The 72,089-nt window shown below is 39.2% G+C and overlaps 1 protein-coding gene across 1 annotated transcript; it reads right to left on the bottom strand.

The window, feature by feature from the left end:
• Positions 1-33,450: 33,450 nt before the first annotated feature.
• Positions 33,451-40,620, bottom strand: LOC142139873 (uncharacterized). Its single transcript, XM_075197732.1, has 3 exons — positions 40,530-40,620; positions 34,532-34,615; positions 33,451-34,061 (listed from the first exon to the last, which is right to left on the bottom strand). The coding sequence occupies exons 1-3, from the start codon at positions 40,618-40,620 to the stop codon at positions 33,451-33,453; spliced, it is 786 nt and encodes a 261-aa protein (XP_075053833.1).
• Between the last annotated feature and the right edge of the window lie 31,469 nt (positions 40,621-72,089).

Here is a 72,089-nt window from a genome sequence, read left to right on the forward strand (position 1 = left end):
GTATATAGTGTTTTTAAACTAAGGATAAAAAATAAAAATGAAGTGAACAGTATTTAAGAATATCCCAAACTGTCATTAAGTCATATAAAATCAAAAGTGAATAAGAATAAACTTGTAAAACCAGGAATCTTTCTTGTCATTTGTGGTGTGTCTCATCTTTACAGTGTAAAAGATATTGTACCTTACAACATTACCGAGACATTGCCTAACTGGTTCCTAATCAATTGACAAGTGACAGATCCACTTTAAAGGGATAAGTTTTGCACAATAACACATTAAAATGAAACATATCAAGACTAATCAAAATATTATTATCATTTTTACTTAAAAGGTAAGACATGCCAATCTGCACAACGTTAGAAAAAAGGGGGAGTGGGTTCTGAAACAGTCTTATAAGGATATAGTACTGGTCCTATGTGGTGTAAATAGTTTGAAATCTTAGCAACAAAATGGGCTGATAGTCATGTATTTCCCATTTAAATGATTAAATAGAATAAAATCCCTTATGTCAACTGATGGTTAAAAATGCAAAAGTTGTATGGTATGAATACATTGATTTATATGGACTCTAAATGTACAGTGTTCATTTGTCTTGCAACTGCATAGCATATAAGACATAAAAAATCAGCCCCACCAGTGCATTATGCACAACATAGCTGGTAATTAAGATTTTTCAGTGTACAATGACACTATTGAAGAACCAGATACCAGGTACCAGTTTTTCTATTTTAATTTTGGATCTAGCTCACTATCAACCACAATTAAAATAACCATTCATCACAATCTTAGATATAGGCAGTCGAGTAACCTTATTACAGTGAAAGAAAACAAGCCTAGAACAAAACAAGGAACTAAAGCATTATCATCTTTGTATAGCGCCACTAATTCCGGAGCGCTGTACTCATTCCCATCAGTCCCTGCCCCAAAGGAGCTTACAGTCTAAATTTTATAACACACACACACAGACAGACCAGGGTCAATTTGATAGCATCCAATTAACCTACTAGTATGTTTTTGGGTTTTTTTTTGGAGTGTGAAAGGAAACTGGAGCTCACGCAAACATGGGGAGAACATACAAACTCCACGCAGATAAGGCCATGGTCAGGAATTGAACTCATGACCCCATTGCTATGAGGCAGAAGTGCTAACCATTAAGCCACCATGCTGCCCAGTAGGAGGGAGATGTAAAAAAAAATCAAGAACAAAAAACAGAAATAGACATTTTTAATTTCCAATAAGCACATAAGACTGTTAATCAAGGGTCTGAAATTTGCACCCCACAACACACTAAATAAGTTTGACATACACATTGATCACAATGTCTTTTATTCTATTACATTTTAATTATTTAAATTGCATCAATCTGACTAGCACCTCTTTTTGCACCCAATGTCTACAAACTGTTTAATAACACAATAACTATACAATGTAATATTAGAATGAAAGCTCTCACAGGCAGGGTACTCTCTATCTTTTGCCTCATATTTGTCTAATGTCCGTCTTCCTCATGTCATTGTCACATCTTTTGCTATATTCTTTGTGAGGCACTAGAGTTTTGTCTACTCACACATTTATTTATGCTACTTAGATGTAAACATTTCCACATATTTGTGAATTTGTTCACTGTATTAGTTGTGCCTCATCTCTATTTATACAATACAGAATCTGTGTCACCGTTTAAAGTACATGAATAAATAATCATTTTTAACAGTTTTTTTTAATACAAACTACAATTTTGCAGGTACACTAGAAAACATTTTCATTGCTCAATGTCCGCTCAGTGGAATGTTGGTTGGTCCTTTTATTTTGTGAAGGCTATAGTGTGAAGTGTTGGTGGGTACACATTGATACTGGTAAAGCATTGCCTTTAGTAGAATGATAGACTTTATGACAACTAAAATCAACACTTAACCATTTCAGCCTTATTCAGTAACACATTTTGATCAATCTGAAAAGCTAGAAGCAATAAGATGTAGAAATTATGGAACATGCTAGCTATTACTGTCAAATTCTAGTTTTTGTGTTGCTATAGCAGAACAACACTTAATGAAATAAAGCTAATGATGTAAAGAAATGTTTAGTTATCCGTGGTTGTCGGAACACAAATCACAATTTAACAAGTGCAACTTGTTCACAATCAAAAACCTGGTTAAAATAGGATAGGTACAGATGGAGGTGTAGTACTATAGACTCTCACAAAATAGGTCCATCAGAGCTAAATATAGTTCTTCTTATGGAAATAATTTATAATTAATTATTATTATATTTTTTAAGTGAAACGTTATATCTGTGATCTACAAGCAATTTTAAGTTATTCTACTACTACCTGTCTAGGGCTAGACTACATATAATCCTCTCCTGGAATAATATAAACAAAAAGGTGTGCAATAATTAATCTCTAACCACAAAACAAATGTGAACCACAAATCTTATTAAAATATTTATTTAAACGTTAAAACATCACATCTAATAAATGCCAATACAATAAATAAACCATAAGTGGATTTCATCAAAATTGCATCTTATGGCTAAAACATACAGACCCTCCCTTATTTCATAGGAGATTAGAATAACCGCACTCTTGGCATAGAGTACAAGATCAGTCACTAAATGTCCATTCAAATTCCTTAATGGATCCAATCAGTTGGCATAAATTCCTAAGTATGTGAATGAAAACAAATCCCACAAACACAGCTGTAGACCATTGCACTGTGTATGCCAATATGACTGATATTGAAACGCTGTTTCAAGCTACTTAAACTTTTTTTACAGTCAAAGGTTATAGATATCGTCAATATTGTAACAACGGAATGTTTTTAACTATAGCCACTTTGAGATTATGGAAATTGCTGGTATCTTACCAGATAATGGGAGACTGACCTGGTTTGGTGCTGTCTATGGAGCTGAGAAGCCGCGCTGGACATCTCAGAGGGTACAGGTGGTGTCGCGATGAACTTGCTCCCACTGCATATATGTCTCCAGTACATAGTTCCTGACTCCTTTTAGGGCATTACTCTCTAATAAAAGTGGTCTGTTAAACACCACATATGTCACAGTGAGATCAGACTGACGCGTTTCCTTACCTGGAGGCAACTTTCTCAAACACATCTCTCCTAGAATAAAGATTTCTTAGTTTATCATTATCATCATCAACATTTATTTATATAGCGCCAGCAAATTCTGCAGCGTTTTACAATTGGGAGCAAACACAGTAATAAAACAATACTGGGTAATACATAGAGACAGAGAGGTAAGGAGTCCCTGCTTGCAAGCTTACAATCTATGGTCTATGGAGTAACTTAAAGAATATCCATAACATTCTGACTGGAGGTGGATTGTGAGACATTCAGGGTAATTTGCTAATACAGAAAAATGAAGAAGCAAAGCACTCTTACAATTTCTTCTTCTTTTCTGACCTTGTACACCTATTTTTGTGCATTTGTGCTCATTTTAATGGGTATACACATAGATTAGTAGAGTGAAATCGCAGGGCTGAAAGGTAGGAACAATTTTTGATATTTGTAGCTGGCCTGATTTGAGTCTTCCTTGCTGAATGCAGGTTAGCCATGGTAATGAGTCTAATTGTGCAATTGTATGCAGAAACAATATTTCATTTATTGAAGCAAGTTATTCTAATTAATTTCAAGAAATGAAAGTACATATTTCGGAAGGCTCAAAAAGTTTAGTAGGTGCCTACAAATCCTATTTGGAGACAAGAATAAATCATATTTGTGTTTCCTCTAAGGTTGCAGAGAGCAGCCTCGTCCATTAATTTCCAATACATTTAGGAGCATTTTACATGCGAGGTTGGATTGGCACACATAAACCATTGTGATTAAAATGTACAAATGTGATGATATTTTATTAATTAGCAAAATTTTATTAGTAGCAGGGGAAATTTAAAAGAAACAAATCATGTGGTCCAAAAGTAATAGCATGTAGGTATTTGACATAGCATTTTTAATTTTACTTACTGCAAGCAGTTGTACAAAACATCTGCATGGATCTTCTTGAAAACGCCTAATGGGAGTGTGCAGCTGTGTGTATATAAGGAGGGAGCTGGATTCAGAGAAGTATTAATAACTTTTCTTCTTGAACCCATTAAGGAAGGTCCTATTATTTACTGGAGCTGATAGCAAAGGTAACCACGGTTACCAGTCAATCAGGTTAATTATCATACAACTCTATCTTTAACACAGTTTCCATCATTCTCTTTAAATGATCATGTTTGAATATGTATAAAAAGAAATGACCACCATTCAGTGTGATCTTTTATTTCACTTTTATTTCTCTTTCTATTTGTTGTTTGGCAACACATTCAAGTATTATTTTTCTTTAGTAATCCAGGCTTAAAACTCAGCAAATACTACACCACAGTTCTACCTACTCTTTATTGAAAGATGTATTATTTACTTGTCATTTTGACAAGTAAATAATAACAAGCAGGGCAACTTTCCATTTCAGGCTGTAAGAGTTATAAACAAATCACTTGGTAACAGGTAGTTGGAACCTACAGTTCTATTTTAGGAAAATGCTCTATCTTTTGTTTTAGACACAAATATAATGAAAATGTAATGTTCTTTATTTTCTTTAGACTCACTGGGGCTCACATAGAGTTGTACGCATTTGCGCCCCTGAATGAAGGCAGGAAACGGTGCATGCACAAAAAAGCGTATCTACGTGTATATAGATTCATTTGGACAGATGTCAAGGTGTGTCCACCTGTACAACACTAGCATTTGCACCAGGTGTATGTCAGGAGTAACACTTCTGTAGCATATAGCTATGGCTTGACAATATTTGTAGTAAATGTGAATTACCCTGTATGTGCACAATATAATAATGTAATGAAGTGTCATATACGCAAGAGAGAATAGTGTTTAAATAATGTAATTAATAAATGCAAAAGTTGCAAGTTTCATATAAATTATAATTACATACAAACACACTACAAAACAAACTAATGCTAAATTAAATTAAATACAAGCATCTGTTGTTTTTTCAATTTAAAGATCAAACAGGAATCGTCTTTTCTCCAGTATTACAATTGAAATGTCAATTAAGTAATGTAAATAGACAACTTCAACTACATGTTATCAAGCAGCAACACTAGTGAATTAAGTACTGGGTCAGTACAACAATCAGAAATGGCTACATAGTAATGCTGATCATCATCATCGTCATTGCATTTCGTTCCCCCAGCCCTCCAGCACCCGCAAGAGGTAAGCTTACTGGTGGAGTACCCTGTGTCTGTATCCATGTCTACTTGTGCTGCAATTACGTGAACATCCTTATTGTACTCGGACTATGCTTGCCAGCTCTTTCCCTCCCCTATTCCTGCTTTCAAGGTAGTTGTATGAATAAGATCTATAAAAAATATAGGCATTTAATACATTAAGTTAATTGCCACATTGCGCAAATTGGTGAAGCCAGAGTGCAATGTGAAGCTATATCATCCAGTCACACAGAAATGTTGGTTTGAGGCTCAGTGAGTTGTTTGAGTATAGAAGGAGAATAAAGATTCAATTTTAAGTGAACAAGATAGAAAGGTTGTGAATGGCTAGAAAAGGTTAAGAAGATGGTTTGGGAATTTGATAAGCTTGCCTAAAGAGGTGAGCTTTCAGTTAACATTTAAATGCTTGGGCTAGGGAAAAGTGTTGTTACATAAAAGAGGGAATTCAACAGAGTGGGTGTAGTCTGACAAAAGTCATGTAGCCAGAAATAGAAGCAAGTAATGAGTGTGTGAGAAGCGCAGATCTTAGGCAGATGATTGTTAGTAGAAGTATTTTATATTGAATTCAGTAAAATACAGAAAGCCAAAATAGTTTGTAAGGGTGAAAGTCTGTTATGAAGACTAGTAAGAAAGGAATTTCAATAGTCAATGCAGGAGATTCTGAGTGCATGAACTAAAGCTTTTTCAGTGTCTTGTGTGTTAATTACTGTTTAGCATTAAAGCATTGAAATAAGTGCATTGAAACATTCTGCAGGCTAAACCATAGCTTTATAAATCTGCTAGTGAAAATGTTTATGACCCTATCAGAACTTAAAGAACACTATACTATCAGTAAACATGAAAATAAGGGCTGAGACTACACCTAATTGGCAACTGCACTTGGGCAGTAAGGTGAGAGGAGCCCTCTAGTGGTCATTGCATTAGCACTGTTCCCCACCAACTTTCTGTTTACTATTCATGATTATAAACTCACTATTAGTTGCCTTCTGGCTGCATGGGCTGCGCCTTATGCTATCCATTGCTACTTTTCTGTTTTTTAAGGTGAACTTTAGTATAGCCAATTGAAGTTCAGTTATATGAATTCCAAATGCCTGTTCTAGAGTTTAGTGTAAATTACAGTGAAAGGAAGCAGTGCTTAGCTAGCAGTTGCAACAGAGAGCCAGGCAAACTTGTACTGAATTATCACTCATGTATTATCAGAACAATATGAGTAAGTTCCTTTACAGGAATAATGTGTGTGTGAAGTTACTGATTGTACAGCGTGGTGGGGTAACTGCAATGATTCTGTAGGTATAATGTGTGTAGACAGTGGCGGAACTACAAGGAGTGCAGGAATTGTGGCCGCTGTTGGTCCTGGAGGTGAGAAGCACCTGGCAAATCCAGTTCACTTTCCCACATCTTCTGAGACAGAGCATACACAATAGGTGGGTGCACCGGACCACACATGCTAATAAAAGGCTCTCCCACTCGAGTCATTTGAGAGCAGAGCCAGGGCAGGGCAGGTTCAGGAACCTGGGCCCCTACCCAAATATTCCTATGAGACCCAATGATGGACTCTTCCACCCTTGTTTGTAGAACAATGGATATAATAAGTGAACACCCTTATTGAAATTGTAGATGTTATTTAGCGCTTGAAATAAAAATCATGTCAGACCTTTTTCTACCTCTAATGTGACCTTGCAGCCAACAAACTTCGAGGGGAAAAAACAGGCAATTTTTAGGAAAAAGATTGACTTTCCCACTCTTCCTTGCAAAAAAGTTCAAATTGCAGGGGTGCACAGCCCTCTTAAGGTAATTTCACATGGTTTCAGTGGGATTGAGGTCTGGAATCTGACTGGGCTATTATACGACTTTGATATTCCTTTTCTGAATCCATTTCCTGTTTGACACAGATGTGTGCTTTGGATCGTCATCATGTTCATAGGCGAAATTCCTCTTCAACTTTCTGACAAAGGCCAGCGGGTTTAGTGCCAACATATCTTGATATTTGGAGTTATTCATTAAGCTCTTTATCCTGACTAGAGCCCCTGTCCCAGCTGAAGAGAAGCAGGCCCAATGAATTATACTGCCATCACCATATTTCATAGTATTATGTTGTTTGGTTGATGAGCTCTGTTTTCTTTGCACCAAACAAGGATAAGGCCCAGAATTTCAGCTTTAGTCTTATCAGACTATAATACATCTTCCCACATGTTTCAGAGTGATTGTATTTATTTTTTTACAAAATTTAGACAGGGTAGCATGTGCTGTTTGGTGAGACCCATAGAACAGACGTGCATTTGGACAGTTGTTGTTGATTGCAAACACATGTTTCTGCATGCATCCGCGACCAGCATCGCTATCAATTGGCATTTACATCTGACCTGTAGCTGGTGCAAATGATACGACAGAAAAAAACTATCCTTTGGGCTGCCCAAAGCTTTAAATGCCCTTACTGTACATTGACTACGTGTATATGCCCGGTCCACTCCCTGTTCAGTCCATGACATCATAGACTGTAGTAAGGGACCTTTGTGTTTGTAGAGTAATTGGATGTTGCTGAGTTCACTGTAAGGAACAACCATAAATGTGTACTGAAGAAAGAGGCCAAATTGAACTGTATTATTGGCACCATTACTAAAGTTTATATTGTAATTGGGGGTATGTGAAGTGTAAATGCCTTAGAGTGTATATTGAGCTGGAGGAGTCTTGCATTTCTTTGTTAGAACTGCATCAGGTACCTCGTTAAGTAACTCTATATAACATTAGGAGAGAGAAACACTCATCTTTAAGTATTGTGGAGTACTGTTATTTACAAGTATTATTATTGACTGTTACTATTCTGTTTAGTATTACTGTATGATTCCAATTGTATTATCCCACATTTGTTTTGATTTATTTTCTACTACATTACCACAATTTATCACCGCACATTGGGGATAATTGTTCAAAACAAATATTAATGTGGAGTTTAATCATAGAAACATAGGGCCTGATTCATTAAGGATCTTAAATTAAGAAGTTTCTTATTTCAGTCTCCTGGACAAAACCATGTTACAATGCAAGGGGTGCAAATGAATTTTCTGTTTTGCACATAAGTTAAATACTGACTGTTTTTTCATGTATCACACAAATACTTGATAGCTTATTTATACACTGAAATTTAAAGTTGATATTTGTGTTCTACATGAAAAAACAGTCAGTATTTAACTTATGTGCCAAACAGAAAACTCATTTGCACCCCTTGCATTGTAATATGGTTTTGTCCAGGAGACTTAAATCAGAAACTTCTTAGTTTAAGATCCTTAATGAATCAGGCCCATAATCTTTATGTGTCAGAGACTGAAAGTAACTGACATTCATTCTGTTGATGGGCGGGGGTTTCCTGAGTCAATCCTTTGTTGGCTCAACCAGTCCATTACCCAACACATCAATCAGGAGGCATCACTAACAACCCACAAGTGAAATAAGTCCCAGTGATTCACTTATCACCACTCCCTCTGTGTAATAGGCGTGTTACAACAACCAAGCAGACCCCCAAGTTTCTGTGTGACACCAATACAACTTTTTACCAACAGGACATTAAGACATCATACACAGCAGTCCATGGCGATGAACGGATAAGTATTATTACGTCTAGATTTTCTAGGTGGAGGACCCCGTGTAGATAGTGTACACATGTAACAAACCCTACAACAGCCAAGTGCATTAGCGCACCTGAGCGACTTTTCAGTTTGCCTGGTGGGCTGGCTGTGATAACTCCACATAAAATATAATTGACTAAAAGGCCTACTGGATAAAATAAATGAGATGAAAATAAGAGCAGCTGTAGACGTGAACTTTTAAGCTGGAAATAAAGCAAATGAATCAGCCCTTAACACAGAACAGTATTGATTTTTTTCAACAAGGACATTTAATAAATGTAAGTTTAAATATAAAAATTTGTGTACATATCAGGTCAAATATAAACACACTGTGAATTTCAAATGTTTTCATTGGTCATTAACATTTATAGCACAATTTGAGTAACTTTCAATGCATGTAGAACATTCTAATTTACCAACATGTGACATTAATTAATACATCTTTGATCCTGCAATGTCTTCACAAAAAAATCATATGAAGTGTATTCAGCTGCAATGAAAATTGATTAATATGCATAGATTGTGATTTCAATCAATTTCCTGCTGCAGGCTAAATGTCTCATTCAGTCAATTGTCCAAACAGTTAGGTTGTAGGTTTGCTACTTACGATGTGTAAGGTGACTTGCTTCTCTTTCCTTTGAGACACCATACTTGCCTGTGGTTATCTGACTTCTGTAAGGGTTGTACTTGTTTTATGTGGATTCATTACACTTTTTTAAAGATTATTATAGTTATGATGATTGCAGCTTGTACTGTGGCAGTATAGAGAATGTGCCTGTAGATATATCGAGGTGATTGAGAAAGGGGAAAATTAATAATGCACATTGGTTGACAGAAGCTGCAAATAGGTGTAACACATCCCCTTACTGCAGCTAAAGGATGTGTCTGAAAACTCTAGCACACAGCGTCCACCAAAGGGTATATTTATTAAACTGCGGGTTTGAAAAAGTTGTCTATAGCAACCAATCAGTTTCTAGCTTTCATTTGTTTAGTGTATTCTACAAAATGACAGCTAGAATCTGATTGGTTGCTATATGCAACATCTCCACTTTTTCAAACCCGCAGTTTAGTAAATATAGCCCCAAGTCTTTTTGAAAGGAACTGTAGGTACGTGAAAGAAATGACCAAAAGGGACAGCTTGGGGACCCCCTGTAAACACACAAACCCCACACAACACTGACACATGATAGTGTAATTAATGAATAAAGAACAATTCAGTTTACAAACAACTGTGCAATATTGAACATGCAGCTCAATATATATTTATATATATAATTTCAGCTTGATATTGTAGAAACTAGGTAGATCACAATTTAATTAATCTTTGAAATTAATTATAGTGAATAGTGATCTTATACTAGCTCGGTATAACAGACAATAAACAATTGTTATTGTAAACTAAGCCTAAATCAACTAATAAAAGCTTTTGGTGTCTTAAACCTCTTTATTTGTTCCTTGTGCACTAAAACACCCTACAATAGACAGAAAATATATTCTAACTTATATTCTTCTTCTGTTTCTCAGAAGAGATGATTCCACAGTGCATAGAAGATGTTACTTCCTGTCTTATCGTACATTCATTTCTGTTGTAAAAGTCTCTATAATGGTAGTTAGGAACTACTATTACCACAGGGCCACAACTTGATGAGGTGTTTAACACAGATAGTACTATATCATCCTGAGTTAAATATTCTCTTCAGCCCAGCTGGCAATATATCTCTCTTAGGTAAATATTACCTTCAGCACTTACTATTGTCATTTCAACTTGTGTTCTTTTTATTTCTTTACAATGTACTGTCTGGCACAAAAATATAATTATTTTCTCCATTTGTCGCTATCACTAGTCAGTCTGTCCATCTCGTCTGTTTTAATCTCTTATATCAAGTTTATTAAATGGACTGTCAATTACTTCATAGAGAATGATGATGTGTGTGAAGAAGAGTAAAGCACCCACCAAAAAATTTAAAAACGTATCTTAAGTCCAGTGGTGGTTGTGTAAATAAGCACATGAAATTGTCAAATCATGACTGATGGCTTTTATTTATTAGACACACCTTTTGCAGACCTTGACTTCAATATGTCAGCATTGCCAGAAAAAAATATATATCTTAAATTACAGTGCCAGTGACTAGTTACAGCAGTTTGAGGATGAGCATGATGAGACAGTAGCATTGCAATGTTATAGCCATCCTCAGAGGAATGAAGATTTTCTCTCAATCTACGCTCAATGTTGGCCAGATGAGAATGAAAATATACCACAGAGCGATAAGCCTAAATCTTGCATGAGCACAAAGGCTTAAATTATCAGGCACAAAAGTGCAATTGTGCTAAGACAATCCCACATCACAACATACATTGTACAAGAAAAGAAGCAATTCTAGTGCTAGTGGCAATGAAGAAAAAACTCAAAAATAGCGCCGCTGCAAACTCATCCTCCTCCAATTATTATTTTTTATTATTTTTTTTTAAAAGTTTTATTTTTGAAAGGTCAAAAACAAGCATCAGTCCAATACAGTATCCGTAACAATCAAGTCAAACAAGTTCAAGGACCTATACATTCAGTGTATATCATACAGAACAGAAACATGAAATTTTAACTGTAGGGAGAGAAGAGAGAGGAAACAGAGAAAAGAGAAGTTGGTCAGAGAGAGATAAACCAGATAGACTAGGGTGGCGGTGTGGCAAAACCACCAATAGAAGAAAAAGAGGGGCAAAGCAGGAGAAAGGAAGAAGAAAGAAAGAAGGGGAAGGCAAGGGAGGGGAGGCGGTAAAGAATCGAGGAAGGATATCAAGTGGAGTGTTGCAGGGGAGTCATATGGCAAAAGGAGTTTGAACTTGAAAAAATGACGTCCACGGTGCCCAAATTTTGTTAAATAATTTAGAAGTATTACGCAGTATGCATGTCATAAACTCCATTTTGTATGAGTGCCAGACTCTATTGATAATTGCCTGCAGAGTAGGCACAGTGGACTGTTTCCAATTAGTGGCAATTTGACAGAGCGCTGCAGAAACTATATAGTGGAACATTTTTGTTTGATGTGTAGTAGCGGATAGAATTCCAAGTGGGAGAAGAAAAAATCTAGGAGAGAATGGGATGTCAACCTGCAGAATCTGAGACGCGAAGTCCCTTAGTTCCAACCAGAATGGGGCAAGCTTGGGGCACTGCCACCAGATATGGAGGAAGGACCCTTCCGACGAACATCCTCTCCAACATGAGCTGAATGTGCAATTTGGTTGGGACCAGGTACCATCGATAAAGAAGCTTATAGGCGTTTTCTTTCAGCTTCACACAGATTGAGCTAGAGGCCGTGTTAGACTTTATTTCATCACAATCCTCTCTATCCAAGGGGCCTTCCAAATCCTCCTCCCAGGCTTGCTCATGGGAGTCTTGGATGTCTAAGTTAGGGACTCTCAGTTCCCAAAATAATCGAGATATAAGGCCATTTGTAGAGGATCGCCAGAGAAAAAGTGATTCGAATGAGGTCAACGGCCTGATTCTTAAAGTTAACTTAGTGGTAGAGTGAAAATTTCTAAGTTGTAGGTATTGAAAAAAGAAGGTGTTGGGAATATTAAATTTGGTTATGTCTGCGAATGAGGGAAAAGAAGCATCTTTAGTGATATCATTAAGATAATAAACATCATTCCTTTTCCAAAATTCAAAGGATGAAGCTATACGACCTGGTGGAAAATATGGGTTGTCAAAGAGAGGTATGATTGGACTAGGAGCCGGGGCGAGATTAAACTTTGTGTTTGCTCGGTCCTAGATTGAAAGCGAATGCGATACAATTGGGTGATAAATAGCTGACCGAGGACGCTTAGTGCGAGGGAGCCACAGGAGAGAGGAGGCGGAAGAAATACCCAGGCTCTCAGCTTCAATCGAGACCCAGACTCTGGAGGAGCCTGAGGAATTCCACAAAATAAATTGGGTAAGTTGCACTGCCAAAAAATAGTTCCTAAAGTTGGGGACCCCCAAGCCACCGTCCCATGTCGATCTTTGTAGGACAAGAAGCCGGACTCTTGGGCGCTTCCTACCCCAAATAAATTGTGAAGTGTAGTGTTGTAAGAATTTGAATTCATACGGAGGGATGCGTATGGGAAGGGCTTGAAAAAGATATAGTAACCTGGGTAAAATGTTAATTTTGACTGAATTGATGCGTCCAATCCAGGAAATGAGGTTTCTAAGTCAGATTTAATTTGGGATAATAGTTTTGGGTAATTAGCTTGGAAAAGCTGATTATATTGTTTAGTTATATAAATACCCAAGTATTTTATCTTTTTTTGGTGCCATTTAAAGGGGAATTTTTGAGTAAGAGAAGATCTCATACTATCTGTGAGATAGAAATCAAGAGTTTCTGTTTTTTGTGGATTGATTTTGTATTCCGAAATATAACTGTAGGTTTTGATGTCTGCGAGAAGGGGGTTGAGAGAAATAGTGGGATCCGAGAGAGTCAAAAGCACGTCGTCGGCGTATAATGATATTTTATGTTTGGATTTCCCTGGTTTAACTCCATGTATCGCCCTGTTAGATCGGATCTTTGACGCTAATGGTTCAATTAACAGGGCAAAGATTAAAGGTGAGAGTGGACATCCCTGCCGCATCCCATTAGAAATTGAAAATGGGGGGGAAGCGACTCCGTTGGCCACTATCGTTGCTCTAAGGGACTGATACAAAGCTAATAGGCCGTCTAAAAACTGACCAGAAAAACCCATTGACCTCAGAACCCTAGACATAAAGGTCCAAGAGATGCGATCAAACACTTCTTCTGCATCAAGTGCCATTATTAGTGATGGTGATTTACCAGAATGAATAGAATGTATGAGGTCAATAGCCCGTCTGGTGTTATCTATAGCTTGTCGGCCTGGTATAAATCCAACCTGGTCTGGATGGATCAGGGAGGGAAGAAGGGTGTTCAAACGGGTAGCTAAAATTTTGACATAGATTTTAAGGTGCACGTTTAATAAAGATATAGGTCTATAACTGGAACAGGAGGTGAGATCCTTATCTGATTTTGGTATAACAACGATAGTGGCCAAGGTCGTCGCCTCGTTAAAAGGTGAACCTTTTAAGATGTTGTTAAAAAAATCTGTCATATGTGGGGCAAGGTCTCTAGCAAATTTTTTATAATATTGCGCTGGGAATTTGTCCGGGCCAGGGGCCGATGGCGATTTCATTGCTTTTATCGCTGAGATCGTTTCTATTTGGGTGATGTCCGCATTCAAGAAAGTGGCATCAGCGTCCAAAAGATGTGGTAGAGTGAGTGATGATAGAAAAAATGTAATTTCTGAGTCAAGAGATTCAACAGAGGATGAAGTCTCGGGAAGATTGTATAGTTCTTTGTAATAATCATGAAATTCTTGAGCAATTTGCACCGGGTCATACATAGGCTGCGAGTTAGGAGACTTTTTAAGTTTTGTAATCTGTCCTCGAGATTTTTTCTGCCGAAGTTTGTTGGCGAGCATTGAGTCAGTGTCACGGGCACTAGGAGTCTTGCCCAGGAATTCACCAGATGACTGGGCTTACCAGAGCGGTGAGGTTAACACAATGGTCCTCTGGTAGCAGGGTGACTAGCGGAACATATATCACAGCAGATGGAGAGGGAATGCCAATAGAGAATAGGAAAGTCAGTGACATGCAGCTATCTTGGTCAATGAGTCAGCGACTAGCTGCTGTTGTAGAAAGGCAGATTTGAACACGGAGATCAGGATGGACGTGAGCAGGTGCAGGAAGGTAGCAGGGAAGTCAATGGTCTGCGTACAGCAAGTTGTACCACTGCTTATGGTGAGAAGACTTGTCCAGGTGCAGGTAGGTAGCGGGGAAGTCAGTGGTCTGTGTACAGCAAGTTGTACCACTGCTTAATAGGTGAGGATGTGTACAGGTGCCGATGAGTGGAGGCATACAAAGGGTAATAGGATGAAGACACTGAGAGCACAGAGGAACTTGATCCCAACAGATATGCAGTGTATCCAGCAAAGTCTATAACGGTATGTGTGACGCTGCTGGGTAGAGAGACTTGCTCAGCACAGATATGCAGCGTAAAAATAACAGTCTATAGCGGGTATGGGTACCGCTGCCGAGAGGAGAAGCTAGTCCTAGCGGATATGCATAGTAAACATGGAAAGTCAATAACAAATAGGCATACCGCTATTCAGTAGAACAGTCTGTCCACAGGAAGATGCAGGGACTGCAGAGACGCTGAACGGCAGCAACGGGTATAGGAACCACAGGTGAGTAGACGCGGTAATCAGAGACCAGCTGAGGACACAGGCAGGAAGCAGGAGACTGTAGCAGGTATGGAAGCCAGCAATGAATAGCGCAGGGAATCCACAGGAGACTGAAGACACTAGTAGAACACAGGAGACTGTAGTGGGTATGGAAACCAGCGATGAGTAGCACGGGGAATCAGCAGGAAACTGAAGACACTAGTAGAACACAGGAGACACCTTCAGAGACTCACAGGGAATGAGACTCAAGATCAGGCAATGAGATAATGAGCACAGGTGCCTTAAATAGGGAGAGTTGCCTGATCAACCAATTAGATTAAAAGCAAAGGTCACAAGAGTTCTTGGGTGCTGCGCATGCGCAGTCCATCAGGATGGCGGATGGCCGCGGTTTAGGACAGGTGCCGGCAGGAAGGCTAGGGAGCCACGCACCAGCGTAGAGGCACTCACGGTCCGGTGAGTGACAGTACCCCCCCTTTTAAAGGTGGGCACAGAACACATGGAGCCGGGTTTGCACGGATTCTTGGAATATAATTTCTTCAGAAGAGCTGGGGCGTTGAGATCATCTGCCCGGATCCACGAACGCTCCTCTGGGCCAAAGCCCTTCCAATGTACAAGGAAACGAAGAACTCTTCGCGAAAATTTTTGCATCTAATATATGCGTGATCTCAAACTCCTCCTCTTGATGAACTTGAACTGGCCGAGGTGCTGAAGGAGGAACAGAGAAACGGTTGATGATAAGAGGCTTGAGTAATGACACATGGAAGGCGTTGGAGATACGAAGGTTCTTAGGTAGTAGAAGTTTGAAACAGACTGGATTTATCACTTGAGTGATCCTATATGGACCAATGAAATGAGGAGCGAACTTCATAGATGGAACCTTCAAGCGAATATTTTTGGTAGAAAGCCATACGCGGTCTCCAATTTTAAGTGGTGGAATAGCCCGCCTCTTTTAATCCGCAAAAGACTTGTATCTGGCAGATGTCTTCTTTAAACAGGATTTAACCTGAGACCAGATATCCTTGAAGGTCTGACAAACAGTCTCCACTGCAGGAACTTGGGTGGGAGAGAGGGCAGGAAATTCCGGGAAAGACGGATGGTGACCGTAAACCACAAAGAATGGACTTCTTGAAGATGACTCGTGATACATGTTGTTATGGGCGAATTCAGCCCATGGAAGTAAATCTACCCAGTTGTCTTGGTTGGCTGAGGAGAACATCCTTATAAAAGTTTCAAGATCTTGGTTGACTCTCTCGGTCTGTCCGTTTGAGGGTGATAATCGAATACCCAAGGTCTTACAAAGGGCCCGCCAGAATCTGGACACAAATTGCACTCCTCTATCCGAAACAATCTCAGAAGGACATCCATGAATTCGGAAAATCTCTTTAATGAAATGATCAGCCAGAGTAGATGAAGAAGGTAAACCGGTCAAAGGAACGAAATGTGCCATTTTCAAAAATCTATCTACCACTACCCAGATGGTATTACACTTTTTACTCGGAGGAAGATCGGTGACAAAGTCCATACTAATATGGGTCCAAGGTTTGGAAGGAATGGGTAGTGGTTGAAGTAATCCTGCCGGTGTTCTGCGAGGAGTTTTAAACTGGGAACATAGCTCACAAGTGGCCACAAAGTCTTTGACATCCTTCCTCATAGAGGGCCACCAGTAGCTTCGAGAAAGGATTTCTAAGGCCTTGCATTCACCCGAATGTCCAGAAAAACGTGAGGCGTGAAACCAAGACAAAAATTTTCTCCTTAGAGATGGAGGCACGAGGGTTCTCCCAAATGGTAGCGACTTGGTGGACGAAGTGGCCAGAGACACACATTTGGGGTCTAGTATAGAATGGTTAGGACCATCTTCAACGTCTGAGGACGTCACGAATGCCCGAGACAGGGCGTCTGCTTTTTTATTCTTGGAAGCCGGTTTGAAGGTTATAATAAGTTCAAAACGGGAAAAGAAAAGAGACCATCTTGCTTAACGGTTATTCAAACATTGGGCTGACTGTAAATATGACAGGTTTTTGTGGTCCGTAAAAATGGTTACAGGATGACGAGCTCCCTCCAGCAGATATCTCCACTCCTCCAATGCTGCTTTTATGGCTAACAACTCCTTGTCCCCGATGGTATAATTCCTCTCCGCGGGTAGAAGACCTCGGGAGTAGAAGGCACAAGGATGGAATTTTTGTTGCTCCGATCTTTGGGATAATATGGCCCCTAGGCCAACATTAGAGGCGTCTACCTCTAGGAAGAAGGGAAGCGTCACGTCAGGCTGTCGAAGAACAGGAGCGGAGGAGAAGGACTCCTTGAGAGACTGGAAAGATTGAAGAGCCTCAGAGGACCATTGTTTAGTGTTAGCCCCCTTGCGGGTCAGAGACACTATAGGAGAGGTAATGGACGAAAAACCTTGAATGAAGCGTCTGTAATAATTCGCAAAACCTAAAAAACGTTGGATTGCTCGGAGAGTAGTTGGCTGGGGCCAACGTAATACAGCGTTCACCTTCTCTGGATCCATCTTGAGACCAACTCCGGACACAATATATCCCAGGAATGGAATCTGGGATAACTTAAATGAACATTTCTCTAATTTGCAAAATAAAGAATTTCTTCGAAGTCTGGAAAGGACCTCTGCCACATGTTGATGATGAGTGGGCAGATCCTGGGAAAAAATTAATATGTCGTCCAGGTAGACGACGACACAGACATACAGCAAGTCCCGGAAGATCTCTTTTACGAAACCCTGGAAGACAGCGGGGGCGTTAGACAACCCGAAGGGCATAACTAGATATTCATAATGGCCATCCCTGGTGTTAAAAGCTGTCTTCCATTCATTTCCGGACTTGATCCGGATTAAATTATAGGCACCTCGAAGATCCAACTTGGTAAAGATCCGGGTTCCCTTAATGCGATCGAAGAGCTCGGTAATTAACGGAATAGGATACCGATTTTTGATGGTAATGGCATTGAGTCCACGAAAATCTATACAGGGACGTAGTGATCCATCTTTCTTCTTCACGAAAAAGAACCCCGCTCCAGCGGGAGAGGTAGAAGGTCGAATGAATCCTCGCTGGAGGTTTTCCTTAATATACTCAGATGTTGCTTGAGTCTCAGGTAATGAAAGTGGATACACACGGACTCTAGGAGGACTCTTGCCAGGTTGTAAGTCAATCGGACAATCCCATGCCCGATGAGGAGGAAGGCGTTCTGATTGAACCTTATCGAACACATCCGCAAAGGAAGCATACTGTGGAGGGAGGCCCGGTGGACACGGTGAAATGGAAGACTGCTGTATTTTGAGTGGAACAACTTGAGAGAGACAACGATGATGACATTCGGGACCCCAGGAAGTGACTTGAGGAGTGCTCCAGTCAATCTGAGGGGAATGAAGTTGGAGCCATGGAAGGCCTAGTACGATGGGACTGGTAGTAACAGGAAAGATCAGTAAAAAAATTGTTTCTTGGTGTAAGGCTCCAATTTGAAGAGTCAGTGGAGACGTACTTTGAGTAATGAGACCATTAACTATACGTGATCCAGCAATAGCAGTAACAGCAATAGGAATCTTTAAAGAAATCACTGGTAGGGACTATTGATTCACTAGGGAACTAGAGATAAGTGCTTGGGACACAAAGGATTTGGTTGCAAAGGAAACGGAGACATCAAAAGCACAAACTTTCACATTCGTAGAACATGGAGAGGACTCCAGGGACCCTAACCTTACGTCTCCAGAAATGGTTAGGGCCCGGCATTTCCCGATTATCCAGGACATGAGTTCAGCATGTGAGTAGAGTCAGCGCAATAGATACAGAGTCTATTTTTCACTCTTCGTTCTCTCTCCTCAGATGTTAGTTTAGAGCGACCTACCTCCATTGGTTCTACTGGAGGTGGAGAGTGACGAACTTGGGATACTGAGCGAAGAGGCGCTTTGCAGGAAGTTGCTCTCTCGGAATCTCTCTCACGAAACATCATGTCTACACGATGGCAAAGGGAATTCAAATCATCCAAGGAGGAGGGTAATTCTTGTGAGGTCAGTGCGTCTTTAATCCTATCGGAAAGCCCCTGCCAGAAGGCGGCGATCAGTGCCTCAGTGTTCCACTGAAGTTCAGAGGCAAGTATCCGAAATTGAATGACATACTGAGCTACAGTCCGAAATCCTTGGCGTAGTCGGAGGATACTGGAAGCTGCAGAGATAACACGACCATGTTCATCAAAAATACTTAGAAACTTAGAAATAAACATGGCACTATCTTGCGATAAAGGGTCATTTCTTTCCCACAGAGGGGAGGCCCATGCAAGAGCCTGTCCGGTAAACAAAGAGATGAGGTAATCCACTTTGGTACGATGAGTAGAAAAGTTATGAGGTTGAAGTTCAAAATGAACGGAGCATTGATTAAGAAAGCCCCTACAGGTTTTGGGATCTCCATCATATTTAGAAGGAGTAGGCAGGTGTAGCGTGGAAGCGATGGACACCTGGGATGGCACTGGGGAAGAAGATGGAGGTACTGGAGGATCAACAGTAGCTGCTACATTTTGCTCAGGGATTCCTTGGGAGGCTAAAGCCTGACAATATTGCAACAACTGTTGCTGGCGAACATCTTGTTGTTCGATTCGGGTGACCAGATACTGCAGCATCTCTTTAGCTGTTGGTTCCGATCCTGGGTCTGTCATGGCCTGATCTTACTGTCACGGGCACTAGGAGTCTTGCCCAGGAATTCACCAGATGACTGGGCTTACCAGAGCGGTGAGGTTAACACAACGGTCCTCTGGTAGCAGGGTGACTAGCGGAACATATATCACAGCAGATGGAGAGGAAATGCCAATAGAGAATAGGAAAGTCAGTGACTTGCAGCTATCTTGGTCAATGAGTCAGCAACTAGCTGCTGTTGTAGAAAGGCAGATTTGAACACGGAGATCAGGATGGACGTGAGCAGGTGCAGGAAGGTAGCAGGGAAGTCAGTGGTCTGCGTACAGCAAGTTGTACCACTGCTTATGGTGAGAAGACTTGTCCAGGTGCAGGTAGGTAGCGGGGAAGTCAGTGGTCTGCGTACAGCAAGTTGTACCACTGCTTATGGTGAGAAGACTTGTCCAGGTGCAGGTAGGTAGCGGGGAAGTCAGTGGTCTGCGTACAGCAAGTTTCACCACTGCTTAATAGGTGAGGATGTGTACAGGTGCCGATGAGTGGAGGCATACAAAGGGTAATAGGATGAAGACACTGAGAGCACAGAGGAACTTGATCCCAACAGATATGCAGTGTATCCAGCAAAGTCTATAACGGTATGTGTGACGCTGCTGGGTAGAGAGACTTGCTCAGCACAGATATGCAGCGTAACAATAACAGTCTATAGCGGGTATAGATACCACTGCCGAGAGGAGAAGCTAGTCCTAGCGGATATGCATAGTAAACGTGGAAAGTCAATAACAAATAGGCATACCGCTATTCAGTAGAACAGTCTGTCCACAGGAAGATGCAGGGACTGCAGAGATGCTGAACGGCAGCAACGGGTATAGAAACCACAGGTGAGTAGACGCGGTAATCAGAGACCAGCTGAGGACACAGGCAGGAAGCAGGAGACTGTAGCAGGTATGGAAGCCAGCGATGAATAGCGCAGGGAATCCACAGGAGACTGAAGACACTAGTAGAACACAGGAGACTGTAGTGGGTATGGAAACCAGCGATGAGTAGCACAGGGAATCCACAGGAAACTGAAGACACTAGTAGAACACAGGAGACTGTAGCGGGTATGGAAACCAGCGATGAGTAACACGGGGAATCAGCAGGAAACTGAAGACACTAATAGAACACAGGAGACACCTTCAGAGACTCACAGGGAATGAGACTCAAGACCAGGCAATGAGGTAATTAGCACAGGTGCCTTAAATAGGGAGAGTTGCCTGATCAACCAATTAGATTAAAAGCAAAGGTCACAAGAGTTCTTGGGTGCTGCGCATGCGCAGTCCATCAGGATGGCGGATGGCCGCGGTTTAGGACAGGTGCCGGCAGGAAGGCTAGGGAGCCACGCACCAGCGTAGAGGCACTCACGGTCCGGTGAGGGACAGTACCCCCCCTTTTAAAGGTGGGCACAGAACACATGGAGCCGGGTTTGCACGGATTCTTGGAATAGAATTTCTTCAGAAGAGCTGGGGCGTTGAGATCATCTGCCCGGATCCACGAACGCTCCTCTGGGCCAAAGCCCTTCCAATGTACAAGGAAACGAAGAACTCTTCGCGAAAATTTTTGCATCTAATATATGCGTGATCTCAAACTCCTCCTCTTGATGAACTTGAACTGGCCGAGGTGCTGAAGGAGGAACAGAGAAACGGTTGATGATAAGAGGCTTGAGTAATGACACATGGAAGGCGTTGGAGATACGAAGGTTCTTAGGTAGTAGAAGTTTGAAACAGACTAGATTTATCACTTGAGTGATCCTATATGGCCGCGGTTTAGGACAGGTGCCGGCAGGAAGGCTAGGGAGCCACGCACCAGCGTAGAGGCACTCACGGTCCGGTTAGTGACAGTCAGCTTTGTCAGCCTTTTCGTAATATTGCTGATTTAACTTTTTGAGAGTGTTAGCTGCTCTACGAAAAAGAATTGCATTTAGCTGGCCTCTTACTGCAGAAATTTGTGTTTGTAATGTCGAGGAAGGATGAGCTTTGTGCTGGGCAAGGAGGGAGGTTAACTTGTTCTCAAGGGAAATAATTTCTTGGGATGCTAATTTTCTGGCTGAGGAGGATTTGCTAATCAGTCTACCTCGAATGGTAGCCTTATGGGCTTCCCATAAAATGCCCGGGGTAATATCCTCTGAAGTGTTTAGATCAAAATATTCTTTGATTGCGTCTTTAATTTCTTGTTGGGCCGATTGTAACAACAAAAGGGAGTCGTCCAGGCGCCAACACCGCGAACACGGGGCTAACTTTATTAAATCAAGAGTGATGTAAACTTCGGCATGGTCTGTCCTAGTAAGCGGGGAGATTCCTGTATCTAATATTGTTTGAGTGAGGGAATAAGAGACAAAGATCTTGTCTATACGGAAGTAACTTCCGTGTGGGGCAGAGTAATGTGTAAAGTCTTTTGCATCAGCGTTTTTCAAGCGCCAGGTGTCATGTAGTGCTAAGTTGCGTATGCCAGCTGATAAGGATTGAGAGTCTTTCAAAGAAGAGGAGGAGAATTTTTGGCTAGAAGATCCAGAGGACTTATCTAATGTTGGATTTAAAATAGTATTAAAATCTCCAGCTAGAATTATATGACCCTGTGCAAAAGGAGCTTTGACCCTGATTCGGTGCATAAAGAGAGATAAGTGTAACTTGCTCAGAACGAAGTGTGCCTATCAGAATCAAGTAGCGGCCCTCTGGGTCAGAGTGTGACTTGGTTAGGAGGAAGGGAACTCTGTTGTGTAGTAGAATAGCTACCCCACGTTTTTTGCAATCCGCAGAGGCGAAAAACGTTTGAGTGTATAGCATACTTTGGAGACGAGTGTGCTGTCCCGTGAGATGGGTCTCCTGAAGGAAGACTATATCGGCTCTCTCTCTCCTGCAGGCTCCCAAGACCACTGCACGCTTAGTAGGTGAATTTAGGCCGTTGACATTAATCGAGAGCACCTTGAGAGCCATGGGTGTTGTAGATAGTGTGAATCCTACATGATATCAGCAAGGAAAAGCAATTTACATGAATAATTTGAGAGCAGAAAAAGGCATCCATCCACTTGGTATTTCGGGAGAGGGGAGGGAGCAGGGAAGAAAGCCACAGGTAAGAGAAAGAGGAGAGGAAAGGTGAGCAGGAGGCCTAAATAGGTCGTAACCCTCAGAGAGGAGAGCCCCTGATAGGGCTATCAAAGAAATAACACAAAAAGAAAAATACATTGCAAAACTAGTAAGGGTGCTTGTGGGGGTTGTTGGAGTTAGTGAGGTGTTGGTTGGCCGTACGAGGGGCCGTTAGAGACTGTCCAGCTCAAATGGCTGACATAGCTAGTACATTATTGGAGTGGGTAATTGACCAGAAGGGGGGGGGGATGGTAATAAAATTAAAATGGGGAATGGAGGGGGGGGGTTAGGAAAGTATAGGGGGTGAGGGGTGGGAAGTGGAGTAACAGAAACTAAAACAAAAACGACAAAAAAGTGGGGAGGGAGGGGAGGGGGTTGAAACAAACAGCACAACCCATGTTACGACATCAAATCTGTGAACAATAACAACATTACTAACCGATGATACCAAACCAGGGTACCAACAATACTGTTATGCCCCTGAGTTCTAAGTCCCATAAGGGGATATAATCTGTAAACTGTAAATAACTTGGTGCCAGTAACAAAAGGTAAATCAGTTATTAGGTGCCCTTGTTGGTTGCCCAGTGGCTAAACGAAAAAAAAAAGGACAACAGTGTTCTTGTAACATAGGAGGAAACTAGGTAATCAGGGTGTGAGAACCTGAGTCCAAAATGACGGAGTAGGATGGATCCTATTAGAGGACTTCAGAAGTTTGCGGTCAGTCTGGAGCCGCAGCAGATCTTGCAGGCCGTCGTTCCACCATTGTCCAGTCAGGAGGAGGACCTGAATCAGATCTTGAAGGATTACTATGTATTGCAGAAGGGGTGGGGTCTGGAAGAATCTTGAGTTTAGCAAGGATTTCTTGCCCTTGAGGTAAGGATTTAGCAGATAGGATAGAGTTCCATGCAAACACTTGTAGCTGAAATGGAAATCTCAATCTATATCTGTAGTTGTGTTGACGGAGTATTCACGTCACTGGCTGTATATCTCTGCGTTTTTGGATAGTGGAAGGAGCTAGATCTTGAAATATCTGAAGTTGCATGTCTTGGAAGTCGATCGTATCTTTGGACCTAACTGCATTAACAATTTTTTCTTTCGTTTGATAGTAGTGCAGGCGAACAATGATGTCTCGCGGTCTTTGATCTGCTGTTGGTTTAGCTCTAAGAGCTCGATGCGCCCGATCCATCCGAGTTTCTCTGTCTAGTATATCTGGGAGTAGATGTTTGAAGAGGCTGGAGAGGAATTCTGATATGGTAGAGTTAGCAACCGACTCTGGTACATGACAGATCCTCAGATTATTTCGCAGAGATCTGTTCTCCTGGTCTTCTTGTTTCTCTTTCACAGCATCCATCTCAGAGCGAAGCAGTGCTAGCTCTCGCTCATAGGATGTTTGAGCCCGGCAGATATCGTCCGTTTTTGATTCAAGAGTGTCAGTTCTAGTGCCGAGAGCTGCAATTTCTGATTTGAACTCGGCGATCGCTTTCTTGAGTTCTTGCTGGAAAGTTTAATGTCCTTGCGCAAGGTTAGTGATGGCTGCCTGAACTGCGGGATCCATGCCCCTGTCCAGTTGAGAGGTAGGACTTGAAGAGCGAGATTGATCAGGTGGCGGTGAGGAGGTCGTTACCTTATTGGAAGCGGATGTGAATATAGAAGCTGTGTTTCCTCCACCGTGCTTCCTATTTTTAGAGGTCATTTTGAATGCGAGATTTTTTCCAGAATTTAGAGTCTGCTGTTTGTCTCTTGTGTATACCTTGTTCCTCTCAGATCTCTCCAATCAGGGCGATGAGACAAGGGGGTTGGAGGGGGAGGGGTGAGGGGCTCTGGTCATATGCACACAAATGGTTAAAGAATTCTGCTTAAATTGTCATGACCCCTCAGGCTCAGAGACCCATTGCGGGTTTACATCGGGTTTCTCTCTGCTGGGATATTGAAGTATTGCTCAGAACACCAGCATATCACAGATGATATAGTTGAAAATGTGATATAAGGGCAGTGTAATTTGCGTGAATGGCCACTAGGTGGCAGCAGGTTCTCACACTGGGGATTTGTGTTCCGTCTGGCCTGTTCAATCACACAGGTGGAGATGATGCACTTGAAAGAAAGGATACTCACAGTTCGCTGTAAGGAAGAGTTCAAGTGATTTCCGGGCAGGACTGCTGCTTGCCGACACAGGGGGTAGATGACAGCGCCGCTTACTGGAGCCAGCAGGAGGATATCTAGCTGACAGACCGGAAAAGAAAGCAGAAATGGCGTCTGCGACTTCCGGTGTCGCTGGGCCAGGAGACCCTGCTCTGTCAAAGTGCTCCTGGTATTCAGAGGATCCACACAGGTAGGCAGAGGCAGTTGAATATTGGGGGATTGTTCCTCTTCTCCGAAATCACGGGTCCCACCGCGTCCCTCACATCGCCGCACGCAGCCGTGCACAAGATGGGGGTTGCTTGACACAGCCCAGTCTAGCCCGGGGAGCCTTTTTGTTATTAATAGGACTCCAGGGGTCCTGCGGAACTCCGCTAATACAGCAGCACCACACAGGCACAGAGGGCTCACTTGCAGCGGTCCCGCCGGTCACATCAATGGCGGCGAAGCCTCAATATGTAGGTGGTAGGTGCCCCAATCTTTCCCCTCAATGGCTGCTCTTTTTTGGGGGCCAGGTAATCCCGAAAAAATCAGGTTAATACGGCGGTAGCGGGAGAGCCTTTTCAGTGTGCGACCACTCGGAATGGTTGCTAAACCACGCCCCGCCTCCAATTATTATTTTTATCATTATTTAGAATAAAAAATATAATGGGTGGCAGACATTTGTCAATTGTGTACAATGCAAAGCAATCTATTTTTGGACATTATGGTGATACCCTCACAAACTGAAATTAGATTAGTCAACCTATTTTCCGAAGCTGCTTTTGACATTGCATGAAGCGATTATTATGAAATGGAAACATTTACACTTTTGCGGTTGCTATCCAAGAGGCGCGTAATATGCATCAAATAAAATTGTATGATCCACCAGCAGTATATAAGAAGCAAAACACCCAACATTCTGCCCGCCTGCAAAAGAAATTACTGCACAGGAAAGTGTAATTTATTGTAACAAGAGAAGAGTCAACTTGAGCTGATCACTGGTGTATGTACACACATGTACGTGTGAATTGGAAATTTAACCTATTTGATTCATTACATTTCATGACCTAAGAGTAAAGTAAAGATTATGATTACTTAAATAATTTTTTCCATAAATATCCAGTTAAAGACATTAGATTTAGGTTATTTTTCACAGAAAACTATATTTTTGTAGATATTTGCATATATTGAAATAAGTGTTATTGCAAAGAGCTGAAAAAATATCAGTTTTAAACTTGAACAATGCTTCAGTTACTAAATTATCATAAAGAACATTTTCTTGACAGTTCCAACCAAGTAAAACTCTTGGGCAATGGGCCCTTGACATGGGAATACCTTGCTTCATTCAGCAAGAAGAGCTTCATGAAACATAAATTGACTTCCTCTAGTATTTATATTAGCTGCCATAAAAGCATTTAGCTGTGTCAGTAGTAGAGATGCACCTACTGAAACATTTTGCTTAGTTATATATAAATTAATAATATGATTATACAAATGTCAGTATTTCAACCTAGCAATTAGTTCAGGAAGGTTGTGCTGTAAAAGATGCAAAACAAAATTATCTTTGAAAATGTTATTTCTTAACAACATTGTATGACAATGTAAACCACAACAATTTGAGCAAATGTACATTTTAAACTCTGATAAACAACTGACAATGTTATGAATAGAAATAGGGGCTGGCTGGCAAGTTTTTGCCCTGGGTGGGGAGTATTGGGGCGAGACTCAACTCAGTATATTGACCCGGCTCAAGGTATCCCAGGTTTCTGTGTTGTTATTTAGATGATTATCTGCTTCACTCCTAAAAGAACACATGGATATGGCACTTTTGACAAATCGGTCATTTATGTCATTTGCTCTTAATTATAGCTAATTTGCATTGTACACAAATGGCATCATTCATTAAGGAAAGTTAAGTAAAGTTAAGTAAAAATTGAGTAAGTAGTCTCCTGGACAAAACCATGTTACAATGCAAGGGGTGCAAATTAGTTTTCTATTTTGCACGTAAGTTAAATACTGTCTGTTTTTTCATGTAGCACACAAATACTTGGTAGCTTATTTGTACACTGAAATTTAAAGTTGATATTTTTGTGCTACATGAAAAATACACTATTTAACTTATGTGCAAAATAAAAAAATAATTTGCAACCCTTGCATTGCGACATGGTTTTGTCCAGAAAACATAAGTAAGAAAACTTCAACTCAATTTCTTGCCTAAGTTCCCTAATGAATCAGGCCCAAACTGCTTCAGCTAGCAGGCCACAGGATATTGTACTTGTGCATTATTCTGCATCTAGAGACGGACTTCACAACAATCTCATATAATTACCGCTGAGAGAAAAATGAGCATGGTATCCTCTCTTTCTTTGTAAATGTAAGGAGTTTACTGCTGCTAAGTGCTTTGTAGAACAAATTAATCAGTAGAATGAAAAAATGAGGAAAGGAAAGATGCTGAGAAAAAACGACTCTCCCTGTAATTGTATTTTATTGCCTTATTAATAATTTGAATGAAGGAGCTAACGAGGGTTGAAACAATTTTATTATGACATTTTTTCCCTCCTGGAGCCCTGTTTGATTGGCTCGTCTGCTGAGATACCTGCTCTGTAAATTAGGCTGACAAGTTTCAGCGCTGAGAATAAATTGAACTCTTATGAAGGAGTGATCACTTAGCAATGGCAGTGATGGGAGTTCATAAAGCCTGAGGGGCTTATTTACAGTGTTCAGTTTATTCACAAAATAAGGCATGTCAACAGGGTTGATCAGTCAGCTTAATGCATGTACAAAAGGTAACGGTATTAGCAACATGTTATTATGAGATTATGATCTGCGTTTTTTAACTGTGATGTCTGTTCTATCGGCTTGCTATTGAAAATTATGAGTTGATTAGACTTCAATAGAAATAAGTTTGCACTGAAAAAGTCAATTCATCCTGCAACAGATAAGTAATAAAAAATAATCAAGCCTGGCTCAGGCTCGCACTAAGGATGGGGGGGGGGGGTAGGGTTCCTGTTACCCCTCTTCATGCTCAGATCATGGTTACTCCCACTCTTCTTCTGTGTTTGTGCACAGCTGGCTTCTTCCACTGAGGCAAATTGACTCAGTGGAGGCAGATGCATGCCTAGAAGGGGGAGGGGCAGGCCAAGCAGCATGGAGAAGCAGAGGGAATCCCCAGGCTGCCAATGAGAAGAGAGAAGTCAGTGACAGCATGGCTGGAGGAGATAGCTATACACTTTGCACAGTGGTTTCAATAACAATTTTATTGCATCTATTCAAGCTAATACTGTATATATATTTAGGGATCTACCAGTTTATAATATGAGAAACATGTTTTACTTTTGTGTTTACATTTTGTAGTGTAAACAGTATAATTGATGATTTGAATTATTGGTTCACGTATACTACAGAATAGATTGTAACATGCTGGAGTTCGGCAAAGATTTCCTAAATCTTGGCTCTGGAGATTATGTCCAGTTCAGTGGAAGTTTACAGGACAGGTGCTGCAAGTAAGAATAATCAATTGTGTTGAAGTAAAGGGGATATAGTGAAATCAGCACCTGAATAAATGACTATGGCAACCGTTCAGTCAGGTGGAACCTTAACAAAAATAGTTGCACTGATACCATCTGATATCATTTGCTTTGTTTGGATATCAAACATTTGGAACCCCCCCCCTCTGGAAAGCTTGTGTTTGGCCCTGTGGGTTATGTGAAGACTGAAGTTTATGTACATGGTGTTTAATACTTAAATGTTTTGTAATTGTGTATTGGGAAGACATTCAGTTTTACAAACCTTAGGGATGCATAAACATCCATACAATGGTGTAAACATAATTTAATTTTAAAACAGAGCAGCACCGAAACCCCCCCCCCCCCCCCCCCCCACACACACATCTCCCCAAACCATTTTTAAGCATCAGCTCTATACTGCCTGGGCTGGCTTACACTAAAGCAGTAAAACAGCGCAGGCTATAAATCCTGCCCAGTTTCCCACAGGGAACCCAAGAGCACAGAGTATGCCTATCATGGTGAAATCCAACCCCAGTCTGGTCAGTACAGGAATGGCACAGACTGTTTTCCCTGCACTGTGAGGTATAGGGGCTCTTCCTGGTCTGCCTGGGCTGTGGGTGCCAATGTGAGGGACAAGGGTTCCTAAGACCCCCACATTTTTAAAAATAAGTTCAATAAAAAACAGAAACACTTACAAAACATCTTGTTTCACATATTACTATAAAATAACATCCTCTTTCTCTTCATAGTCCAAAAGGAACTTTTTTCTTTATAAATCAATTGAAATAAAATAAAAAAAAACTATTTTGGATCAGCATACCATACAATTATTGGGATCATTGAATTGTGTCTTATACCAAGGCTAAAATTCAGTTCTGATTTGTTCCTATTAAGATTCACATGAGAATATAATTGATTGATTTTATATCATTACTGGTATATGTACATTTCTGTCTATGTAGCTGCATTTATATATAGAGCTTCCTATTTAGTTTGAATGAGAGCATTTTAATGATATGCTTTTAATATATGGGATTATAAATAAATGTTTTTTGCTTTTATGTGGTGGCTTCTGTTCAAGTTTATATTCATTTCAGTATATCACTATTTGAGGTGCATTCAGCACGGTCATCTCTCTCTCCTATTTCTTTTGTTGTATTTTATGTAATATTGAGATTGCAATATCTCCCTCTTGGTCAGCGGCTTTTGTACCCTATTGGCCTGTATACAGTTATTCATTTATTGAGAATTGGGCTTTAGCACCAGATTTCTGTTTTTTCATAACCTAGTTGTTATTAAAAATTGTATGCTTTCTATTTTAAAGACTAGCACCGCGAAAATTGTTTTAAATTTACCACAGAACTACCACTGCAGTAAATAAATTAGTGACGTCACTAATCATACCAAGTGATGTCAGATAATTGCATTTAATCCAGTTGCATATCATATTTGTCAAGATCTAAATTATTTTATCTGCATTAAACCTGTGTGTAAATAAATATGACATTTCTGTGTGTGGTTTATAGCACACCAAGATACCCAAGTAGACTGTAAACTAACAACTAGAATATAAAAGGTTATCATGTTATTGGCATTTGTTTCCACATTTTTAAGAAAGATAGCAGCTATGTAAGATAACATTACAGAAGTTACAGTAAAGTATTTACATTTATCAAAGAAAGTATACAGAATTACACTCCCTAACATAAGATTCAAACACTACACTCATTTTATAGAGCATAAACCTGATTCCAAATGTGACTTACCAGAGGATAAAAGAAAGAAAATTCATTGTATTTCACATACTGTTTCTAATGCGTTCCGCATTAGAAACAAATTATTTATTTTATTGTATTTAATAACATATGCACAAAGGAATATTTAATAATATGTTGCATTAATTGTGAAGATTTTTAGCACTCTGTGTAATTCTCCCAAAATACAATTTAATAAATATGGGCAATTGGGGAATATCCATATAATAATGTAACATAAAATTTATATATAATAATGTATGGAATTTCCATCTGTCATTGTGTCTATTGATTACGTAGTTTTATTTCAGGGTTTTTTGTGGAAATTAAATAACATCCTTATTAAAATCTAAATGACTTATCATTTGATCACCTCAATGTTTAAAAGTATTCATTTGATTAGCCAATCAAAAGGAGACATAGATTGCATTGATAGTGAAGATATCAAGAAGGAGAGTCCATCAAAGAATTTTAATCCCAATGCAATGCCATCAGTGAGTTACTAGATATTTAGAAACTTCCCCATTGTTGAAATTTGAATCCTTGGTAAGACTGTGGCAGATTTGCAATGTTTCAAGTATCTACAGAATCCAATTCATTTGATAGGAATCCCTAAACTTACAGCAGTGTGGGCGGAATTTTATATCCATTTAATCAAATTACCAGAAATTAAAAATGATATTACAAAAGGTAGGCAAGTGTTCAAAAAATAATCTCATCTATTCATCAAAATCTGTGTGGTTCCATCTTAAATCCAAAAAATGTAACATGCATACACGGTGAGGGCATACACTAAAAATTACTTCTCTCATCTGCCACACGACAAATTTCTTTAACAAACAAGAAAGAGTCAAGAGCTGTTTTTTGCAGCCTCCTACATAGAATCACCAGCCTTGCGCAGACCAGCCTGGGGCTGAATTTCCCTATAGTGCTCGTGGATCTCACCTTTTTACCTGATCTGTAAAAAATTTAACACACCTATTTTTATCACTATTTCTGAAAATGTACCTGTAGTAGATCCCCTCATAGTATGCATAGTCATGTAAGACAAGGAGGATCAAACTAATTATAATATTATAATGTATAAAATTGGTCCTACAAATTCAATGTATCCTATAAAATATCACATTTATAGCTTAAAAATAGTTATACAACTAATGACTGTCACATATGCAGGAAAGCCTTCTCTTTTTATAACCATATTTTAAACAAGCAATTTAGTGGCCAGTGATTTATTGAAATAACAAATAAATTGTGACATAAAGCACATTCCAACATATTAAAACTATTAATCTATTTTGTTTCCCATACACAATACACTATAGAATTGTAGTACATTATAAACATTATATATTTGACAAAAACACTGTAAACCAACATACAGACAAGAATTGAGTCAATAGATAATCAGTGTAGAAACCTACGCTGTAAATTGATATGTTTATATGAGTTTCATGATTCAGTATTGCTTTATCTATGGCCATTGAGTAACAAAAGGAAATAAATCAATACTGTATGAGACATTATAATTTTAATAAACATGTTTTCCATGGATTCTTTCTAGGTATTCTTTTAAGGTATATTCTGCAACATCTATATGCTTTTTACAAATTTAGCATGTTTTGTTAATGTTAAAAACTTAAGCTTTAGTTGCATGTTATAAACCATTCCAAGCTGCAGCTACAGAAAAGCAAATACTAATATTAAAAAATTGGAGGACAAAAAAAATGTAGACATAAATACATAATACACATGAAATACAAATATTCAAAGCCATACATACTATCTTTCTACATCAAAATTACCTGGTTTCATTATGGAAAAGGAGGTATAGGGAAATCTAAAAATTAATTATTATAACCACACTACTCAACATTTTATAATATATATACTGTATGTTGAATTATTAGAGAAAAAAACATCCAAAACTGTATGTCTTTTTATGTGTTTTATATGTTGTATTTATAGTTAAATTTCTTTATTTTTAGCTAAAACTGCAAAATGTTATCATTAATGCACCTTGTCTTATTTTTTAAAGAGAGGTTCACTTCAAGTTGATTTTTTACAAACAGATGTCTATTTTGATATTGAGCTGCTTTACTGCAATTTTAATTTTGTATTACCAGTATTTTTATCCCAAATGGTTAAAGTAAGTCTTTCTAAAACTCAGGGCTAGATTTACTATCAGGCGTGTTTGTAAACCCGCCGACTTTCAGCGGATTTGGCGGCGGTTTAGCCATCGCCGGATTTACTAAGGCTAAACCCGCCGTCCAAACGGCCAAAAATGATGTTTCCAAACCCGCCTCTGTATACATCGCCATGACGGTTTCAACAATGTTCAACATACAAACAGCCGGATTTACTATTAGGGGGTTTATAAAGCCGCCGGAAAACCGCCATTCAATAGACCAAAATGAAAGCGCTGCTTGTGAGCGGCGAGATTGCTCAAACAGTGTGCTGTTTCAGATATTTGGGCAATCAGAACAGAAGGAAAAGGGCCATTTCATGTACAAAGTTTTTTACTTTGGGATTGTATATGTTAAAAGGCCAGTGTCTTGTAATTGCAGTGTTGTTTTGGTTTCTTTTTCTCTTGTGTCTTCCCACCATGCAATTTATTTACTGATTTAGTAGAGGTGTGTTATAGCGTACCTTTGTACTTTGGTAAACTAGGTTCAGGTTACTAGAATAATTGGGTTGTGTGGCTATGTATGCACCTGAAAAGGGGTCTGAAATTATCCTGGCTGGCTGTTTGATACATAATCTAGCAATACATCAACTTACCCCACCGATTATTGCAGTAGACAGTGAAGAAGAAGGGGTCCGTGTCACATGGTGATGTGCAGAGCACAGAGGGCGGAAGGGAGATTAGAGACCGTCTAATTGCAAACTACTTTACGTGTAAGTACATAGTATGAAAAACATTTTTTCCTCAAAAATGTGTTTTATGTGAATGCAATTTTAGTATTTTATTGTAAAATTTTTGTACATTGGAACCTTTAAAAACAGGATAGTGTGTACTCCTCATGTGGTAAATATGAACATCCCTGGAATGTGACAGTCAGAGGTCAATGTTTACGTGAAATTAGTGCATAGTTGTTAAAAAATCAGTATACTCTTGTTTAATGTGCAGAAAAGAAAGACTGACACAATAGAAATTTAACTGCATTTATTGCAGAACACAATAAATAAAAACGTATAATGGTTATAGAAACTTGACAAAACATTAATAAATAACAAACATTGTGCTAGCGATGCCTTTTTGCAGGCATATCGCTATGCTTGGTGGCACTCTCTCCCCTCCCTCGAGCACCTCTCCTTGGAGGAGTACTCTGTAGAGATGTGGTAGGCGTACTAGCGGCACTGGTGGAGGCCGATGAAAAAGGGGCCGGCAAGCGGGCAATCAGTTCCTGCTGGAGTTGGCCTGCCAGCCGGATAACATTGGCATTCCCCTCGCGAATGGAGGAATGCATGGCGTCCACAGACCCAGACATTTGGGCCAGCTGCACATTTGTCTGCTCCAAAGCGCTTGCCAGCCGGTTTATTGCAGCAGGGATTTGGCTCGTGGAGCGGTGTATTCGCCTCAACTGGGCCGCAATTTGTGACATGTGCCCAGTTTGCCTGTCCATGAACAATGTCTGTTGCTGCTGGAATGCGCCAATAGACAGCGCCATTTCTCTGGCTGGGTCCATAGTTTCAGGTGCAGGTTGGTGGTGTGATGGTTCAGCAGGGCCAGGTGAAACTTCCTGGAGGCCAGACACAGGGGCATCCACTGTTACCAGGGTGATGGTCGTTTGATCCTCTGGCTCAGGGGACATTTCCAATGACTCCGCCTGAGGTGGCTGGTATGAAGAGGGCCCTGTGTATGAAAAATGACGGTAAGTATATAGTAGATAATAAGTTTGTATATTGCATTCTGAACACTGGATAGGAAAGAATATTCTTTAGCAACTACAGATTCTTTCAAAATGTTTGCATTCCTGATTTCTAGTCCTATGCTACCTGCTTACGGATGCACTTATTATCCTTTTAATACCCATTATCATTTGGACTGTGTAGTACATGCTGGGTTATTTTGACTAAACTACATGCTATAAAAAGTGGAGATGTTGCCTATAGCAACCAATCAGATTTTAGCTGTCATTTTGTTGAATGCAATAAATAAAGTAAAGGTATATTCTGATGGGTTACTATAGGCAACATATCAGTTTAGTAAAATGTAGCCCAAACTTCTCATTGCAAACAATAAAAAAAAAAAAAATTGACAGCAACATTTGCACAGAAAAACAATTAACTCCATTATTTCTCTCCTAAACAGAAATCACGCACCTGCTTGCTCGTCTGTGCCCGAATCTCTCGCTGAAGGTGTAGGTGTAGGTCTGGCACTGGGACTGAACTGCTGTCCTGGCGAATCTGGATGTATTAGAAAAAGCATACAATGTATTTCCATAAAAAACAATTTCCAAATATACTGTTTTTAAACCTTTACAAACTATTAGAGTCAAAAATACACTTTGAAAAACAATCAAAAAAAAAATAACAAATAAGAAAAAACGTTTGCACAGAGATAAGAGGTTTTAAAAAGAGAAAAGCAGTTTTAAAAAGAAAAAAGGAGTTTTAAAAAGAAAAAAGCAGTTTTAAAAAGAAAAAAGGAGTTTTAAAAAGAAAAAAGCAGTTTTAAAAAGAAAAAAGCAGTTTTAAAAAGAAAAAAGGAGTTTTAAAAAGAAAAAAACATTTAAAATACTGTTAGGGTAAAAAAACCAAATAACTCACCAACTACTTGGACAAAAGAGGGCGAATCGGTGTCCTGCACATTTATGCCCTCTACAATTTCAGCCGGCATTATCTGGCGCAGCTCCTCTTTGTACGTGGTGTACTCCATACGAAGTGGGGGGCCACCACCCGTGCACCTTGTCGACCTCCTTTCCTGGGCCATCTTCTCTTTAAGCCTCCTCTTAATATCAGAGAAGCGCTTGCGGCAGTGTGCCACTGTCCGCTTCAGTGGGCCCACCGCGTTCACGGCCTCACAGACTCTCCCCCACAGTTGGTGACGCCGCCTTAGAGGAGTCCGGGCTGCCAGGTTCCCTAGGATGACCTCGTAGCAGGGAATGATGTTGTGCACCAACACACAATTCTCATCATGTGAGAAGCGCACATTCCTCCCTGTCTTGGTCTTCCTGCCCTGTCCTGTCTCCTCAACCTCTCCCTCTCCCTCCTCTGACCCCTCAACCTCCATCTCCCTCTCCTCAGCCTGTTCTCCCCTCCTATCTCTGGACATTTTTACCCAGAAGACAGAAAAACACAAAACACTGAAGGACTTACAAACACAAAGAACAAACTACACTACCTACAGACACACTCTCCACACAGTCACACACAAGTAACACAGACAAAGGACAAGTCAAATACAAAAAATACAAGACAGAAAATAAATGAGAAAATAAATGTACAAAACAGGAAAAAACCACAGGACTACTCACACTTCAATCAGATATCGCTCCACCAATCCACCAAACTCCAACTCTCACCAACTCTCAGCAAACCACTACCCTCCAAACTCCTCTCACAAAACTCCTCTAAACCCTATCAGAGAAAAAAGTGTCAGGCCAGTGGTTTATATAGGGCTTGTGATGTCAAATCTCCTGAGTTTGAAAATAGCCAATAGTAACAGGCCAGGAGACAGGTGTAATTTTCAAAAAAACCGCCTTTACACAAAAGCGCCGTCATTTAAAGCAAAAGCGCCATGTTCTATTCAAAGCCGCCGGCGGCTTTGAGCATTACATCCCGCCGTTACATCGCCGGCGGCTTCAAATTGAAGCTGAAATGCGCCCATTAGTAAATCCGGCTGTTTGCAATGCAAACACGCCGGAAAACCGCCGCGATGCATGGCGGTTTGAAGCCGCCATGCATCACGCCTGATAGTAAATCTAGCCCTCAGTTTCCATAGAAAATAAATTAATTAAATGGACATTGTGCCAATGCCCTAAGAGATAACCAGCACCAGTGCTTTAGCCTTGGTTTGTTAACACTAAAGCAGGGGGGCAAGCTAGTATGGAGTTCACCTGCAAAAATGACAATCAGCACAAGATTTTATCAGAATGGTCTGGTCATATTATAATAGGGAGATCCACGGTGTGTGGCCCCCCTAACAAGTCCTAGCCAGCATGGATGTTGGGCTCACGAAAACAGTGCAGACCCCCGTAGGGCAAACCAGCCCTGTGCAGACATGCACTCGGGCTCCTCATTAAGTATGTTTGTGGAACTGCAAGTCCCATCAAGCTTGGCAGCCACTAACTGTTTGGCATGCTGACACATGTAGAACTACAAGTACCAGTGTGCCCATGGCTGCCAATTGCTGCTAGAGTATGCCAGGAGCTATTGGAAAAATGTATTGTATGTTTGCCAGATAAAAGGAGGATAGGCAGTGGGCACAGAATAAAAAAGGGGAAGGGTGGGGGTATAAAGGATCAGGCAGAAGTAAGTCACAAAACAAGTTTCCATAATCAGCTAAGAGGTGCCAAAACTCTGTTGACAATTACAATGGGATAATAGTGCTATAAGGTAGACGTCTGTCAACACGGTTGCAGAAAATCGGGGAGGGAAATAAAGAAAGGTCAGGGTTGGTTGTAAGTTGGAGTCACCTTGTCAAAGGTGTCACTAGGTGCAGAACATTAAAGACCATAAAAGGCTATTATGGAGAAATGGCCTGAAGAATTAATAATGCCAGTAATGTGATCCATTTTTTAAATGTGCCATAGTCTGTTTATTAGGGAGGGCAGCATTTTGTGGTACTTAAAGTGCCTTATTAATTTTTCTGTGTATTAATTAGCTCTCGGAAGAGGATGTGGAAGGAGAGAGTAAGACAGCAGAACTGGAAATCATATTTTGGTGATCCTACAGATTAATGAGTGAATCTCAATTCCCCAATTTCTAAAATTCAATCTTTTTCTATAAATCACTCTTTTCCATGCCCTGTAGATTTACTGAGCTCTTTCTCCAAAATATTTCTCCAGAACAAAAAGTGAATGCAATAATACAGGTCAGTTCTCACCAGTGACTTCTAAATAGGCAATATAACCTTCTTAATCCTGCTTCTGACATTTTAAAGCCAAGTGCTCTATGAGCCTTTCCCAGCTGTGTTACTACACGTTTGCTAATTTTCATGTCATTTAAAGTTCCTACAGTATGTTTCTTTCCTCTGTTGTTTTAACAGCACATAATCACTCATTATGTATTATGCATCTGAATTCTGGTTTTCTATATGTATTATCTTACATTGTGAATTATTACATTTAAAAAAACAGATTTTGGTTCACTCCTCTTTTTTTCTTTCAATAATTACACATTTAATGCTCTATTTCAAGTGTATCAATCCTGTTCCAAAGCTTCGTGTCATCTGCTAAAACATATAACTTTACTTGCAGACCATAAGTAATAACATTTATGAAAACATGGAAAAAAATGAGTACCAGAACTTATCCATGAGGAACTCCACTTGCTATGTTCCATCCCTCTTAGCTCACTCTATGGGGGGTATTCAATTGACGGCGGGATTGCCAAAAATCCAGCGCTCAAAGAATATTACCATTAATACGGTAATTACTCGCTGGATTTCAGCTCGCAGCTCCCTGAGCTGTGAGCTGAAATTCAGCGAGTAAATTACCGTATTAACGGAATTTACGCGCAGGATTACTGTATTAACGGTAATATTCTTTGAGCGTGGGATTTTCGGCAATCCCGCCGTCAATTGAATACCCCCCTATATCTCCTGTCTTTCAGCCAACCTTTTATTGATTTCACCATCATATACAGAATCATTTATTTTGTGATTCAGTATCAAATGTCTTGCTAAACTCTAAATAAAAATGATCCAGTAATCCAACCTCTCTAGTTTTCCATTCCCTATTACTATTTCAGAAATGTACTTGCTCCAAGAGAAGGATTACACTACATTACTTACACTGTTTATTCGAAGTAGTCGACTCTCAACTAGTCTTAATTTCAGTCTTTATATTTTTTTTCTACCCATTCATTTCTTTATTGATACAATGTAAAAATAACAAACTCTAAAAGCAAAAGTGAACAATTGAGATTATAATTAAATGACAAAACCTTTAGGTAGGAGACAATAATTGGAATTCTTATTGTAACCATTTTTGTGTTTTGTTGTACTTAAAATAGAGCCATGCAGTTCATATTATACAACAATTTTAGAGAAACCATCAGTCTAACAGATGTCCATCACAGTTTTATTATCTTGGCTAGAGAAGGAAAATGGAAGTATGAAAAGTGAAACAATTTGAAAATGTGATAAATAGCTTTGAAAGCTTAATATATGCCATTGAGAGAAAACTGTCAGACAAAATGTTGATAGTTTCCTTTACTGATTCAAAGTTCATCCTTTTATGTATAATTTATGTGTCATTGTCTAATAAGATAAAATCAGATTTATATGGCAGCTTTAAAATGTAATTTTTAGTGGTGCCAAACAGACATAATGGCAGCAATGATGATTTATGACAAAATTGAAAAAAATAAGAGACAGAAAGCATTTTTTTTAAAAAAATATATATGTACTTTAAAGAAAAATACAATGCTATTTTGATTGATAAAGTCATACCAGTGATTTGAGAGAAAACTTTCAGTACAATAGGTATAATAAACATGAACAGATAAAGAGCTCAACAATGTTGTCTACCAGGTACCTTGCTTACCAACTTACATGACAAGAGTCGAAATAGTATAGAACTAAGTGAATTGCAACTCAAGACCTTACTCCACAAAATGGGTCCAGAGTCTGTATTTTGTGTAAGTATTGAAGCAAGAAGTAAAAAAAGATTCTAGCATTTCTAATAATAGTCTCCAGAGGCTATTACAAGAAGTTATAAAAAAAATCCTTAGACTTTTGCCAGGTAATGAAGTGATCATAAGCTGATGTGCAACAACGGCTAACCAGTATGTGATATGAAATTATCATCATTTATTTATTTATATAGCGCCATCAATTCTGCAGCACCAATTAATGTTAGCAGCCAATTAACCTCCAAGTATATTTTTGGCGTCTGGGAGGATACACAAGATAACACGTAAGAACATACAAACTCCACACAGATAATGCACTAGTTAAGAATCATATTCATGACCCCAGTGCTGTGAAACATAAATGTTGACCAGCGAACCACCGTGCTGCCCCCAATGAATGTAAACTAACAACAGTAGTGAATAAAGTCAATGCTGAGAGTCCACAAATCTAGCCCGAAATTGATGGAGGCCATAAACTTCCTCCAAAAAACCTCAGATGGGAAATGCAAAATAACTGCAAATGCTGTGTAATGCTCACTGTTTATAAATGGTTATTGTGAATAAAGTGACAAATTTACAATATTCAATTTTATGGGGGGCAAAAGAGATAGATATGAGTCGAGGATGACGCCCAGGAAGCAGAGCTGGGGGGCAGAGGTGTTGCTAACAGTGATAGAGAGGTCAAGTTGGGAGGAGAATCTAGAAGAAAGGAAGACAATGAATTCAGTTTTAGAAATGTTAATCTTGAGAAAGCATGAGGACATCCAGGAGTAGATGACAGAGAGAGTCAGATAGGTGAGAGAGGAGGGTGGAGGAAATATCAGGACAAGAACTGTATAGTTGAATGTTCTCAGTGTAAAGGTGATACTGAAGACTGAAGGAAGAGATGAGAGCACCCAGGGTGGTAGTATAGAGTGAATAAAGTAGAGCGCTGAGAACAGATCCCGGACTCCTACAGGGAGGGGTATGATATGTAAGAAAAAACAGACGTAAATACAGGTAGCATGCAGGCATAAAGTATTCTTTTTGCTGCTGCATTTAATGATTCCCTCTATTCTATCTCACATTATAGCAGCAATCCGATAAAGAAAAAGTAAAAGAAACATCTGGTCAATTAGGCTTTGTGCATGACCTAGAGGTATGCTAGTCACCTCATTTGGGGTGAGGCACATTGAACTGTTTGTTAATGACTTCTTAAAATGCATAGGGGGTCTAACATACTTCTCATTAAACATAGTTAGAAAAAAACAGGAATAAAAATAGAAATGGGCATATCACACTCACATACTTTGTTGCCTGGGATAGTGAGAAACTCAGTTTGGCACAATTTTAAAATTTCATTCACTTTTCAGAATGCGATGATTAATCATAAAATGGCAAGACAGTCACTTGAGCCGAAAGCACTTAAACAAATACGTGTGAGCTCACATACTCTAAACACTTACCTGCAAGGTTTTAGATCTTTACTGTGTTTCCAGGATAGCCAATGGGATAGGTCAGGGAAGTGGTTAGGGTTAATGCATACAAGTCCTCTTCGGCTGTTGTTCTGCCTCAGTTTTTACTTCACAGAATCTGTAGGACCTGCTGAGTCTATGAGAGGAAGGATTTGCATCCATCTTTCGCTGTGTTATTTGTTTTTTTGCATTTTATGTCTGACTTTCTTGCTTATATAACCCAGCCTACTAATTAGGCAATTTTTTTATAGTAGGATTGGTGGTGAAGACACCTTAATGCCGGCTCAAGCTTTATTTTTCGTTTTAGAGGTCCCCAATGCACAAGACAAAATTGAGGGTTCTACATCCTGCTTGTTTTTATTAGGGGTTGAAATAAACACACAGCAGATTGTTGTCATCTTCCCCTTGATAAAATGCATAGAATGGAGGAAGACATTCTCTTCATTCATGGAGCCCCTAATGCCTCTTTGCGCAAAACTCAATCTTTGTTAGGTTTTTTTAATTTTGCTTATACGGTCATTCCCCTGGGCTTGGTTTTCTGTAGAACACTGCAAAGGGCCACTACAGGCCTCATAAGGCCTCATGCTTTGGTTAGGTTATCCAAGGAAAGCAGATCTGATCTCCATGCTTGGTCGCATTTACTGAGAGAATTTAATGGAATGCATATGTGGTACGGCCAGCCCATATCCAGCTTGCAGCTAGATTTGCGTCAGTCTGGCCTGGTGTCCAACCTTCTGGTTTTGGAACATTTCTCCACCATTGTGGCCATTGAACTCTGGGCCTTGAGATTGCGCAGGCATCACATCATATTTTGGTGCAATAATATGGGTGTTTTTCAATCGATCAGCAAGCTGAGTGCATCGTCCCTGCCCACTATTGCGCTGATAAGACACCTTTTTTGTGCTGTCTGGAGTGCGACATCTCCTTTACTGTGAGGCAAATCCCTGCGGTTGATAATGGTATAGCAGATGCTTTATCAGGATTTCAGTGGTGGCGCTTGTTCAAGTTAACTAATTGGATGAAGGTGGTAATCAATAATTTCTGTACACAAATATCGGTTGCAATGTGATCAATATGCAACCTAATCATTATCTTAGCAACATGTAAATAAGTTTAATCTATTTCTTACGGTTAATATAAAATATAACGTGGTGAAGAATGTAATTAATATTTCCAACATGTTTATTACATTGGTCTCATTCAATCGCATGAGAATGTTTCCAGAAGTATTTAGGAAGTGTTCACACATTTCGAACACTAGCCATAACTAATATTACTTTCAAACACCAAATAGCAACTCCAGTGATGCCATAAAAGAACCAGTTCATACAGGAGCCTGAGGAAGGAGACCTAGGGGTAAATGTATCATACCCCAGTTTTTACAACTCGCGGGAGATCGGCGTCTTCGCAGCTTAAATTTAAAGCGGTGCTGCCTTGTAAAGGGAAGTTTCCCTTTACAAGGCAGCACCGCTTTAATTTTAAGCTGCGAAGACGCCGATCTCCCGCAAGTTGTAAAAACCGGGGTATGATACATTTACCCCCTAGTCACACATGGAAAGATGACCCCCACCTCAAAGAACAATGACGAGAGGAATCAGCTAATGGGGCGTTGAGTTCTTGGGAGGTCATGACCCTTCGACCTATGTATGTGGACCTTAATGCTGTATCTGTGTGAAGTCACTGCTTTTTATGCCTGTACAATGTATAAATTGTTCAACTATGGCTTTTGGAAACCAGAGCGTTCTGACAGAAGCTTGTTCATGGTGCTGACCGCATAGGTGTATGCATGTAATGCTTTGTTTTGTAATCTGTTTTGTGAATGAAACTTTTGTGCTTTGAAACCACACAGTGATCACATCGGAATATCTTTAATTTCATATGATGCAATGGACGTATCACACTTTAGAGCTCTAGCTCCTCATGCTAACCTGGCTGGAACCCCTTGTCTCTCTTATGTTTCGCAGATCATCACGTCAGCATGACGGGAGTAATGGAGATGTCATTGGCACCATCTACCAGGCGAGCATATCGGGTGGCTTGGCAACAATGTAGCCAATTCCTACTTTCTCAAGACCGTCAGGACTCAGGTCAGAGCGATTACATGATAGGTTTTATTTGATCCCTATATCAAACAGGTGCCTCTAAGACATCTGTGTCCGCTTTGCTAGCGGATTTGTCATTCATGGCACAATTAGGGAGTAGAGGATCTGAAAAAGTGCTTCTTAATCTTAAAGCCTCTTAGCAGTTGGCAGATACCTGAGGACTCTAGGAAGCTGTTACATGTCCACTTGGTCACTGTTTAGTTAATTTCTTGAAATATGTTACATCAGATGGTAGCAAGTTGATTTTGTTTTGCACGGCCTTCCTTTTGTCATTTTTTGGCATAGTGAATTAGTGGCACGATTCAAACAATTTCATAGGTTGGGGTTTGTTGAAGCAACATGTGCTGATTTATGAGTGCTATTTGTCATGTTCAATAGTTAGGTCCAAAACTGATCAATCGGGTAAGAGTTGCTGAATCAGACCCTCTGTGAGTGATTTATTCTTAGTATACCTGTATGGTACCCCTATATCAATTTAATTCAATCGTTAGAGTATCTGGGTTTAGACACGTCTCTATATGGCACATATTCCTTCCAGATTGGGAAAGCTACATTAGTTGCCTTGACAGGTTATTCCATTGCCGCTATTAAATCTCTAGGCATATGAAAGTCTGACCGAATAAATAGCTGACAGTTCCAAACCATCGGTAATCTAGGGCTTTGCTGCTTGTGGCGTTTAGCAAGACCAGATTAGCTTCTGGCCTAGACGGTTTCAGAGTGTTTTGTCCTTCATATGGGTTACTACTCTCCTCCCCCTGTCCTCTTTTTAGTCAGCATAATTGGCAGATAGCCTGCTTTGTTTATTTGTCTGTGGGTTCTTTTTTATTCAGACGTTAAATCATTTTGTTCAATAGGTGTTCTAATACAGAGGATTCATATTTGGGTTGTTGGTTATTCATACATGTTCTGGACGTCCAGACACAAGATGGCATGGAATCGGTCCTCCTTCTACTGCCCTGTTGAGGTCCACTGGTTAGGCAGAAGGTGCCTTTCTTGGCCAGCCTTGCTACCCCTTTTGACATGTGAAATAGCTAAATAGGGCCCACCGAACATAATGATAGTACATCTGGGTGGGAACGATTTGGAAAAGGGAAAGTCACTGGATCTGATTATTAGAATCAGAGGATTTGATGACGGTAAAGTCCAAATGGCCGGCCATCTGTTGTGCTGGTCTGACTTGGTGTTCTGCATCCTTTGGAGATGAGAAATTCTCTAAAAAATTATGTTGAAGCTTCTTAAAAGGCTCAGTCGTTCTATTGGACACATGATGACGTCCCTTTTGGGGTTTGCAATTGACCACCCCTTAGTGTTTGTGGATCAAATTCCTTTATCTAGATGGGATAGGATTGACTTCGCTGAATGTTGGGGATTGGTTTAGGTCATCTGGTGGCAGCATGTTGGCTTATTGGTTAGCATTTCTGCCTCACAGTACTGGGGTCATGAGTTCAATTCCCAACCATGGCCTGAACTGTGTGGAGTTTGTATGTTCTTTTTTTCTCCCCATATTTGCGTGGGTTTCCTCTTGGTGCTCTGGTTTCCTCCCACACTACAAAAGCAGTAGATTAATTGGCTGCTATAAAATTGACCTTAGTCTCTCTCGGTATTTGTGTGTATGCTAGGAAATTTAGACTGTAAGTTCCAATGGGGCAGGGACTGATGTAAATGAGGTCTCTGTACAGTACTGTGGAATATAGTGACTCTATATAAACAGCTACTGTTGCTGACGATGTTCTGGTGGCGAATTGTAGGTCCGTTAAAGGACGACAGTGGTGGTGGGATAAACTGTGACCTATTTTTTGCCAAAGTTAATATTTGTCCTAGCAGTTATTTCAAATTTACACCGTTAAGTTATAATTGTGGAGGGGAATTGTGAAGGGGGAAGTGGGCATCCACGATATGCAGTTTAGAAAAACACTTGCACATACACATGCATAAATCAATGAATTCCTTAAATAGCTATAAATATTCTTGAAGTTTCATAATTGACTACAATCATATGCATTGTGATTAGGGATGCTCAGGCACGGTTTTCTAAATACCAAGCATCCCTGGACATCCCAAATCTGAGTACCGACCTGAACAGGCTCAGTACTTTCCTGCTTCCTTGGAACTGAAATCAAGGCAAAACATCATTGTTGCATTGTCGGATCTCTTGGGTTTTGGATTTCATAAGTACCTCCATTCACCAGAGATCTGGCGCCATTGCTCAGACAGACACAGAAGGGGTAGTAGCATTCTTGTCAGTCTCCAGTGCCATTGCTCAGCACCATTGCTCACACAGAAACAGGAGGGGTGGCAGTGTTCTTTTCACTCTCCAGTGCCATTAGTGCCATTGCTCGCACAGAAACAGGAGGGGTAGTAACGTTCATATTACTATCCAGTCTCCTTTCACAATGCTCTATGCCATTGCTCACACAGAAACAGGGGTAGCAGTGTTCTTGTAACTCTCTAGTCTCCAGTGAGATTGCTCAGTGGCATTGCTCACACAGAAATAGGGGTAGCAGTGTTCTTGTCACTCTCCAGTCTCCAGTGCCATTTCTCTGTGCCATTGCTCACACAGAAACAAGGGTAGCAATGTTCTTGTCACTCTCCAGTCTCCAGTGACATTGCTCTGTGCCATTGCACACACAGAAACATAAAGGGTAGCAGTGTTCTTGTCACTCTCCAGTGCCATTGCTCACACAGAAACAGTATTATTAGTTCACTAATTCACATGGTGGACAGTATGATTAGGTAAACTATTCAAATGTGGACAGTATTATTATAGGGCTAGGGATATGTTTAAGGACAGGTCTGGGGACAGGTCTATGTACAAGTCTATGTACAGGGAAAGGGCCAGGGATAGGGACAGGGTTAGGGACAGTGATAGGGACATGGACATATTTAGGGATAGGTCTAGAGATAGGGACAGGATTAGTGTTAAGGATAATGCTGTCTATATTTGAATTGTCAACCTAATAAATACTGTCTACATTTCAATTGTTGTCCTAAAAATATTGTCACTGTCCTTACATTGTCGACTTTAAAACCTTATCTAGTCTGCTGCCCATCAATCATATTATGGAAATCCAACATAAGGGTGGGTGGGAGGTCCGAAGGACAATTCCATCTTGCACCACTTTTGTTTTCTGCCACGGCTGTGTGGCAATGTTTACTAGATGTGATATAAGTGCTGTGTGTTTGTACCATTGCTCTGTTGCTTAGAAGCCAGCCAGCTTTCTGAAGTCTTTGGCCTAAACTGGTTGAAAAAATGATTGTGTCCTGTGAGGTGGTCAAAATTGACTGGAAGTGACTGGAAATTAATGTTTTTGAGGTTAATAATAATGTAGGAATATGGGATTTTAGCGATTTTTTTGCAAAAAAATACAGATCCAAAATGAAAACACAAACCACAGGGGTCAGTAAACATCCCTAATTGTGATTAATATTGCACATTGTGAATACTAGTTATAAATAATATCACTTTTCATATACCAAATAGCAAGTCCCGAGATGTCATGAATGAACCAATTTATGCAGGACTAGAGACGGGAGCCTGAAGAAGGACACCTGGCCACTTCAAGAAACAATAACCAGAGGAATCAACCAATGGCGCGTCGAGTTCTTGGAAAGTCATGACCGATCAACCTATGAATGTGGACCTTAATACTGTAACTGTGTGTTTTTGTGATGTAACTGCTTTTTATAACTGTACAGTGTATAAATTGTTCACCACTGACTTCGGAAACCAGAACATTCTGAAAGAAACTTCTGTTAGTGTTAACAGTGCAAACCTTGCCTTGTAATACTTTGCAACTAAAACCCATGTTCTTTAGAACCACAGTGATCGCATCGGAGAATCTTTATTGCAAACGATACATGTGGATGTAACAGTATCATTGTGAGAACGTTATAGAATGAATCTGGAGGTGCATTGTGGGTAACCAAAAGTGGAGATGAGTGGCCTGCCACATAAGAGCAGCTATTCATGTTCAAAGCCATTAGATACTGCTGTTCTGTGAGTGAAGTCTATTTTTCTTATGCACCTTTATATCTTGTGTTTTTTTGCACCATTTATTTTTCTATTATACTTACTTATTACACTTTGAAAATGACTGCATGTGGATGAATTTAATGGGAAGTTTGCTGAACCATCAATCGAAGAAGTATATAATTAAAAGGCTGTGTCTCACCCTCAGTGAGATGCCTAGTATCCCTCTAGTTTATTTACAAAAACTATTTGTGCTGGTCACAGTGAGCACCAGATATTACTTTTCTTTTTGCTTTTAGAAATGTTGCTTTAGTGTGAGATTATTTATATAGTGCCAGTAATATTGCAAATCACTGCACAGAGCTAAAAGTCTAAATTTTGTACCACAAACGCATACACACACACACACACACACACACACACACACAGGCAGACACACAGACACATGAGAGTCCATTTCTATCAGAAGCCAATTAACCTACCAGTATGCTTTGGGCTGATGTTAAAGGCTGGATTGTTTTCTGTCTATTACTGGAAATGACCAAGATGTTTCTTCAAGTTATAGTAGTTGAAATTCCTTTAACAAATGTAAAAATTTCCATAAAGTTTGTAAAAAATATATATATTTTTAAAAATCATCACAATGCTAACAATATCAACCTTTCATTAGTCAATTGTAGGGCACAAGTTACAAAGATTGGAGGGGGGGGGGCTTGAAATGTTATCCATATACCACAAACAGCAATGTCTGATTCAGACTTTGGGCATCTCAAATGTACATATCTTTCTGTCAAATCATTTGCACCAGCTACAGGTAGGTTGTAAACGTATGCATGCTAAAATATGTGTTTGCGATAAGAATCAACTGTAAAAATGCAGTAGACATTCATAACATCCTCATAAAGGTATTTCATGTAAAATAAAAATCTTTACTGTCTTCAGATATCTACCACAACTAGTTATTTGTTTGGAAGTTTGAATACTGCAATGTGAGGTTAATGTTTGGGATGTAGACTTGTGTGCAGGAATCAAAGGTAAACCATGTTTTGACCTGCAACCATTACAGAGCATACTATGACCTGTAATTTGCACAGCAAAGCAGGTAGGTGGGCAATTGATTGGTTCTACTGACAAATGTATTAAGCATTAGGGAATTTGCTAGCTAAATACAGGTATTCCTCACTTAACAACCTACCCATTTAATGACCACTCGGAGTTACGACCAGGTTCTCCCTGGGTTCTCATTGTTATAATTGCTGCTGTTTGTAGAGCTTTACTGTACACATGTTTATTTTCTGTTATGCAGTGTTATGTAATGTAAAGCAAACTAACAAAATACAGTTTTCTTTAGTCTATTTCTTCATTCAGAATCAATAAAAATGATTACAATACATGTAGGTGCATATAACAGTACTGTACTCACTTAGCGACCAATTCGCTTAACGACCTAGTCGTAGGAACGGAACTCGGTCGTTAAGTGAGGAATACCTGTATGTATAAAGGTGAAATAGCTTTTAATGTCCATTATCCAGTCCATCAAAAAATGTGGTATACACTCTTAACCTGAGACAACCAATTGCCCAATTTTATCTGTCCAAGATGTATTTTTTATATCTCCTTTGAATTTTTGCATTTTGGTTTAGAAGTTCGAAAACTACATATGGCCTTATTAGGTGTTGCTAAGAAAAAGTATACCAACATTTAATCTGCCATCAGATATTTCAAGTTTTTATCAGACCTAGAAACCACATAGACCTTGGCTGAAGGAGGCATAAATGCAAGGTTTTTAAAAAAAATGCTATTAATTATTTTACTAATATTTAAATTTATAATATACCATTAACCACAACACTATCTGGTAAGTGGACTGATTTATATAAGTAAGACAGACTCCTGCAGCATACCTTAATCATAATGGCCAACCACTGGTCACTCAACTGAAGGCTAGTAATAGCACATAAAATTACTTTGAAATGGCAGTAGGGCCCATACAGCCTGTCTACCCTGTAGCCAGACTGTAGTCTGATTCCTTAAAAATTGAGTTACTTACTACTACTTAACCTATCTAGGGTACCTGGGTAATCGGTTTAATAAAGAGTTGATAACTAATGCCACCCCATATAATAGATAACATAACAACCAAAGCTCTATCCCATATATGTGACAATTACGTGACAATTAAAGCTTAAAAACATAATAATTTGTGTGTCTTCACCTTCAACCCTATTTTTTATTGTACTCATTGTTTATATTTAGAAAATAATATTATACAACTTAAACAAATACAATATAATTCACAGTTTATCAATGGTTATTAAAGAAAAAGAACAAAAGGGCAAGATAGATAGATAGATAGATAGATAGATAGATAGATAGATAGATAGATAGATAGATAGATAGATAGAACTTTTAATGAATAGGAGTGCTAGACATTAATAATATTTAACCTAGTACCGGGCTGCACTGAGGTTTGTGAAAAGCACAAATGGGAATGTATATGCTATTGGTGGGACAAGCCTTTTATTTTATAGTGCAGTTGGAACACTGCTTTTTATTTATTTTTAACAAACTTAGATTTAAACAGAGCTAAATGAAAAAGTCACCAAAAAAGCAGTCACCATTTTTATGCTTCATCAAGGATGACAATTGCCTTGAAAATGCAATATAAATGTTAATTAGTGCAACGTATCCAAGGTACCTGAATAATGTGTTATCTGTGTAATGTTGACATTATACAGTTTATGGTATTATGTATGAAACATCTTTGCTTATAATACTTGTGATGTGCATATTGCAGTGTATCCTTCCCCAAAACAATTCTACCAGCTCATTGCATATAGCTTTTAAATTACTGGAAGAGTGAGTATGAGGGGTGACCAAATGTGTAATACTGATCAAATGCAGACTATTTCCATTCTTGAAACCCCAGGTTGCTTTATACTGACATTGAAAATAAAATCAAAGATATAAAGTCTGTCAGACTCTACATTCATCTATTTACAAGCAGATTCAATCCATCTTAAGCAGCTGTCTGCCTGTACTGTTTGTATTCCTCTGAGACCTACTGTTACTGCATCTAATTCCTACTCTTATCACACCTTTATTCTCCCAAGCATCCAGATTCTTCAACTCAAATGTACTGCACAAAAGGGATGGTGAATAGTCCTATAAGGTCTATCAATTACTATAAAATGTGATCAACCCCCACCCTCCCCAACAAAAGTTGTGAACTATTATGGATTTCTGTATGGACTTATTACATTCACAGAAAACAATCTTAAGTCCTTAATAGATTAAATGAGGATTTGTCTTTTTAAAAGGGCACTAACATCAAACATTCTCAAACAGGGGAATGTTTATGTCCTACCTAGTTTGATGTTATCTTTCTATGGAGGCTTTGAGCATATGACATATTTTTGAAGCTCTCTGAACCTGGACAGTAGAAGTCTGGGAGGAGATAAAGGAATTTGGGTATAGAAGAAACAAGCAATAGTACTGTACTAAATGGTAAACTCTTCAAGCCGACTTACTAGCACCATCAGAGAAACTTTGCTTGGTCATATAACAAGGATATTTTTAGACATTTAAACAATATTATATTAGAAATATAGGGGCATATTCATTTGTCCGCGTTACTCTGTAATAGTGCGCATAATTACCGTTATTATGGTGCCTTTAACGCCGGCTTTCAGGGAGCTGCAAACTGAAATCCGGCTTAGAATTACCGTAATAACGGTAATACTTTTAACGCCGTGTTACTTTTGCTAGTAACACGGACAATTGAATATGCCCCATAGACATGTATACAATAGACTTATACACAAGTAAAATAAATAATATAAGGTTAGACATTTAAGTATTTGGGTTAGTCGTAGAAGCAATCAAACAGTACACTTTTATATAAATTGTCTTAAAATTATAACGTTTAAAATAGAGGCAATTATGTAAGAACTCAGAACATATAATACCAGTTAAGCACATTTTGTGAAAACATTTCAAATTAAATTATGTGCTTATTTTAAGTCTTTTCAGTTGACTATTGTTACTCCATAGCTTTATTTTAAAGTTGTCATATTGTAAAAAAAAGGTATTTATTATTGAGTATAGTAAGAAATAATTCACGTTATCATTGCTAATTTATAAAAACCAGAGTTATCCCACAGAACCAAAGTCAATAATTAAATCTTACCATAGGAAATCTGTGCAAATCAATCATTACTTGCCCCTAACATGCAGTTGGAAACATGACCAAGTAATCAATATACCTTGCATACAGCAGTTTTGAGGTTATGAACTTTGATCAGTCCAAAATGTATAAGTCTTGGAGTGTATCACAGTGCACCATTAGGGTTATCTTGAGGTGAGTTAGAAGTGATCTAAGAACCGTATAATATAAATAATACAGTAAAGGGAAGACTAATCAAAGGTGGATTTTGACCAAATCTCCTGTTTTTTAGCGATTTACATGGCAATTTGAAATTCGTCTATTCACCATACATCTCACAATCACAGGAATAACCATTCTGAGGTTTAGAGTAGGGAAAACTATTAAAAGGTGATTTACAAAATCGCTATGGAAAGCTCTACAATGAATCACACTGGTTTCAGACACTTCAGATTGCCTGAAAAATATCAAAATTAGTGAGATTTTCTTTTCATTGCAAAGGACAATGCATTTCAAAGGACGTGTTAAAGCCCAGAGCAGTATTTTTTCAAAGCAAAAAAATATTAAATACCGTTGTGGAATTACAAGTCCCAGCAATCCCTGACAGTCACTGACTGCTAGGACATGCTGGTACTTGTGGAACTGCAAGTCCTTGCTTGGAAAATGGTATTATAACCTCTATGTGCATTGTGCAAAACAATCAAAACTGTAAATGTTTACAATAATAACTTAAAAATATATTCAAAAATGATACATACACTACATGGACATAAGTATTCGGACGCTTGACAGTTACACACCAACAGGGGCTGTAATGACATTGTATTCAAATACATATACTTTAATATGGAGTTGGTACCCCTTTTACAGTGATAACAGCTTCCACTCTTCTTAGAAGGCTATCCACAAGATGTCGGAGTGTTTCTGAGGAAATTTGTGCCCATTCATTTTGTAGAGCATTTATAAGGCCAGGCGCTGATGTTGGATGAGAAGGCCTCGCTCACAATCTCCGTTCCAGTTCATCCCACAGGTGTTCGATGGGGTTGAGGTCAGGGCTCTGTCAAGTTCTTACACACCAAACTCATCTATCCATGTATTTGTAGTCCTTGCTTTGTGCACTGGTGCACAGTCATGTTGGAATAGAGAAGGGCCTTTCCCAAACTGTTGCCACAAAGTTGGAATCATAGCATTGTCCAAAATGACTTGGTATGCTGAAGCATTAAGATTGCCCTTCAGTGGAGATAAGGTGCCTAGTCCAAACCCTGAAAGTAGTCTGTGACGATTATGTAGTATATCTAATGACTGATTGCTTTTTTCTGTTGAATTCATGTATGAAAATGTTTATTGTTTGTAATCTTGTAATGTCAACGTGTGCTTTGCTAGATGACATGAGTTTGAACTTATGCAAGTGTCAATAATCTTTTGAAAATAGTCAGACCAGGGAGGATCTAGGAGGAGTTTGAACCCCCAAAGTTGTAAAACATCTAGCCAAGCAGAACAAGCAAAGGTGGGAAATTAGGTCCTGTGAGCATTCCAGAGCTCAGGACATCCCTAGCTCACTTCGAAAGCCCTGTGAGATTTGGGAGATCAATCTGTCCTTATTGACAGCTAAACTCCAAAGGTGGGGGGTGAGAGCTATGTGGAAAAAAGGTTTAAAATGTTCTGCCTTTGACAATAATGTGTGCGTTTTCATTAGGGGGTCTATCAAGACTGAAATGTCACATGTTTCTTAATCGTGTACACTCACACAACAGGGGGTAAATGCTGAGAGCTTTCCGGCAGGTTTGAAAAACCAATCAGATTCTAGCTATCATTTATTTAGTATTTTCTGCAAAATTATAGCTAGAATCTGATTGGTTGCTATAGGCAACATCTCCACTTTTCAAACCCGCCGGAAAAATCTCAGCTTGATACATTTACCCCCAGGTCTTAACTAGTAAGTAGTGACTATGATTTTATTTACTATTTTATGAAACTTATTTGTGCAAATATATTTTATGTCTTGTTATTAATTTTTGTAACTAAACCTTGGAACCATTTTTCAGATAAAATAACTTTAGTCTTTTGTGTTTTCTGTGATTCTCTGTGACCTTACGAAGCCCTGGGAGGCTCATGCTACATGTGTACATGTGTATATGATTTAAATGTGAAACATTAATTAAGTGGTTTTGGTAAAAGGACACCATAATAAATCCTTTGTGCAGGCAGAAAAGGTCTATTCATTGCTAAGTGACTAAGGTGATGACAGTCACGGCCATCTGTCCAGATTGCTCTATCTGGGACAGGCTGGGTGTTCGTGACACAACCCCATACCATTATCCTTCCTCCACTAAACTTCACAGTTGGCATAATGCAGTCAGGCAGGTAACGTTCTCCCAGCATCTGCCAAATCCAGACTTGCCCATCTGACTGGTAAACAGAGAAGCGGGATTCATCACTCCACAGAACACTTTTCCACTGGTCCACAGTCCAGTGTCAGTGTGCTTTACACCACTCCATCCGACGCTTGCCATTGGTCTTGGTGATGTTATGCTTGCATGCAGCTGCTCGACCATGGAAATCCAGTCCATTAAGTTCCTGCCGCACAGTTTTTGTGCTTACTTTAAAGCCAGTGGAAGTTCGGAAACTCTTCAGCTATGAAATTAGCAGAACAGTGACTCTTACGCACCATTCTCCTTAGCAGTCGTTGAACCCGCTCTGTGATTTTACGTGGTTTTCCGATTAATGGTTGAGTTTCTGTTGTTCCTAAACGCTTCCACTTTCTAATAATATCACTTACAGTTGATCGTGGAATATCCACCAGGGACGAAATTTCATGAACCTTCTTATTGCAGTGGTAGCATTCTGTCACAGTACCAGGCTTGAAGCCACTGAGCTCTTCAGAACGACCCATTTTGTATCACAAATGTTTGCAGCAAATGAAGACTGCATGGCTAGGTGCTTGATTTTATACACCTCTGGCAACGGGTCTGAATGAAACAATTCAATAATTGACAGGTGTGGCCAAATACTTTTGTCCATATACTATATATCAGGATGTTATTAATGCTTACTGTACATAAAATGTATTTTTACAGTTGTACTTAATTGCAAACACGTGTTCTGGCAAGCATAGTATTCCATCATCACTATCAATTGGCACTTACACCTGTCCTGTAGCTGGTGCAAGTGATACAGCTAAAAAAACAAAGTACCAAAGACATGCTCAGAGCTTGAATTGGACGAATGTCCCCTTTCTTATCATGTCATTTGCATTCAAGCTTGAATTGCATGCACTTCAAGCTTGAATTGCATGCACTTCGGTTCACTGGCAAAAGTCAATTTCTAAACAATTTCACACAAAATACAGCACACAACGGGAGGTACTACCGAAGCTGAATTAGGCCCTCTGTAAGCATCCCTTGGTCAAGATCTTATTGCAGGTCCACATCTGTTGGATGAACATTTATTACTGTAAAATATTCGACCAACTTGCCAGCTCCCTAGTAAAGTTGCCATCCTGTGACTCTACCAAACTGGTGTTTGAAATGCCATCTGGGATTATCTCACTAATTGCCACCAGTCATATGTTGTGACAGGATGGGCTTATTCTGTCCAACATGTGCTCTTTATATAGAGTCAAAACTGGATGTTTGAACAGGGTGGCCAATCTAAAAGAGGTGGTAGATTGTACGGAGGCAACAAGATTTGACTGGACCAATGGGCATTTCACCGCTGGCTTTGAAAGTGGACACAGGTTCCTTCATGCCAGTAGGAGAGCTTACAACACAGGAATATTACATATTAATGTTTAGCATCAGGGATATCTCTAGCCACAGGAAACAATGCACTATCTACATTGAGTTTTAAACAAAATGTATAGTAATTTGCATGTTTAATAATAATAATAATAATAATAATAATAATAATAATATTAATAATAATAATAATAATAATAATACAGTTTTCCTCTTATATTAAACATGCACAAACAAACATACAAAACACAGACAGCCCCTGCTGACACTGGAATGCTGTGGTCAAAGTAACATCACCCCACTACCTGGCTGAGGCTGGATCCTGATCTACATGTGGTTTTGTGTTTCAGTGTGACACAGCCATCCTGTAGACATACCACCTTAGAAAACTATGTTGCATTATAGAGAGTTTTTTACTTAAATCAAATCTAAATGCATTTCTTACTATCAAAACCAATGCATATCTGATATAAACTTGGCTCATTTGCTACAAGATGTCATACATCTTGAGATGTGTTTGACTCTGCTTTAAATCACAAATGTGCTATTTTATGTGCAACTTTTCAGAGATTTCTTGGACTCTTATGTGTCCAACTCAGCATCAACCCCAGTGTGTTTTTCACTCTCTCAATGTCATTCCTTTCCACATTCAATAAACAGGTACAAGTTGATCAAAAGCAAGAGGTACAATACTGCAATGCAGTAGGCATCATATAGCAATCAGATTTATGACAATAATGCCAGTTCGTAGCTCAGTGCTGTTTACTATTTCTCATGTAAAACATGCACTTATTTCACACATCCAATAAAAGTTGGAATGATATTCACTCTCCTAAAAGGAGATTCATTAGCTTGGACATCCCTCTGTCTAGAATGAGGAGATTCTATTTTAATTCCCTGCCTTGCTTTATGCAAACTTTCAAAGCAGTTTTCCACAACTCTCACCATAGTACTACAGCCATAGCTATTCTAACCTTGTTACAACAAGGTTCAAGATCCATGATGGAAAATACCATGGAATTTAAGAGATGGGTAGATGACACTCACTGGAATGTCACTGTCATCAATCTCATTTCTTTGTCAATTATGATATTAATGAGCTGGCTCATATGGAACCATTTGAAGAACTAGATGAATTCCTTGTGGTACATTACTTTTGCCTGAACAATCAAAAGAAAAGGGACCATCTCCTTGCATCTTACCACATTCTCTTCTTACTGACCAAGTCCTCATACCATTGCTGGACCTGCTGTCACTGAAGAAGAACCATGCAAATAGGTAGTGTCTGTGGTCCTCGAATAGGGCAAGAATGAAATCACTTCTACAGTAATAACCTCTGCATATACTGTGCTAGCACGCAGTATTATCTGTGCTAGTGCTGCCATTGTGGCAATCCCTCCTGTTTGGCCATCTCCAGCTTGCAACTGTCAACACCTATTTCAGAGTGCTATGTTTCCTCAACAATTCAAGATACACTTCAGAATTGCATGAAAGTATCCCAGCCATCATTGACACTGGATCTACAGGAAACTTTCTGGACAAGACTTTCTTTAAACAACATATAATTGCGTGTGGTAGGATAACCCGGCACCTAGAAACCCAAAACATACCACACTGACAGAAAATTTACGATCAGTACAAGAGCGATAATATAATGATAGCAACTAGCCATGTAAGTGACAAGTAGTATTTCCAGCAGGTAAAATACCCTCCAAATGTAAAAAGCGACTCTACAACACCTATACACTAAGGAAAATCAATCCTCATAAACAATCGCAGCTAAATAATTCCCAAAATAACAACCATACACTAGTTAGTTTGTAAATTATAAAATTAGAAAGAAGAATGGGATAAATTCAGCGCTATTGGTTTCTCAAAAGGCCAACAGATAGTTTATCCAATGAAGGATAAAAATAAAATGATGATAATATAACAGGATTATACTCTAATAAATGTACAAATAATCATTCCACTAAACGATCCTCTAATTATCACACTGTACAGTGCCGACAGCAATCTCTTAATAGAGCTTCTGCGTTGTTCATATCAGCATGTAGATGTGTGAATAGGAGGTGGTTCGGTTATTCCTCGTATATCCAATCCTTTCCCCAAAGTAATAAACTTACAATATAAAATCTTTCAATTTTCACATAGCGGGTGCTTGTAGAAGGGGTCCATACAGTCTCACTTCCCAAGACACGAAAGGATCAGTTCTCATTAATGTTGAAAATGCCATGCAACAGAAAATATATCGAAATTCTAGAGCAGTGTGTTATTCTTGTATTTTTCTTGTGTGTTTACGTATGCACCCATGTACAATGTATAATTCTTTCTAAAATACATTGTACATGGGTGCATACTTACCTCACCCCTTTAACAACAGAGATAATGCCGTTGACATGCTCAATGACATCATCAGCTGCAGCCGCCTTCTTGCTTCATCGCCATTGGCTGCTGTCAGGGTGAAGAGGAGTCGTCCTCTTGCAGGGTCGGGAACCAGCTCCTTCGGAATAGTCATGTCAGAATGAGTCTTGTCGGGGTAGTCAGCATCGATATGCTGACTACCACCACTGTATAGTGTGATAATTAGAAGACCATTTAGCGGACTGATTATTTGTACATTTATTAGAGTGTAATCCTGTAATATTATCATTTTATTTTTATCCTTCATTGGATAAACTATCCGTTGGCCTTCTGAGAAACCAATAGCGCTGAATTTATCCCATTCTTCTTTCTAATTTTAACACCTATACACTAACAAATCACGTTACTTTTAATGGACATAATGGTAACTGTGGTTTTAAAGCTGCAATATGTGGACCCATAGCCTGGATTACATTATACAGGCTGTAGGTCCACCCATTGCCACTTTAAAACTACAGTTTTCATTATGTCCATTACAAGTGATGTGATTTATTAGTGTATAAATGTTGCAAAGTCGTTTTTTACATTTGCAGGGGATTTTAGCTGCTGAAAATACTACTTGTCACTTACATGGTTAGTCGCTATCATTATTTTATCGCTCTTGTACTGATCGTAATTTTTCTGTCAGTGTGGTGTGCATTGGGTTTGTAAGTGCCGCTTACACCACTACTACCAATATAATTCCTATTGTTCATAAGACTTCTCCTGTTCCTCTAAAGACCATTGATGTATCCCCATCATTCATGGACCAGATACCATAGAGTCTCAGCCAATACATAGTCATTTCTGCCAATAATCATCAGGAAATCTTGACACTCAATATAATGCACTCTCATCCCTTCCTTGCTGTTCTGGGAATAAAATGGTTGGCTCAGCATAATCCAAGCATTAACTGTGAAACCAGAACGTCACAGTATTGCATGTTAAAGTATGTCCTTGAAAAAACATCTATTTCTCTTTTTGCTGCCATTTCTACTGCTCCATATGAGCTGCCAGTGACCAACCATGACTTCATTGATGTATTCAGTAAATAAATACATCCATGAAATTATTTACAGAACGGTGAGTAAAAGTAAAGGTACTGTCCAATGTTAAGTAGGCATGGGCTCAAGAAAAAAGGGCTGTTGGAGCAAATCTAGAGGTACAGAGAGTGATGCAATAATAGAAAGTGAACACAAGGAAAGAGGGACCTGCATGTGAGAGCTAACATCCTAAAGGTAAGGGGAAGACACAAATAGGGTGGCACCCTTTTCGGGAGTGGTGGTGATAGTAGAGGCAAAGGAGTTAGAAGGATGGCTAAAAAATAATTTTAATGGCACGTTTGAAATATTGTAGAGAAGAGGCTAATCTTATAGGACATGGGAGATCATTCCACAGGAGAGGAGCAGTCAGGGCAAAGTCCTGGATGTGGAGATAAGAAGAAGTAGTCAGTGTGGTAGTGAGGCGGTGGTCATAAGCAGAGCAGAGAGGATGGGAATGAGAGTGGGTATAGATGAGATTGGAGAAGTTGGGTAGGGAGGATTGACTGTGTGCTTTTTAGGTGAGTATGGGTAGTTTAAATTTAGTTTTTTAATTTAAGGGGAGCCATTGTAGTGACTGGCAGAGACGGACAGCAGAGATAAAGTAGTACAATACAGTAATCAAGGGTGAGAGATTATAAGAAAGTGAATAAGAGTTTTGCTTGCTTACATATTAAAAATGAGATGGAAATGTTCCGGAAGTGGAAGTGGCATGTTTTGAAGAGGGATTGCATGCAAGGTTTGAAGGAAACAGAAAATTCAAAGATAATACCTAGACAGTGGACTTGAAGGACAGAGAAGAGTTCATTGTTATCAGCAGTAAGAGAACGGAGAAGGTGAGGGAGCGCTAGAAGGGCGGGGGAACAATTATTTCAGTCTTAGTATAATAAAGCATTGGAACATCCAAGGTGAGATGGCCAAGAGACAGCAGCAGACATGAAAAATGAGGAAATGAGAGGTGTTACAGGAGAAGGGATAGATTTTGGTGTCATCAGCATACAGGTGGTAACAGAGTTCAAAGGAGCTAATGTGGTCACCAAGACAGGAGGTGTAAATGAAAAAGAGAGGTGGGCAAAGATTGGGATGTTGAGGAACTCCAAAAAATAAGTGAAGATGAGGGGAGGTGGAGTCATGTGTTTAGACCAAAAAGAAACAGTTTCGGATGTAAGAGCAAAGCCAAGAGAAGAATGATTATGGAATACTTAAATCTTCATCATCCCCCTTAGGGGGGCTTATAACCTGACCCGGGTAAGACTATGTGATGAGTAGCAGCACTTTTTAACACTTCATTAATGTGTTTATAAATTTACTGGACAGGTACTTGCTTATGTCGAACGACTTTACCTTGTGTTGTAGAGGTAAATGCCTCAGACAAAGCTGTAGGAGCATTTCTGTCCCAAATACAAGGAGTAAAGATTCTTCTCATCCTACTATTTTCAAAAACTATTACCAGCTCAACAAAAGTATAGAATATCCGGAATAAATATTTTATTCCTATGACAGTTGCTTTGAAAGTGGAGTTATTGGAATGAGCTACAGTTCGCTTTACTGCTAAGAGATTTAACTCTCGGTGGGCCCTATTCTTTGCCCGATTTCAATTTCATGTTTCATGCCAGCCAGGTTCTTGAAATTGAGAAGCAGTTAGACTGACAATTTGAAACTTCAGAGGCCTCAACCACCTGAGACTACTCTGCCTAAAGGGAAAAGGTTTTGGCAATTTCTACAAGCTTATCATGGTGGCTACCAGGAAAGGCCTTCTTATCCATGAGATTCAAAATGGGAACCCTGAGGTCATGATACAGACAATTGAATTTCTCACCTATAAATCCAGTGTGTTTGTTCCAGCTAAAAAATTACAGGGAGAGGTTTTATGGTGATATCATTATGCTTTAACCACAGATCACCTAGGATTCTGTAAAACTCTTTAATTAGTCAGCTGGAATTACTTGTGGCCAGCTATCCAATACACAGTACAGCAATATGTTGCATCCTATCACAAACGGGTTGGGTACGTATTATCAATGACAACAATTCTGACATCCTTCAATACATTTCTACAATAAAAAACAATTGCACAAGAAAACGAAGTAAATGTGTAAAAGTAAAAGTGTTGAAACACTTAGTCAGCGGGGTCCAGACATTGCCGCTTTAAATTAACATTCATCGCGCACACGTCACACTCAAGTGCCAGAGAGCTGTCTATTTGGAAGCACTGCCTGTCAGTCTGCGGTGCCATAGGACATCTGCATCTTCGGCTTTCAGGCAAGTCTGTTTGTATTTACTTTGTTATTTTGTGCAATCATTTTTTTTTGTAGGGATGAAGGATGTCGGAATTGCGGTCATCGGTAATACGATTACCACTATTACAAACGCACTTCGAGCTTCCGTGATTTGGATGTTACTGCAAGGGCTTCAACAGGAGTTCAGCACTCAATCTAGTACTCACTTATCACACAGGTTACAGATTTAGCTGAAAAAAACCCAAAAGTAGGTCTCTTACATCCATACAAACCCAAAGGCCGATACCACCTATTGAAGAAGTGCCCAAACAAATTTTACTCAAGAGCTAGCAATAAATCATGTTTTAAGGATTTCTGTCTGTAGAAGCAGGTGGGATAATTACTGACCCAGCCAAATAGATTAACTCACCTGTGCACGAGTAAAGAAAACCTGAAAACATGAACAGTTGGCAGCTCATGAGGACTGAGGTTGGGCACCTCTGACCTTTTGTACTAGGGCAGTAGGATCCGAAAACTCTGTTACACAAATGTACACATTGCTCATTGCTAGAAAAATGTGTTAACAGTTCACACAGCCAAGCAATACTTCCTTTCTTTAAAGGCTTATGGATCCCTTAAAGCAACAAGGGTAAAAATATTAGATGTTATATTTAATATGACAAGATACAGGGAGATTTTCCACCTGGGTGTAAATCATAGTCTGTTCTTAAATTGTCCAAGATTCTCATATATCAGTCATATATTTCCCCTGACAACTCGCAGAAACACAGTTCCTAATTCAATAAACTGGTCATAACTTCCCACACATTTTCATATGAAATATAATATTATTATGACATTAAGACTCATTCTGGAAGATAAGTGATTACTGTAGTTTCTCTGTACAGTGTTTATTTATAAAAAGCATACCTTACGTAGTTTTTGTTCCTAAGTTTAAACTAGTAAACTGGTATTTCTCAGAACATTAAATATAAAGTTGTGTGGTTGCAAGTTTATTTTTTCAATATAAATACATAAGCAGCTTGTGACGGATGCAAACAGGAGACTACTGTATTCCTTTGTCATCACAAGCACACTTTACCAGGAATTGTCACCCATAAGCATTGAAGTCTGGGAGTATGTTTTAGCTGACTCAGCTCCTAGATATGATTTTCCTTCATTAATCTAGAAGATGAAATGGTACAGTATATCAGACTTACCTACAGACTTGGTGATTTGTGACGCACATATGCCAAGCTGCCTTCCTGAGACATTTAGCTTACTAGGTGTGAGAAACTCTTCTTATGTCCTTCTTCTGGTTGTGATACCATAGTAATAATTGTGGAAAGATTTGCCAAACAAAGTCATTTTATTCTTCTAAATGGTCTACCCTCAGCTCCTTTCACAGCTCAGGTCTTTATCAAAGAAATGTAATGTGTCCATGGATATCCAGAAGATATCATATCTGACCGAGGTCTTCAATTAGAAAGCTTTTTGTGATATACTCCAAATAAAGATCTATTTATCCATCAACCACAATCTAATAGACAAATGGAACAAGCAAACCATAGCTTGGAGTAATATCTCAGAACATACTGTATAAATTTAAGAAAGATTGCTAGAACAAACCACCAATCAAACACCATTCTTTGCATCTATTGTTTCCATCCAAGGTATATCCTTCTTCCTGGACTACATGCTCTTTGCTAGCTATTACTAAGATGCATCTAACTATCCATAATACTCATTAAGCCTTGCTCCAAGCTCTGAACAGAGTTCAATGGTCCTAGAAGTGCCAAGCATGCAAGAAGGCACCATATCTGTACTAAGTAGTCCAAAAAAACATATCTTTTGACAAGAAAAAACTTAATTTAGGACAGCCTTCGCACAAGTTAGTAATGTTGGTTCATTTCAAATCTTATAGCAATTCTCCACTGTTAATTTTAAACTTCAGTTTCCAAACTCCATGCAAAAAATACATCCAGTGTTTCCTATGTCCTTGCTAAAGCCTGTATATCCATCCTTAAAGCCTCCAAAAGATCCTGGACTCCTGTAAGGTCAAAGGCCATCTTTAATATAATTTTTAGTGGAAAGGATATAGTATATCTGAAAGATCCTGGAAACCTGTAACTGATATTAACACTTAAATTGTTGTTTTTCACTTCAGTCATCAAGGTAAACCTGGGGTGCTTTAGAAGGAAGGAGACACTTTCAGATTCTGCACTAGTGCAGTCCCTGCCTTGTCCTGCTGTGCGACCCTCATATGCCCTGAATGCCTCACTTAGAACACATGGGTCACCACTTGAGTGCTTAATGTGCTTGTATCTTACATTATTGATGTGGAAAAGGAAGCAATGTTACATTACAACATAAAGTTATTAATGTGTGGAAATGAATTATATATATAACATGAACAATTATGCTATAGATGAATATCTAGGGGTAAATGTATCAAGCTGCGATTTTACTTTTCCAGCGATTTTCCTGGGCGATTCAAACTCACCGATATATTAAATGGCGATTTGATGTAAAAGCGCCAGAGAAGTATTTATTTCAAAATCGCCAGTCTCCAGATCACTACAATTAGGGATGTGCACCGGCCACTTTTCACGTTTTGGGTTTTGGGTTCTGATTACCTTCAACTTTTGGGTTCTAATGGGTTTTGCCAAAACACCCCCCTCAAGGTTTTGGGTTTTAGGTTCTGATTTTTTTTTTTTTAAAAAAGCATAAAAACTGCTAAAATCCAGATTTTTGGTTTCTTTTTCACTCCTACGCTATTATTATCCTCAATAACATTCATTTCCACTCATTTCCAGTCTATTCTGAACACTTCACACCTCACAATATTGTTTTTAGGCCAAAAGGTTGCACCGAGGTAGCTGGATGACTAAGCTAAGCGACACAAGTGGGCGGCACAAACATGTGGCCCATCTAGGAGTGGCACTGCAGTGGCAGACAGGACATTGGGCATGGGCCTTGGCAGACGACGTTGATGGCATTTCATCGTCTATGTCATGACTAGTGGCAGCAGCTTCAGCATTAGGAGGAAGTGGTTCTTGATCTTTCCCTACTTTATCCTCCAAATTTTTGTTCTCCATTATATGCAGCACAAGAGAGTGTACCTCTAAACCACACACACTCGGCAAAGCCTTTAAAAATTATATGCGGCACAGGAGAGTACCACTGGACTGGAGTTATACGGCTGTACCACTGGACTTATACGGCAAGATCAGTGGACCTATACGGCAGTACCACTGGACTGGACTTAAGCAACACAGGACAGAACCACTGGACTTATGCAGTACAGGACACCACCACTGGACTTTTGCAGCACAGGACAGCACTATTGGATTTATATGGCTGTACCACTGGACTGGACTTATATGGCAGTACCACTGGACTGGACCTAAGCAGCACAGGACAGCACCACTGGATTTAAATGGCTGTACCACTGGACTGGACACAGGACAGCACCACTGGCCTGGACTTATATGGCAGTGCCACTGGACTTGACTTAATCAGCACAGGACAACACAGGACAGCACCACTGGAATTATGGCAGCATCACCACTCGACTGAGCAGGACAGAGCACAGGACAGCACCACTGGACTGAGCAGGACAGCACCACTGGACTGAGCAGGACAGAGCACAGGACATCACCACTGGACTGAGCAGGACAGAGCACCGGACAGCACCACTGGACTGAGCAGGACAGAGGACACCACCACACACCCTCCCTCTTCTCTCTCCAATGCCCGAGTGAAGATGGCGGTGGGAAGCGGGGAATAATATGAATCCGGATCTCGCAAGATCCGATGGCGGGATGATGACGTTTTGCCCCGTTCTGAGTTTTGTGTTGGGCGGGAATCCCCAAACAGTGCTCGGATCCGGGCTAGGATCGGCACTGTTCGGGGGTGTTCGGATTTCAAAAATCCGAACCCGCTCACCCCTACTACAAATCACAGTCATGATGTTTTGCAACTCCAGCTATACAAATCGGCAAATGTATGAACCTCTGATTTTGCAAACTCACCCAAGTTTGAATTGAAAATCGTCAGATACAACAGGCTACTTTATAGGCGAGATTGCCAAACACATCACTGCTGGGCAATGTTAATATAACAGAAGGCACCATTGGTGTTTTAATAAAGCATGATTTATGTTTTAGAGGAACAAAAATGCTTATAAATTAGCATACAGTTAACAAATTATTTTACAAATAAATTAGTTGTACACATTTCTGTAATGTTTTTTAATCAGTCTACAGTATGTGCTACATTATTATTATTATTATTATTATTATTATTATTAGATTTATTATCTTTTAGTTATAAAGCACCAACATATTACATATTAATGTACATTAAGGGGAACATGGGCCGAAAAAAAATTATATTGTGCAATGAAGTGGAACAGCAGGTAAAGATGGGCCTGGCCAAATGTTTTCAATAAAAAAGAGGTGTGGGGAACAGTTAATACTTAAGGTAGCAGAATAACTATTGTAGCTGCTGGTGAATACAGTGCCTGTGGCTATTCTTAGCCATCTGCATTATCATCCTCTGACAAAAACAGGCATGGGTAGCTGGCTTTTCTGTGCAACATCTGTATGCATCTACCTATTTGCATTTGTTTAATTTAAAGTTAAATGTAAATTCTTCAGAATGTTGTAATTTTGTACATTTTGCAAAATGTGTTGCACTGCCCATATGCCCAAATTGCACCATTATTTTAAGATTTGTGTATCTAACACCTGCAGCCTCTTGTACTTCAAGAGGCAGATAAGGGGCATTCAGGTGCAAATGTATTACAGTATAGTAAGGGGAATTAAATCCACGATAAGCAACCCTACCCCTTGAGATGCATCTTATTTTGACATACACTTATCTTTGAAATATGTCTCTTACAAAGAGCAAATTCAAGACCTACACATGATGGGTGCAGATTTCTGCAATGAATATATGTATTTTTTAATTTTTAATTTTATTATATTGGCTTACTATCTAATTACCAGCGTTCTCATGGTGTTGATATTTTCTGATGGGGACACCATTTAAACTACATACTTGTGACACTATAAGTGCTCATGTGCATGCTGACACTAGTAGTGCCACAGGTATGTACTTTTAATGATGTCCCCATCAGGCAATATTATGTATTGCCATAAAAATATAAATACTGCACCACTGGGGATGAAATATCAAGCCACTGTAAAATAATAAAATATAAATAATCCCTTACATATAATCATTAAATAAATTTGTCCCATTAAATTATTAAAAAAATATTTTGCAAGAAAATTAATAATTATTTTGCCTCTCTACAACAAAAAAACATGATTTATTTAAATTTCCATTGTGCCTCCTATTATATTAATAATGACCAGATAGCTTAAACAGCATACTTTTATTTCTGTTTAATCTTGGGCGAGTTTTAGTTTCTGTTGAAACTCAGCCGAGTTTTGTTTAATCTCCAGGGAGTTTGATTACTACATGGGAGAGATAGATGTTTTAAAATCGATACAAATCGCCAGAGATTGGAATGTGGAAAGTCAAAATTGCAGGATAATACATATGGCGATTGTGTACTTAAAATCGCCAGTTTTCTCTCGCAATTTGTGCTGATTTTAAATTGCTGAAAAAAATAGCAGTTTGATAGATTTACCCCAAGAGTCATTTTGTAACACCCATCCATCATATACACCTAAACTCCATGCTAGCATCTGTCATATACCAGAATGCTTTTTTTTTAGACAGGAGTGCTTCTTCACTCCCTGTCACAGCCTAATTTGACTCTTTGTGTACTAAAGTCCACAGAAAGTGGTGCTTCCCAGGCATCATTCAGTACCACCAAATGGCAACATAGTATTTTTAAGCATCTATCTTGAAGTCTGTACATGTTGAAGGAGTGGTTTCATTGTTTTCACTTTGGTATTAGTGTCTGTGGTGCCTTGTACCTGACATTTTGCATTATCTTCTCTTGCACATGTTTTTATTATAGAACAGTATTTAGTACAGCATTAATTATGAGTTTGGAGAGTGCAGAGTATCCCTGTTTATCTGTCTATACAATGTGGGCAACCCTCTCTTGCACCCCAGTCTGTACATGGTGAGTGCAGAGGACCTATGTCTGTTTTTGTTTATACAACGTAAGTCCCATCATTCTTGCACCCCATTCTTTACATTAATTAATTCAAACTTGTGTCAGGTGAGTCCCAGGTCTCCCATGGCTGCTAGTGCTTGGGAAAGACTTGCCTTTAAAAGCTGTGTGCAGGTAAGCCTTAAGCCCAGATAAAATAGCATAGCATACAATCATGTTAGGACTGACCAGATTGGGAAGACTTTGGCGTGAGTTGGTCAGCTTAACATACATTGCAATATGTGGAACTAACATTCCCTGTTTTTATTGTAGAACAGTATTTAGTACAGCATAAATTATGTGTTTGGAGAGTGCAGAGTATCCCTGTTTTTATATATATATATATATATATATATATATATATATATAGTTTTAAGTTGTTGTTTTTTTAAAAATTTACGTTCTAATTAAGTAGTTGTTGCAAGATTGGAAGTCTCTAAGTTCAGATCTAGGAACTTCCCCCAGAATACAGCATAATCCTTTGAACACACCGTTCATTTGTGAGTTGTGGAATAACCCGCCTTACCTCTCTGCCATCAAGAGGATATCAAGCATTGAATCAGTGTAGATATTCACCCTGGCTTGGTGAGGTGCAACTTTCATCACCCTAAATCACACTGCACCTCATGTTTTAGCACACACTTATGTTGCCAATTCAGACAGATCTAACTTTCAATGCTCTTAGGGAAAATTTAGTGTGGTCATATTATAGCTGCACAGAAAGGGAGCCAGCAGTCATATTCTAACCTACTTTACCCCCAGCACGAATATAAAATTTCCTATCAGATTGTGATAAGGGTCAGCAGTTATTTGTGTCCATACATGCATATATTTGTTGCCAATTAGATTTAATAAGTTGTAATTGGTCCTCAAGATAGCAGCACAGTTGGGTAATTTCAGTAATGCATTACAAGAAGCTGAATGTTGTGTTTTAATGTAAACAGGTATGAATTAATTTTTGTCCAATACAACAAATCCTGTTTAGTTAGCATGTATTTCCATTGGAACAGTGGTCTATGAGCGCAGCTATGTTGGTAATTGGAGATAGACAGGCACACCTGGCAACAAATGTATTCCTTGTATTCAGAGTAACAGGATAAGAAAATTGCAAAACTTAATAATAACACATCTGAACTAGAACATTTAATAAAAATATATTGCATGAATGAGAAGGATAACCACAGGGTCATAATTTGGGTTACAAATATCACATATTGCTTAGCAATCATTTCCCCCTGTCCTCAATAGTGTTACATAAAGTATAAGAATTAACTGTTATTGTATTATGCACTAGTCTGTAGCTATGAATTTCCGAATTTTTGGTGCCACAAAAATTCCTTCCCTCATAGATAATTCTTTTCTCAAAAAGCTATGCAGAAACGTATCTGTATATTGGTCCACCATTTATGCATTTTAGAAAACTCTTTATTTCATCACCTGTGGCTGTTTGCATTACTTATTTGCTGTAAACACACTACCCTGTCTTGAAATTATCACACCTGTATAATTTCTTTTTTTTCACAATTTTTTTTTAAATGGAGATTGCATTGCCTGGACTATGTCACATGTTAGTTACAAATGTTAGTTTTATATGCTATTCATTAGTGTATGACTTTTAACTTATAGTACATTCTTTTTTGAAAGTAAGCATGTCTAAGTATTTTTACAGTGTAAACCATAAGGCACTTTTACAGCCATATGTATAATATTTGTTGTAGTTTTTACATGAGCTACCATACCCAAGAAATTTGTGGCTACTGTCGAAATAATAATTAACAAAAACCCTTTATTACCAATTAGTTCAATAGAATGAACTAATGAACTTGAATTGTATGTGTCTGTGCTTTTAAGTAAAGGGAAAAACATGTATTGCACAATACACAAAAACAAATTATATAATGGTCACATGATCTTCATTTCACAATATAAGACCAAAAGACATATTTGCTCCAAATAAGGTCAAGACGACCCTTCCAAAAGACCCCTACAAGAACATGTCACTTTAATGAAGACTAATGATAAAGACTTAGGGCTAGATTTACTAAGCTGCGGGTTTAAAAAGGGGGGATGTTGCCTATAGCAACCAATCAGATTCTAGCTTTCATTTATTTAGTACCTTCTACAAAATGACAGCGAGAATCTGATTGGTTGCTATAGGCAACATCCCCACTTTTTCAAACCCGCAGCTTAGTAAATCTAGCCCCTAGACTATTTGTGACACTTGAATAGACTTTTAGGTACCGCTCAGCATGTGGTCTGGCTCATTGAGGCCATGTGCTAATATAGCCTATATGTAATACTGTATAGACAAAAATAATTCAGTTTTAAAATATGCCACTTAAAACCAATAAAAGTAGTGATCAACCACATATTCCTCAATAGCATGATGAAGGGCAGCTCATATGTTAAATTAAGAATTCTGCCCCACAGAGAAATGAATAAAAGGAGTGTAAGCTCTGCAAATGCCCTGTACTTAGGCATGTTTGATATGAAAAGATGGACAAAGTCATAGGGGATTTATTAATGATAAAATTAGATCGATGTAATGCTGTCCAGGCAAAATATATCACATAGTAGCATTGGTTAGTAAATCAGGCAACATGTAAATTTGGTTTGAAAAAGTGTCCCAGGGCACAACCCCAGATTAGCATTAAAAGCTGCCCCTGTGAAGACCATCCCATTTCATGTTGCTGAGTGTCAGCAGTGATGTAAGCTGGGAAGTTGTGTTTTAAAGTAATGATGAGAAACATTTTCTATAAAAGAATGACTTAATCAAATATAGATTGTCAATTGGCATTTGAGACCCTGGGCGTATGTTTGCTTCGTCCAGCATGGCTGTATCTATGCATAATATCTTTTTAATAAAAAATAGAAATATTGCATTTTGAAATCCTGTTCACTAATTTATTATTTAAAGAGAAAAAAATAGAAAAATATTACACAATACCAGGCTGATTTCTCTATTTTAACCATTTATTAACCCAAGCACTTGCTGACAGGGGCATTGGGGAGGGCCCCAGTGCATTCAATATGTGGCTGATTTTTCCTAGTGGGCGGGCCTGCATGTTTTTCCTGGGCCTGTTTTCAATTGGGAATTCAGCCCCGTGCTGAACAGGCTGGGGCTGTGTGACATTATTACACACTGTGGGGTTCCCTGGTATTGTGTTACTAGCCGAGTCTGTCACAGTTTGATGCTGGATGCAGCTTGTTTGAGGCAAGCTCATGCTGTTTATCCTCCAAAGGTGCATGAGACAGCTCAGGATATAAGTACTGGTATAAATTTTGCAATGGGGGTGATAACAACTTTTTTAAAAAAGTATATCTTTATTTACGTTACTCAACATTAAAATACCATATGATGTTTGGCATCTCTACTGCATGCTATGCTTAAAGTATATTATATACTTAATTTGTATGATATGTTTTATGCATATCTCCATGCATCAGATAAATTTAACACCATGTGCATTCATTTTAAGATATGTGCAGCTCAGCTTGCACACATAATTGCGTCTTTTCTTTGGACACATGCATTTTTTTAAATAAAATGTATCCAATTCAGGATGTGCTGTTGGAATCCTTCTTGATATGACATAGAATATAATGTGATAGTATGTCATTAAAATACCTAATCTGTATTACATTAATATAACATTTGTCTAGACTTCTCTACTTACAGTTGATAGAAATGCCATTCCTGTTACTCACATAAATTATTCAGGAAGGGAGATCATCTATGAAGTGCTGTCAGGCTGCTTTGTAGTATAAAACAGCGTTTGACCTGCTGAGCACTTAGATTTGCTCCAAGGCAAGCCGGTTTATAGAGCAAAATGGCTTTGTATCATCATCATTATCATATATTTATATAGCGACACTAATTCCGCAGCACTATACAGAGAATGCACTCATCATTCCTTGCCCCATTGGAGCTTACAGTCTAATGTATCTAACATACACAGACCGGGAGAGTCTAGGGTCAATTTGATAGCAGCCAATTAACCTACTAGTATATTTTTGGAGTGTGGGAGGAAACCGGAGCACCCATTGAAAAAACACGCAAACACAGGGAGACATTCAAATGTAGTGCCCCAGAGTTTGATATTTGTGTATGGTCCCTTTGAAAAGGTTTGTGCAAGTTCAGGAAGTATTATACCCAGGAGTTTCCCTGCTCATGCTGCTCATTGGTACGTGCATCTGTCAGTCAAGAAGAGCTAGACTGAAAGTGAGATTGCAGCCAAAATCCTGCAAGATTTAGGTGTGTTTTTTGTGCTAGAAACTTTTGTGAAGAGGAAAGAAGAAGTGTGATGTGAGGTGCTGTGTAAAGAAACTGACATAGAAAAACAGCCAAGCAAAAGGCTGGTTGGAGTTTAAGAACAGATATACTGACAAGTTTTCCCTGACAGACAGTGCAGCAAAAGAGAAAGCCGCCCAGTGTGCTGGGGTGAGTCTATACACTATACCCTATACGAGTGGGACTTTGTTCTGTTTGAGACATAATAGTAGTGAGAAACAAGAGTACAGCTGTGAGTTTAAATCCTCAGAATGTATGTGGAACACTTGTATTATTAATCAGAGGTACTTAGGGCCTGAGTCAGTAAGAAGAGTAAAGCATAAAAAAGGATTAATTTTGCAACCTGGGCAAAACCATGTTGCATTGGAGGGGGAGGTAAATTTAAATGTGAAGATATATAGATGGGTTAGAACATGTCCTAGATCAACTTGAAATTTCAATGTACAAATAAAGCTATCAAGTATTTGTGTGCTACATGAAAAACAGCCAGTATTTATCTTATGTGCAAAATAATAAACTAATTTGATCCCCTTGCATTGTGACATGGGTTGCCCCAGAGAACATTTACTCCTTTTTTTGCCTTACTTTCCTTAATGACTCAGGCCCTGAGAGAGTGAGTCACAGAATGATAGAGTCTGTGCAACAGCGTGGCACTACAAGTCACAGCCAGTTTCAGGATATAAAAGCACCTAGTGATTAACATTTTTGCAGTACATCACTAGGGAAGCAAACCTCATTAGCAGCAAGATAATCTTGTTCCAGAACTGTAATTAAGACAACCCATCAGTTAAAGGAATTGTGTTTGTTAACCACCCCCATTTTAAGACAGTGAATGCAGCATCAATGATCAGACATTTTATTTAGTACAGAGACCGAATTATCTGTCAGAATTTTATTTGGATTAGTAGGATTACGCGACTCAGTCTGCCCTGTCTTCCAAACAAGAGGTAGTAGTGGGTATATCTTGTAGAGCATTGTTCGGTGTTGTTGTAGTTAAACACAAGTTCAAGCAATAGGTTAGTCCAATCTAACTTCTGAGGAAGTGAAAAAGCTTTCAACATACCGATGAAGATCTTGTTCATCTTCTCACATAATCAGTTTCCTTGCGGGTGATATGCAGTAGCCTTTACTTTCCAACACTGATACATTGGACAAAATTCTGTGAAGAGTTCAAATTCGAATGTCAAACCCCAGTCAGTCAATATCTTCTCTGGAAAACCATAAGGTCTCACAAATATTTTGAGCAGAACTTCTGCTGTGGTTTTAGCAGTCAAGACAGAGACAGGTGTCACTATTGCATACTTAGTGATCGATGAGTGTTAGGGCATACTGATATCTAGTTCTGCTGAATTCCAGCTTTACATGATCCAGCGTCACTAGCTAATGGTTAGCTGCTCTTGATGGGGTGTAAATGTGCTTTTGCATAGGCCCCACTCGCCTCTTAATGCTGCAGGTTCGGCACTCCTTCTACCATTTCTCAATATCTGGTCACATTCCTACCCAGTACTATTGTGGTCTGGTATCAGTAGCTGATGGGGAGTATTGGCCCTCTAGTACCATTTGGAGGG

Source organism: Mixophyes fleayi, chromosome 2 (genome assembly GCF_038048845.1).
Source record: "Mixophyes fleayi isolate aMixFle1 chromosome 2, aMixFle1.hap1, whole genome shotgun sequence".
Lineage (NCBI taxonomy): Eukaryota > Metazoa > Chordata > Amphibia > Anura > Limnodynastidae > Mixophyes > Mixophyes fleayi.

Coding starts and splice junctions, on each gene's coding strand:
- LOC142139873 (XM_075197732.1), bottom strand. CDS start 40,620: ATGGATGCAAATCCTTCCTCTCATAGACTCAGCAGGTCCTACAGATTC. Junction 34,616..40,529: donor ACAACAGCCGAAGAGGACTT/GTATGCATTAAC, acceptor TAATACATCCAG/ATTCGCCAGGACAGCAGTTC. Junction 34,062..34,531: donor GGGCACAGACGAGCAAGCAG/GTGCGTGATTTC, acceptor TTTCATACACAG/GGCCCTCTTCATACCAGCCA.